The sequence below is a fragment of the Dermacentor variabilis genome, chromosome 5, assembly GCF_050947875.1.
Source record: "Dermacentor variabilis isolate Ectoservices chromosome 5, ASM5094787v1, whole genome shotgun sequence".
Classification (NCBI taxonomy): Eukaryota; Metazoa; Arthropoda; class Arachnida; order Ixodida; family Ixodidae; genus Dermacentor; species Dermacentor variabilis.
The window spans coordinates 167,984,708-168,045,655 of NC_134572.1; the positions used below are offsets into that span (position 1 = coordinate 167,984,708).

General features: G+C 46.4%; 1 protein-coding gene across 1 annotated transcript; it reads left to right on the forward strand.

Moving 5' to 3' along the window:
• Positions 1 to 17,998: 17,998 nt before the first annotated feature.
• On the forward strand, positions 17,999 to 42,065 carry LOC142583699 (uncharacterized). The gene is made up of 3 exons (XM_075694186.1): positions 17,999 to 18,116; positions 19,608 to 19,889; positions 41,088 to 42,065. Exons 1-3 carry the CDS (start codon positions 17,999 to 18,001, stop codon positions 41,261 to 41,263), a joined length of 576 nt encoding a protein of 191 aa, XP_075550301.1. The 3' UTR covers positions 41,264 to 42,065.
• The last annotated feature ends 18,883 nt before the right edge of the window (positions 42,066 to 60,948 follow it).

Consider the following 60,948-nt stretch of genomic DNA (forward strand, 5'->3'; position numbering starts at 1 on the left):
GATGGGCCTGGACATCCCTTTGATAACAAGGTACGTGGGAATGTGGTTAGTTCCGTGTGTCTCGATATCCGAAAATCATTTAACACATCTTGTGAAAGAGCTGGAGAGGAAAGATAGCTCAAGACAGCTACCGTAATTCACGCCTCGTATAAACGTTGGGCTGCCGTCATTCAGGAGTGAAAGGCCGTGGTTGCAGGCGAAGCTTGCAAGTCTTTCCCCTTTTGCATTTGTCCTTGTGCTTCGCCATGCCATATAGTGCTCATTAAAACATCCGATAGTGACATATGGAGCAGAGCACGCCGACAAGATATTCGTTAATCTTTTGGGATCAAAATTACTTGAAGCCGATATATAAACGTCTACAAGTGTAAGCATGAGCTTACTGTTAGGCAAACATATTGATTGTTATCATAAGGCGGAATCGGCTAGCAAACATAGGTCAGTTCTCGACGAATAAAAATGATGACTTTGCTGCATGCCTCAGTTGTTACGGATATAACAGCTTCGTATCCCGATAATCTGACCAGATTTGACACGTTAGGCTCACATATGATAATGATTCGGGACAAATTAGTATTATATATACTGACAAAAGTCTGAAAGGCGTGACCTTAGTCCTCTTGCGTTCCACTGTATGACTGACGCTGCCTTGACTTCTTTTCGAAAGGATGGGCGATGGTTGGCCATGTCTCTACTCGAGAGACTCCAGCACTGGGCTTAAGGCGTCCAGTACTTTCAGTGAACTTCGAGCAGACGTTATTCCAAGGCTCGACAGAATCACTCGAACGGCATCTATGAGGGGACGCAGCAATGAAATGTCTTGTCGATCTGCTTTAGGCGTGTTATCAGCGGCAGGAGTAGGCTCTCGAGCGGCCTTGACAATCTGTGGTTCTGTGGGAAGTTGATGGCTCGGAAGCGCAGGCCATTCTTCCTGAGAAAGATTGTTTTTAGCTGACTTCCTTGTGCTGTTCAGCCCCTTTTTGGCCTGATTGGAGAATGTCAGTGCTACACTGAAAGGACCCCTCTCTTTTCGTGTCTTTGCCTTTCTTGAGGACGTTCGGTGACGCCGACACCGACACCGACGCCGACGCCGACGCCGGATCGTTTCAGCAGCCTCCCTGTGAGTCGAATTGTCCCTAACCATTTGCTTGAGAGCAGCGACCTCTTTCTTGATGCGAGGGCAGTCTCTAGATAAGGCAGCATGGCAACCATTAGAGTGCCGCACCTTAGGACAGTAGCCCGGCACGTGTCCTCCGCGTGAGGTTATGCGCACCGGGGACATAGTAACGAGTTTGGACAGACCCCCTGGACATGTCCAAGCCTAATTCCCTGATGACATTGAAGAGGCTTTTGTACGAAGGGCCGAACAGGGTGTCGGAAGTGACCGACTTTGACGTGAGATGGTAGGCACTCTCCTTTGAAAATCACTTTGACGCAGCGCGAAGTTCCAAGGCGGCTCACACGCGTGATGACAACACCCTCACTCGCTGGTTTGACGAGGATGGGCAAGTTTGCGTTGTGAGTAGCGACATCAATGTCATAAATTACACCTGCTATGGAGGCATCATCCATCGGGATTTAGGAACGCACTTTGATGCGCCCTAGCGCCGAGATTTGCTTCAATTTTTCGAGCGAACTCCCGTTCGAAAGATCGATTGCCAGGCCATTTTTTCGTGTATTTATCCGAATGTCCTTAATTTCATTCGACATGACCCCTTCCAAGAAAACGGGTAGTTCTTGCCTGTTTAGCAGTCGGAGGTTGCTTGATGGTTCTTCGCGTACGAACACGATGGCGTGAGGCCAGCGTTCAGGCCTTGACTTCCGAGCCGCCGTGCTCGCTTGAGTTGATGTATTCGCGTTGACAGTCCTCCTTTTGGCCCTCCTTCTGCGGACAGGGATGATGCTCTCATCCGATGAGTCATCATCCGACACGGAGTACAGCTCAGTGTCCTCGGCGTCACTGAGCACGCTTCCTCTCCTCCTCGTGAAGGACGGCCTTGATGACCTCTGACCAGGAGGGCCTCTGGAATGCTCCGCGTCCATGGCGACAAGACAGGGAGCCGAGGCACTAGGAAATTCCGAATATTTCGCCAAAAACCAGAGAACACAGATAAGAGTGTTCTACCAAGAAGACACTTCGTCGTTCGTCGTCGTCCCGGACGCCTCAAAAAGCAGCCACTACCTATTATAGTATTTTCAAATGGTGTCACGCAGATACCGAAGGCAGGAAAACCTCACTATTTAATAAGAATCACAGCGCAGGTGGGACTTTAAGCTTTCGTTTACAGTTTGCTTCGGCGCATCCGAAGCAGCCCACGCCGCCGCTGTGTCCACGTAATCCCTCATCCCACGTCACGCCGACGGTGGCGCCAGGTTTTCCAATGGTGGAGCTCGCCCCCAATACTCGGACTCACAGAAAAAGAAAAAGAACATACATAGGCTGCAGTTTCGCCGGCAAGGCAAATTAGTATTAGTGATAGCGAATCATACGAAAATTACACGAAGGAAAATTACACCACCGAGATGTCAGATTCTTTATGGTGGGAGAAAATTCAGGCTGTGAAAATGAACAGTGTCTTAGGATGAGGATGAGGTCTTGTAAAATCTCGTTTGAAGCGGTGACTTAAGTGAACAACTCCTCGAGGCACAAGAAGTTTCTTCCAGTGCAAGATATATATATATATATATATATATATATATATATATATATATATATATATATATGTATGTATATATATATACATATATATATATATATATATATATACATACATATATATATATATATATATATATATATATATATATATATATATATATATATATATTGCAGGAAGAAAGCAGGCCCACGAGTGTAAAATAATGTATATTTACAAGTGAGGTTACTGGCGTTCAGGCAACTGCCAGACTTCGTCTTCTTCTCGTCCAATCCAACTTCTTCCTTCCCTTCACCGTAACATCACCCTCCCGGCAGAGTAGCTCCGTCCCGGTGCAAGTTATAGAGCATCACTTAATGGGGGACATAGGGCTTCAGCCTGGTGACGTGAACAACATCGCTGGTGACGTTGGGAGGCACTGAAGGCTTACCGACTGGGGCGGTCTCGTATGTCACGTCGGACAGTTGGCGTAAGATCTGGTACGGACCAGAATAGCGGGAAAGTAGTTTTTCCTACAAGTCGACGCGACGTGAAGGCGTCCAGATAAGGACAAGGGAACGAGGTGAAAAATGGGAGTCTCGGTGCCGAAGGTCGGAGCGTCGCTTTTGAGAAGCTTGCGAGACTGTGAGGCGATGATGGGCGACTACTCGGGCCTGGGTGGCTAAGTCAATAGCATCGCGAGCGCAACCAGTGCTGGGTGATTGTGCTGCGGAATGTAGCAACGTGTCAAAGGGCAAGGTGGGATCACGGCCATACAACAGGTAAAACGGTGAAAATCCGGCAGTGTCATGACGGGACGAGTAGTAGGCGAAAGTGATGTATGGTAAAGCGACGTCCCAGTCGCGGTGATCGTCGAAAAAGAACATGGCCAACATTTAAGTTAGCGTGCGGTTGAGTCACTTGGTGAGGCCGTTCGTTTGAGTGTTGTACGCGGTAGCAATCTGGTGTTCTGTAGAACAGGAGCGGAGCAGATCATCGACGACCTTCGATAGAATGTAGCGGCAGTGATCCGTCAGCAACTGGCGAAGGGCGCCGTGGTGCAGGATGACGTCGTATAGTAAGAAGTCGGCGACATCTGTAGCGCAGCTGGTTGGTAGCGCTCGTGCGATGGCATATCTCATGGCATAATCGGTTGCTACAGCAATCCATTTGTTTCCTTTGATTGAAATTGGAAAGGGGCCAAGGAGGTCTAGGCCCACACGGAAGAAGGGCTCTGTAGGGATATCAACTGGTTGTAGCAAACCAGCGGGCGGTATAGCAGGCGTGTTCCGGCGCTGACACAGGTCGCAAGAAGCGGCATAACGGCGCACAGAGCGATAAATTCCGCGTTAGAAGAAGTGGCGCCGCAGGCGGTCGTATGTACTAGTGATGCCCGGATGTCCTGCAGTAGGAGCGTCGTGAAGTTGCTGGAGCACGGCTAGTCGAAGGTGCTTGGGAAAGACTAGGGGGAGCTCCGGGCCGTCAGGACGAACGCTACGACGGTATAAAGTTCCATCGTGCAAAGTGAACATCCGGAGGGACGGGTCATTGGGCGAGGAGCTTAGGCGTTCCATAAGTGTTCGAAGAACAGGATGTTTGCGCTGCTCGTCGCCAATATGGAGGAAGCCGGAGAGGGATAGAAAACTGATGTCCGAGTCTGCATCGGTATCGTCCGGTTGATCCACGAGATTGCGGGACAGGCAGTCAACGTCTTTATGCAGGCGCCATGATTTATACATAATAGAATATGCATATTCTTGTAGACGCAATGCCTACCGTGCAAGTCATCCAGTTAGGTCCTTCAATGAGGAGAGCCAGCAGAGGACGTGATGATAGGTAACGACGCAGAAGCTCCGACCGAAAACGTGCGGCCGAAATTTCGCGACCGCCCATATGAGCGCGAGACATTCTCTCTCAGTAATGGAGTAATTTCGCTCGGGCGTGGAAGGAAGGCGGCTAGCGTAAGCGATCACATGGTCTTGGCCCTGTTGACGCTGAGCGAGGGCAGCGCCGATGCCATGGCTGCTCGCGTCAGTTCGTACTTCAGTGGGCGAAGAAGGGTCAAAGTGTGACAGAATTGGGGAAGTTGTATGCCACTCAATCACGGTTGAGAATGTTTTCGCCTGCAGTGGTCCCCAAGAGAAAGACACGTCTTTCTTAAGAAGGTCAGTGAGAGGGTAAGCTATGTCGGCGAAATTTTTCACAAATCGCCGGAAATAAGAGCATAAGCCCAGAAAACTACGTACATCGTTTGAGAAACAAGGTACAGGAAACTTTCGCACGGCGTGAACTTTCTGTATATCAGGTTGAATTCTGGCGGCGTTTACGAGATGGCCGAGCATGTTAATTTCACGGCGACCGAAATGGCACTTGGAGGAGTGTAGCTGAAGGCCAGCCCTGCAAGACACGGAGAGTATGGTTGTGAGGCGCCGCAGATGACTCTCAAAGTTCGGCGAAAACACAATCACATTGTCGAGGTAACAGAGGTATGTAGACGACTTCAAGCCGCGCAAGAGAGAGTCCATCATGCGCTCGAATGTATCTGGCGCATTACATAATCCAAAGGGCATGACTTTAAATTGGTACAGACCGTCCGGTGTGATGAAGGCGGTTTTCTAGCGGTCCATCTCATCGACGCAAATCTTCCAATAACCGGAGCGAAGGTCAATTGATGAAAAGTATTGGGATCCGTGAGGGCAGTCAAGAGCGTCATCAATGCGAGGCAGGGGATAAACATCCTCCTTTGTTCTCCTGTTGAGGTGACGGTAGTCAACGCAGAAGCGCCACGAGTTGTCTTTCTTCTTTACTAAGACAACTGGTGATGCCCACGGGCTACTTGAAGGTTCAATGATGTCCTTGTCCATCATCCTGTCTACCTGTTTTTTATGATGGCCTTTTCTGTTGCAGAGACACGATATGGGGGGGTCGCCTATGAATGCGTGACAACAGAAGTCTGGCCAAGTGGATGGTCGTCCAAATCAAATATGTCCCGATAAGATCACAGGAGGTGACGAAGAGCTGCTGTTTGCTCGGAAGGAAGGTCAGGGGCGATCATCTTAGAAACATCGTCCGTAGGCGTCGAGTACGGAGGAGTGGGTGACAAAGGTCCGTTGGTACTGAAGAAGGATTCAGAGGTCAAAGAAGAAACCTCAAATTCTTCCAAAGGAATGATATGCGCTATGGCGATACCATGTGGCAGCACATGCGACGAAAATCAAAAATTGAGGATAGGCATGCGAGTGCAGTTTTCGCGGATCCGGACTAAGGTGCTCCACAGGGCAATATTGCGCGACGAAACCACGTCAGTAAGCGGCGACACGACGTACGGGAGGACAGGGCGTGAGGAGGACATTTGTAGCCGCTTGTGGAGACAGCCTCGCAAACTCAGCAGAACATAAGCGGTGTGAAGCACAAGTTGTTGTGTCGACAGGAAGCGGCAGGTCCAACTGTACAACACCTGCGGAGCAGTCAATTTCGGCAGTGTGTTTCGAAAGGAAGTCGAGGCCGAGAATTAGGTCGTGCGGACAGTAGAGCGGTTTAGCGTGTCCGGTATTCGGGCAAGCGCGGGTGGTTTTCCGGTTTAGCGGGGGCGTCAAGGTGAGCGCCAGATTGGTGGCGCCAGCCGGTGGCACAAAGCTCAATCACACAAACACAGAGCTAATTACTGTATTCTGCTTAGCTGCTGGCGTAAATTTTCGATAGTGGCGTGATCGTGTTCACAATTACGCCGATGCCAAAAATTTGCACGAGTGGCGAAGCAGGATATGGTGAGTTACTGCAGTTTTAGCTATGCGTTTGTCTCGTTGAGCTCTACAACACGAGGCGGCTTCACCGCTCACGTTTACGCCCCGACCATCCGGTAATCCGCCCAAACCGCTCCCGTTTACGGGAATATCGTACAAGCTAAAAGTCTCTAGTGTTCAAGGATGATAAATAGAACAACGGTATAATGGCCCCTAATGGTCACACGTGCTGTGCACATTCCAAGGACACGTGAAGTACTCCCATCGGCGACTCGCACAGTGCCCAGTACGGCGGGTGTCAGAACCTTCTTGAGCCTTCGGCGGAGAGCAGCGCTCATAACTGAAAGCTGCGCTCCTGTATCAACGAGAGATCTAACAGGAACGCCATCAACTTCAATGTCCAGTTGGTTTCCACATGTAGGCAGGGTCAACAGAGGATTTGTGGGCCGTGTCGTAGCTGCAGCTTCACCTCCGGGAGCTGCACCGCCTAGTTTCCCGAAGCGAAGCGACCGGTTGCAGAAGCGGACGAAGAGCAGTGAACGAGAGGCGAACGGGACCTAGGACCTTGCGGAGACGCGGAGCGGCTAGATCTTGGTGAAGCACTGTCGGCGTTGATGTTCCTAGTCGGCGTATAGGGCGAGAAAGTGCGATTGTCTGGTACTTGGCGGTAGTTACTCGGAGACGACCGCCGAGGAGGCGACGACCAGTGGTTGCGGCAATGACGGGCGATGTGTCCAATACCGGAACAATTAAAGCAGATGGGTTTATCATCCGCTGTGCGCCAGTAAGCTGGGTTGCGACGGGGTGGCGGAAAGTTTCGCGTCTGGGAGCGAGCGGCCGGAGAAATCTGGTAGTTGTTTGTATGGCGGACCGAACGGAGATATGGAATGCGCAAACTTGCTATTTCCTTCAGAACGACCGCTTGTATAAGGGAGATAGCGGGCACGCTTTCCCGACACTCGGGACGAACTGGAGCCGGAGCCATGGCCTCAAGCTCACGGCGAACGATGCACGTGATATCTTCCGGTCCTGCGTGCTGAACGAACCACGTCGGGTCTTTGCAAGAAGATGTCGCGGCGGTATTGGGCAATCGGTCGAAAGCTTGAGCGACGCGGCGGCCCTTCGCTTGTTCGAAGCGCCGGCACTCTTTTATAATCGCATCGACAGTGGCACAATCCTTACACATCAGGAGATTGAATGTATCGTCTGGAATACCTTTCAGTATGTGACCAATCTGGTCTGCCTCGGTCTTGTCATCAGGCTTGCGACAGAGGGCCAGCACATCCTGTATGTACATGACATAGGATTCCGTGGACGTCTGAGGATGGCACGCAAGTTCTCTTTTTGCTGCCAGCTCACGACCGACGGGTCTGCCAAAAAGGTCCCGCATTTTTTCTTTGCAGACATCCCAGCTCGTTAGGTCAGCTTCGTGTGTGTCGTACCATTGCTTCGCAGTTCCTCTTAGATAAAACATCACGTTTGCTAGCTTCATTGTTGGATCCCACCTGTTGCCGTGGCACACTCGCTCGTACATCGTAAGCCAGTCCTCGACGTCGGCGTTGTCCGTGCCACAAAATGTCCCTAGGTCCCGCTCATGAGTAAGGCTGACCGTTGGCACGGGCTGCTGAGGCGTTGTCGCTTGTGTCGGCTGACTTGCCATTGTGGCGGCAGGTAGATGACATCCGCGCGAAGTTGCGTGATTCTACCCCGCACCTTCCACCAAAATGTTGCAGGAAGAAACAGGCCAACGATTGTAAAATAATGTATATTTACTAGTGAGGTTAATGGCGTTCAGGCAACTGCCAGACTTCGTCTTCCTCTCGTACAATCCAAATACTTCCTTCCCTTCACTGTAACAATATATATATCATTAGCCAGATTACGCCCACTCCAGGTCAAAGGCCTCTCCCATGCTTCTCCAACTCCAACTACCCGGTCGTGTACTAATTGCGGCCATGTTGTCCCTGCAAACTTCCTAATCACATCCACCCACCTCACTTTCTGCCGTCTGCTGCTACGCTTCCCTTCCCTTGGAATCCAGTTCGTAACCCTTAATGACCATCGGTTATCTTCCCTTCTCATTACATGTCCTGCCATGCCCCCATTTCTTTTTCTTGATTTCAACTAGGATGTCATTAACTCGCGTTTGTTCCCTCAACCAGTCTGCTCTTTTCTTATCCCTTAATGTTACACCTATCATTCTTCGTTCCATAGCTCGTTGCGTCGTCCTCAATTTAAGTAGAACCCTCTTAGTAAGCCTCCAGGTTTCTGCCCCCTAGGTGAGTACCGGTCAGACAGAGCTGTTATACACTTGTGTCTTCAGGGATAATGGCAAGCCGCTGTTAATGATCTGAGAATACCTGCCAAACGCACCCCAGCCTATTCTTATGCTTCTGATTATTTCAGTCTCATGATCCGGATCCGCGGTCATTACCTCTCCTAAGTAGACGTATTCCCTTACCACTTCCACTACTTCCAGTGCCTAGATACCTATCGTAAACTGCTGTTCTCTTCCGAGACTGCTAAACATTACTTTAGTTTTCTGCAGATTAATTTTTAGACCCACCCTTCTGCTTTGCCTCTCCAGGTCAGTGAGCATGCATTGCAATTTGTCCCCTGAGTTACTAAGCAAGACAATATCATCAGCGAATAGCAAGTTACTAAGGTATTCTCCATTAACTCTTATCCCCAATTGTTCCCAATCCAGGCCTCGGAAAACCACCTGTAAACACGTTGTGAATAGCATTGGAGAAACCATATCTCCATGCCTGACACCTTTCTTTATTGGGATTTTGTTGCTTTTTTTATCGAGGACTACGGTGGCTGTGGAGCCGCTATATATATCTTTCAGTATTTTTACATACGGCTCGTCTGCACCCTGTTTCCGTAATGCCTCCATGACTGCTGATGTTTCGACTGAATCAGACGCTTTCTCGTAATCAATGAAAGCTATATGCAAGGGTTGTTTATATTCCGCACCTGATTGATGGTGTGAATATTTTCTATTGGTTAGTAGCCTTTACGAAATCCAGCCTGGTCATTTGGTTCACAGAAGTCCAAGGTGTTCCTGATGCGATTTGCGATTACCTTAGTAAATACTTTGCAGGCAACGGACAGTAAGCTGATCGGTCTATAATTTTTCAAGTCTTTCGCGTCCCCTTTCTTACGGATTAGGATTATGTTAGCGTTATTTCAAGATTCCGGTACGCTCGAGGTCCTAAGGCATTGAGTTTCAGGGTGGCCAGTTTTTCTAGAACAATCTGCCCACCATCCTTCAACAAATCTGCTGTTACCTGATCCTCCCCGCTGCCTTCCCCTTTGCATAGCTCCCAAGGCTTTCTTTACTTCTTCCAGCGTTACTTGTGGGATTTCCAATTCCTCTAGACTATTCTCTCTCCCATTAACGTCGTGGGTGCCACTGGTACTGTATAAATCTCTATAGAACTCCTCAGCCACTTGAACTATCCCATCCATATTAGTAATGATATTGCCGGCTTTGTCTCTTAACTCATACATCTGATTCTTGCCTATTCCTAGTTTCTTCTTCACTGCTGTTAGGCTTCCTCCGTTCCTGAGAGCATGTTCAATTCTATGCATATTATACTTTCTTATGTCAGCTGTCTTACGCTTGTTGATTAACTTCGAGAGTTCTGCCAGTTCTATTCTAGCTGTAGGGTTAGAGCCTTTCATACATTGGCGTTTCTTGATCAGATCTTTCGTCGCATGCGTTAGCTTAGTGGCATCCTGTCTAACGGAGTTACCACCGACTTCTATTGCACACTCCTTAATGATGCCCATAAGATTGTCGTTCATATCTCCAACACTAAGGTCCTATATATATATATATATGTATATATATATATATATATATATATATATATATATATATATATATATATATATATATATATATATATATATATGGTTCGAATAGCTGGTCGGGCCCCAGCCTCATCCCCCCCCCCCTATACGAAATGAAAACTTTCCGCCTATGCTTTGAACTACCTTGGACTACTGCAGAAGAGGTGCGGTAAACGCGCGCGAATTCCTATTAAGAAAACGGCTGAGCCTACGAATGTCAACGAACGCACTCTGTACAAGTGGATGTCATAAGATAAATCAAGAGATGGCGCCACGATCCCGTGCGACACGCTGGCCGGGTGCTCCTTCTGAAACCTCCTCTTCCGCCGTCTCTGTAACCCTCCTGCTATTCTGTATCTCGAACTATCTTGAGAAGCACGCCATATCTAGAAAAGGCCCACTGCTATCACAACAACTGCTTTTTGCTCTTTTTTTGCTGCCCAGTTATAGCCTTAGGAGATGGTGCCGCCGCCTGCGCTGAAACGGTCTCGGCTCGCAGAAGACAAAGCGCGGAAGGGCACAATTAAGACGTGTTTTCCCCCCTGATTTGTTGAAGAAGCCTGTAGCTTCCAAAGTGCTGCACGGAACTACTGGAACTCCGAAACTGAGTCTATATATGTGTTCGTGCATAGACGAGTCTAGTCACCTGTTAGTGATGGTAGGGGTGGGTATGAACATCAGTGAGTGCCAGTGATTGTAAACGCAAGTAGAGGGCCGGGGAGACTTAGTGTATGGGAGTGTTAATATCAACGAGTGCGGGTGAGACTGGGCGGTCTCAAGTTCGTACGTTTTTGTGAGTGTCGACAAGCGTGAGAAAACGTCAATGTGTTAGTTGAGGTGTGAGCGCAGGTGCCGATGGACCCGATTGGACGTGAGTGAGTGCAGGTCGGTTTACTGTCGGTCAGAGTGGGCCGATACTTTCATATAGTATGTATGTATATGTATATATGTATATAGTATAGCTCGGCCGCTCGATACAAAAAACAAGAAAGTGCGGCCATGCCGCGTGCATCAAAAACGCTGTCATCCACCGCGGTGCCACCAGTCGGGGACTGTTGTCTGGGATCGGCATAGCAAGTTCGTGATGAACGCGCTTCGAACACCGCCACCCGTCGAAACCGACGCGTTCCATCCCCGAGAGCTAGCGCCGTTCCGCCCTGCCAAGCGGCCGACAATGCAACTACGGCTGAGACATTCGCTCCCATCGCAGCCCGCCTGACGTGGAAGGCCGCACCTTTTTCTTTTGCTTATCCAGAAGCTGTGGTTAGAGCACGGCCGGTTAAAGTATGCTCCGTATGTGAAAGTGAGCGATAGTGCACAAGAGCGCGTAGTAGTAAGCGCCAGTGAGCGTCCTTGAGTTTGAGCAGAAAATGTTCAGTGCGTGAGTGTCTCTGGGCTTGCACGCGAACGCGAATCTTTCAAGTATTCTCACGCGTCAATCACGTGCAAAGCGGATGCATGTTGCTTGAATCGAGTTGCGCCATGCTCTCTCTATTTCCTTCCTCCATGCTTTTGCCTATTTTCCAAACACAGGGTAGTCGATATAGTAGGTAACCACGCTCCCTCTTCTTGAGTCGGCACAACCCGGATAACTAAACTTATGAAATCGGTTTAGCTACCCCGTTGGCTCAAGTAAATTTGGTACACCTTAATCGCTACCAGGCATGCAATTTTCTTTCGCGTTTCTACTTGTATCACCTTTAGTATACGTTAACCCTTTCTTAGGATAAGGTATACCTGTCCAGTATGTACATAGGCTAACCTCGCCCTATCTATCCCTCTGTTCTTCGTCCTCCTCTGTTTTCCTTTAGAGGCATATTTTTTTAACTCGTCAGCACTATGGCTTAGAGAAATAAATTTCTTTTTGTGTTTGTGCGCGCGTTTGTGGGCGCCTGCATACATCAGGGATCGAATTCACAACGTTTTTCGTTCGCAAGTTCTGTTTTTCATTGGCTGATCGCCCTGGCAAATGATATGTCCTACATCACTGTGGGCTGGCACGAACGCTTTTATTGTCAGAGCATAATCCTTATGGCTTCAGCACGTCGAATTCATGTTCGTGTCGAATTTTCTCAATGTGGCCTAATGAAATGGAACCTATCGGATAGTTCAGCATTCCTCAGACGTTGCCAATAGATCCTAGTTTTCTTGCGGTAGTGAGGGGGGCTGGGGGAGGGGAGCTGTTAGGGTGAAGGGTCCAAGGCAACTTCGACAACACGGAGTTTATAAACGTGTACCTAAATTTGAGTGAAAGAGAACTTTTTAAATTTGCCCACATTCAAGTGCTGCCGCTGTGGAAATCAAACCGGCTATCCAGTGCACCAGAATGCCGTCGCCGCCGAGGCACGCTGGCGAGTAAAATCTGCGTGATTGCAGAGTAGAGTGTACGTGACTACCGACGCGCGCCGTCGAAAATGCAATTTGCAGCTCAGCGGGAGGTGAGAGAACCTGCATGGCAGGTCTCCCTTTAGAGTGCGCGCATTTCCTCTTACTCTTTAAATAAAAACAAGGGGCATCCGTGCTTCACAAGGAGTCGTGCATTTTCCGTTCTTAGTTTAGCCTCCTCCGGTCTTGCAACGTGTAGAGCAATGGCATTCAACGTTTCACCGTGCAAGCCAAGCCCCCCCCCCCCACCCCCCCTCCTGCACGCAAGTAGCCCTTCTCACTTTCAGAGTCACACGCGCTTCAACACACACACACGCACGCAAGCTAGCAGAAACTTCCAGTGCGTAGGTCCGTCTGGGCAATACTTTTGTACTGAGATAGGTTAAGAAATATGCCATACGGACGTAAAAGAGCAGAGGCAAGGTCTCCAAATTGAGGTTTCAGTCTAGCTAAAGCTTTGGTTAATATTTATGCAATTGATAGATTGGTTTTAGTAAAGAGGACACTGGCGCTCATTGGATGACGAAAACAATATGGTGCTTACTTTTCCCCTTGTTAACATGTGCCTAGTGTAGTGCTTTTACCTAATGGTTCGGAGCACAGAACCACTCGCCTCGGTATCCTAGTGCACAGATGGGGCGTTGAGCCACCGAACTCGAGGGCACCGGGTTCGATCCTGGCCTTTTTCTTCAATCCTTTCTTTAACTTTAAAGAGCATGCTTAGTCACAGCTGCGATCGAACGACTCTATGTTGACTGCGTTACACTTACTCCATTGCCTGCTAGTACCACTGAGCGCTTTGACTGATCCATGCTAGTGTGAAGATAAATTATTATTATTATTATATTTAGAATGATTATTAGTATTGTTATTATTACTCTCATTACCAAAACTGCAACACAAAGACGCGCCATAAATTTCTCTGTAGTACCACAAGCACCGATGCGCACGCACGGTACAACATTGTCACTGGCTTACACATGTGCGCACATTTCATGCTCAGATTGATTAACAAATGGCGTAGCATGCGCAATAATTGTAGCGCCAGCACATTTTGATAACGACAAATCTGGATCTTTTTAACTGTATGCGTATGCGTACCGGCAAAGATTCTGCATCAAATTGTTACTCGAAGTGTTTACACGCGCCAGTAGGTGTTTGGCACTCGTAAAGCTACACGCCACAAAAACACAAGGTTCAGGTTAACTGCAGCGTTCAGCGACACTCAAATCGTCCTCCATCTTTATTCTTCCATTACGATCACTGTTTACTTGCTTTGTTGAGGGAGAAAAATCGATGTGCTTTTACTCTACTTCTATGATATCCATTTCTACAAGGCACACATGCAGACGCGTGATAAGGCAGGCGGTAAGCGCGCTTGCTGGGCCCATAAATACCGAATACAATTGCTTTGCCCGAACATGTTTTATTTATTCAATTTGCTATTTATTTTTCTCTAATGATTCATGCTTTAAACAGACGAGGGGCATATTGTGAATTGACAATTGGAGACAGAGATAAACGAATATTAGGAAACAGTCAACCTATGCGCTCGAACAAAAAAAAAGCAATTAAAGAAAATTTTGAAAAGGAAAGCAAGTCAGAAAAACAAGTTAGGTGCATGAAAACGAACGAAATTAAGAAATATATGGATATCGTTTTAGAAGCTATTGAAATATTTGTGGCGGGAAATGCCATCTAGGTTGCTCAATGGTTGCGGCGTCGTGTTGATGAGTACTTGCAATTAGTGAGTTCAATCTTGGCCATTTCGACGGGGTCGAAACGCAAGAACAAACAAACAAATAAAAACACGAAGGAAAACGTTCGTGAAAAGGGCTTTTAGTACAAGTTAAAGAGCCTCGGGTTCTCAAAATTAATCCGACGTTCCCCCAATACGGCATGCGTGTGTTTTGCCGGATTGTTGGTCTGGCACGTAAAGTACAATAATTAATATTTTTATTTGGATAACTGGTTGGGTTTATATTTTATAGCTGGTTTTCGATAATGGATGCATTGACAATGCTTCATAGATTGCGCTGCGTAGTTTTAACAAGACACGAATAATACACGCACACCATACGATGATTCCAACTGTAACTATTTTATTGAGATTAAGAAGACCAAATATTTATATCGTCCTGGGAACCTTTGTAGACCATGTGTGGCATTACTTTCAGCCGCTTACACTATTAACTGGTCAGCGATTACGTAGAATCGTCATCCCGTACACAAAGTGCTGCGGATCTGCAGAGCTGCATGGCAGTGATTTGATTATATAGCATAATCTTCCATAGTAAATCGCCACAAATTTCATCTCGCCTGTTTGCATATTGACCTAAGAAAAGAAAATTTCGCCGAGGCACTTAATACTGCTTACGTGTGGGAATGCGAACGCATTTTACCGTTTGTAGACCTGGGAACGGCATGAACGCGCTCATTTTATGCACTCCTGACGTGGCGCCACCTCCTACCCAGTGGCTTCGTGGTCACGTGCCCAATGACGCACACACTACGCCATACTTTTAGTCAGCCAGAACCGTTGAGCTGCGGCATGGTCGGGGAAGCGTGCTCGTCTCCTACGCTGGAGGCCCGGGTTCGATTGCCTCCGGGCCGTTGTTTACAAAATTTTATTGTCAGAACCATTAACTTACTTTGTTTACAGGAAACACCCTGAGAAATTTCATGTCAGTCCGATCATTTCTCGCCGTCTTTTTATTCTTTACGCTCTCTGCCATTTTAGGTACCATCTCTTGGTCACGCCGATGGCGACGGATGTTCGCGTAATTGTTCTTATAATACTTTCGCATAAAAAGAAAAATGGATTCCAATCCATGCTGTGATCCAGGCAACTCCAATCTAGTATTTACCGGGAGACGCATGCGGCGAACGCTACTTGCTTCGAGTTATTCATACGCGCCGTAATATCTATCACGTTTTCTTGACAGTTGTGATTTTCGTTGTTGAAGCGAATACGGGTAACGTCTTGCATGCGTAACTCCTGTGGAGATAGGCACTATTCGCTTCAATTTGTAGAATGGCTGGCTGTCGACTGTTCAGTCGACGGGGACGAAGAAACTCCGGGGTATGAATCACATACAGCTTCGCTTAAAGATACTGCGGGGACGGTATATGTCCACCTGAGCAATTGATAAGGCAAGGCTAGCGACGCTCTATCAGCGTCTTCTCACACTTTTCGGAAGCACTAAGCGTCAGTTTATTGATGGTTCGGTGCTCGCGCATAGGTGACGCTGCTTTACAATGCCATTAGTTTAGAATGACGCAGCCGAAGTCCTAGTTATCGTCTCAAATACGAACACGGGGAAAATGCGACGTGAGAAGGAACAATTATGAACTACTCGCTAAAGAACCGCGCAAAGAAGTCGCTCTATATTACAGTAGGCATGCCCAATTTATTGTTATTTTCTTGTCATTGATAATAATATTCGTTAAGGCAAATTCGCAGTGACGACACCACTCAGGCTGCGTTGTGGCATCACAGCGTCGGCTTTCACCACCGTATTCGTACAAAAACCTACCTGACCACAAACGTGGCGGTGGTATACCGCGACATCAGAAACAAGAATAGTGGATCACACTTTCAAAAAGCGCGCAACTTAATTTTTTCTACTGGGATAGCGATCATATGGACACTCCAAGCTAACTTTCGCCTTTGTCGTTGCCTTCAGCATTGTCGTGGAGCTCCGCATATATGTAGATATATGTACGCCGCACGTTTAAGAATGCCGTTATATCAATACTATATTGTTGAACAGGCGATGTTACTAAAACCAAGTCTTACGTTTGTTACTAAATTATTGCCCAGAATTCTGAGTTGGTACACGTCGAAGGACTATATACAGCGCAAAGATTACAACACCGACGTCGTGTCTTTCAGTGTCCTTGGTCTTCATTGCGCGGTTTCTCACGTTTCAAAGAATGCTTAACTTCTTATGCAGCTATAGCGGAGGTCTTATGCTCACTTCCTATTTGTTGCGGGCTCACCATGGTCAAAAGTGGTGGGCGGGGATTGAGAGCCCTCTCTATCTTGCTGCCCGAGCCCCTTCACGCCATTACTGGGCCCTAGGTGTTACGAACGTGGGGGCGCTATAGCCGAGCAGCAGTCGAATTTCTACAGCAGCACATTTGGAAGTCGTGTAACTTTTGATGAGCACTGGTTTCAGCTGATGAATTATACTTACCATAACAGAGTGTTCTGCCAAACCACGTGGCTATCATCGAGGCGACGGTAGCTGCCATACTAGGTGCACCACGTGCATATCAGCGAGGCGACGGGAGCTCTCACTTCTCCCCGACGAATCAAGAATTCGACGAGGGGGACTTCAAGAAGCACCCAGCCATCACCGCGACGAATCGAGAATTCGACGCGAGTGACGTCAGCAGCTGCCAAACTGGTTGGACTTAAGGGGGGAACCGGCCCAATTGTGAGCAGAGAGAGTCGCTCTCAGACGCCCAGTCGGTCTGATGTGCTCTTGCAGCTACATGTACGTTATTGTCCGCTATCTCTAAATATTGTATAAAATATTTTGTTTCTTCTTCGTCTGCGGAAAGAGTCCGTTTTTTCGTCCTCCACCCCGAAGTCACAAGACACAGTGAGCTCTCTCAAAAGCGACCACTCCCACTCGAATTCGAATGTACAAAAGAACTACAACTCGCTGAGAGCCGAGTGACAGGCTGACGCCAATTGCGTCATTCGTGGCGCGGCAACCCCGTCTTCTGTGCACGTCTCCACGTGCACAGAAGTAATGGAGACGCGCACGATCAAGTAATCGATTTTTTTTCTACTCAGCAATACCAAAGCAGAGCTGAAGGATAGTACAGTCGCAAAAGAAACGCGCGAATTAATATTACATGTTTCCGTTACATTTCATTGCATACGTACTGGTGGCATGTGGTTCTAGCAAGCGACCGCCCATGCTTTCCAACAAGAAATACGATTCATGTCAAAACGGGTTTTTCTCAATATAAACGTACAAGTTGGTAATAAAAATCGCGCCGGATTTTCTGCCTCATGAAAGTTATAATGCTTTCGTATTGAAGTTCGCGGTAGTTGCTGCATCGTGCGCTTTCCTCTTCCCGTACCGCGCCCATTGGGCATCGTTAGCCCGCTAATTACGGTTAGAAATGCTGGTTTCTAGACATTCCGCGCCGCTCACGGACACACTGCGCTTTCGGACGCGAAGGGGGATAACTATTTTTTTTTGTTTTCTAAGCACTGCGCCTTTTTCCCGCAGGCGGTGATTTTGAACGTTTTTCGAAGTTTTCGTGCTCGTCAAAGCAGAAAGCAAAAATAGCCGCCTCCGGGAGCGGCGCGCCGCTTCGAAAGATCGCAGATCTCGCAATTCCGCTGCGTTTATGGCTGACTGTATCCATGGATCGAGCAGCGGCGAGTCTGAGGATGCTGCCTTTTCGTCGGACATTGACTCTGAGAGCGACGACGACGCAAACTGGCCCGGAAGATTGACCGCCGCAGGCTGGCACGCCAAACAGATTTCGTTAATTTTGTAGTGGAATACCTGCTCGATTAAAAATTTTAACTTTTTCGGCGATAGTGCCACTTCGACGGCAGTACATTTGTTATACCTCATAATTTTCGTTCTATTTCTTTCTTAGTAGATAGAGGTGTGTCTACAAATTTTGTTGAATTTGATCCCAGAATCTTGATTTTGGCAATTTATGTCTTCTTTATGACATACATCTCGGTAACAAAGCTTTTGTGCGTGAAAAGTGCATTCTGTCTGCGTTCTTTTAAGTATTACATAAAATATAGAGTGCAGTAGTCCCTTTTAAAAAAGAAATCTGGCGCAACCTACAAAAAACGCCTATTGTCCTCATAGTAGGGAAAGAGTTAAAGAGTCATGGTCAACGAACAGGAGGCACGTACGCCCACATCCATTTCCGAATGATCCATTGACCAAAGTGGTTGATTCTTTCTGAAAGAAAATTCCCGGCTTAAGAGGAAGCATTAGCTCGGGCCCAACTCCGACATGGCCTATTCAAAAACATGTCAAACGCAGAAACGCTATACTGAGGCAACCCTTTGAACAATTTTAATGAAATGAGCTGCATTTAAGAGATAAAGGTAAATTCTAGTGACTGTTGGAAGCGCAATTTCGCTTTAGGGCTTTAACGTTGTAAGAATTTTCAAAATTTCGTAAGTTCAAAAAATATAGACGCACAACGTTTACAAATTAATAGCTCTGCATCGAGAACAGATACCGCGGCTCTGTAAACGGCCTAAATTAGATCATTCAAAGCGGACAAATTTGATGTGCCAATTTATATTTTACGTGAATTTGTCACGTTGTGTACAAGGGGTCTGAAAAAGCTGTATTTCCATATTGCTAAATCTTTAGGATTTATTTATAGCACATCAACTTAGTCCGATTTAGATGTACTCTTACATGTAATTCATAGAATTGTGATATCATTTTTATTGTGGACTTGCATTGTTGTAAACATAACAGTATCGTTTTCTTAAGATATTTCATTTTTGTCAAATGTTTAATAAAGCATTGACGACCTAAATCAAAAATTCGAAACAAACAGTCTCTAGAATGTAGGGTTTTCTTTTAAATGCAACAAACCTCGCTAAATTTAGTGCAATGATTTCGGAGAAAGACGAATTGTTCTTTTACATGTATTATACATGTACCCGAGCTAAAGCTTCCTCTTAAGAACGGCGTCCTGACGGCTCCGGCATTTCACAAATCCTCGCTGTCATTTCATACCTCGCCGATGGTCTGCTTACTTGACCTGTATATCAGGAAGAAACCCATCGATTTTAAGTCATTGCTTTCGCTTTCGAAATCAGCGCGTGACACTCTGAGCTATTTCGTACTGGCTGGTTCCTGCATTGCGAGCGCGCTCACCTGCGGTGACAGCGCACGCGGGACGTCAGAGCCCATACCTGTAATCCGGCCAACGGAGGTGCCTTCAGCGTGCATATAAACGTTTCCTGTAGTGACGACGACGCAGTTTGCTCGCTGCGAGGGTGTGCGCGTGCCGTCCATTCAGATGCCTACGATCACCGCTCTCGAGGCCGGCAGGGTACGCCGCTACACGTTCGCTGCCACAGCGGTGCTGCTGATGCTTGTCGCAGTGGCGCAAGTGCAAGCGCGCTGTCCCATTAGGCGGCGGGGTCAGTACAGCAACTGCGCCTACACCAAGTGCAGCCCATCTGAGTGCGCCGCCAAGGGCCTGGAGTGCTGCCCGAAACCGTGCGGCGGGAGCTGGTGCGTCAAAGGTAGGGCATGCGCTATTTCGGGAATTCGCGGATTATGCGGGATTAAGGTCCAAAGACTGCATGTAGTGGGGTAATGCCGCGCGCCGATGGCGAGGATAAGCGATTAGCCGGTACGCTTTGACGGTCGTCAGAGCTCAGCTAAATCAAGGTGCGCAAACATTTTCGTTTCGTGTCCCATCGGAATGCGGCCGGCGTATGGAACCTATATACGTGCCATGCCTCGGCAGAACAATGACACGGTCACAATCAGCCGCAGTAGCGTAGTGGTTGAGACGCTGCGCTGCTGAGCTCGAGCTCGCGTGTTCTATCCAGGCCACGGCGGCATTCCAACGGGGTCGAAGTGCAAGAACTCTTGTGTAATTCAATTTACGTGTACGTGAAGAGCCACAGGTCCTCAAAATTCATTTACAGCCCCCCTTCTATAGCGTGCTTTATAACCATGTCCCTTTTCTGACACGTAAAACTCTGGAATTTATCTTAATTCATTCTTTCTTTTTCAGTCATCGAGCTAACGAGTCGCTTAGTACGGTGCCCTGTTGGAAGCCATTTCGAAGCATTAGAAAGCTCCATGTTACTGGATTGTGCACATTCTAATAGAAGTAACGGTGAACAAAAAATGAAAGGTGCATGCGAAGCGCTTTTTAATGCTAGGCGAGCACTGCATGAGGAACCGCGCCTTGCTGAATCGTTTTAGTAGAGTTTAAAATATTGCATCACCATTTCATTTCATTTGTTTCTGAAACTGTGCAACAACAGCTCCACGCCTTACTATTGGTTCACTTGCGTTCCACAAACAACAGAAAAGAAAACGGAAAAGCTGAAAGATCACTGGTACAAGACGCTACAAAAATCGAAATAAATTCCAGACAGAAGTAGAGGGAGAGAGAGAGATAACAAAGAGAGGAAAGACAGGGAGGTCAATCCGACGAGCGTCCGGTTTGCTACATTACACTGGGGGTGAGGGAAAGACGGTACAGAAAACAGAAAAGCAGAAGGAAGTGATGACTGTGTGTGTAGCGAACCACCGTAACACCAAAGTGGAGTTCCATAGCTGGTGATCAGGGTTGATGACATCCGGGACGACCAAAGAGCCAGTGGTCGACGAGCGAATAGGGGGCTGAGGGTGAGCTATGGAGCTTACTTGAGACTTGCGAGCACTGTATTAAAAGCATCCAGCACTTGCACTGCACATCGCGCTGAAGGAGTATACAAGTTGCTGAAAAGTGCACGAAAAGTATTTATGAGAGACCGAAGCATAATAACCACTTGCCGGATTTCGGATGATATATCGTGACTCTACCGCATTGCTCTGTATCCTTTGAACTGACTGTGGCTCCGGCTGTGGCTCGGGCTGCGAATCTGGCTGTAGCATCGGTTGTGTCATTGGTTGTGGCTCCGACTGCGGCTCCGGCTGTGGCCTTAGCTATGGCTTCAGCTGTACCATCGACTGTGACACCGGCGGTTGCTTCGGCTGTGGCTTCAGCTGTGGTGGGGGCTGTCGCTTTGGTAGAGCGGGCCAAGCTTCTTTATTGGTGTTCTGCGCGACCACCTTAGACTCGACTCCACCAGGCCTATAGGGGGCAGAGGAGGAGGGGTTGTCACATCTAGCGCGCTCCTCACGTAGGCACCTGCGTTCATTGAAGTGCGACGGCGTCGTTAGCGTCGCTTTCTAAGGGCCGCAACAGCTTCCCGACGAGATGAACGCTCTCTCGCCATCTGGTTCAAGACCTCCCTTTCCTTCTCCATTTTGGGACAGTCCCTTGAGGTAGCATCATGGGACCCAATGCAAGTGGGGCATTTGAGAACCGTGGCTACACGGGAATCTGCAGCATGGGGCTCTGCGCAGCGCGAACAAACTCTCGTGTTCTCGCACACAGCGCTTACGTAAATTGAGTAAGGATAAAGAACAAATACAAGAGCTGAAAATGTCAAGATAATAGCGCAAGGTATTTTGTTAAGACGTGTTATAGCGTTAGAGCTGCAAGCTGAATTCACGCATAAAACGCTGGGATTACGCAAGTTTGGGTGAGGCACACAGAACGTTACAGCCGACAATAAGCGCGGACAAGAGAAGTCGTGAATTAGTTTATACAAGGATAAGTAATGTGCTTAGTATAACAAGCATCGATATTCTCGATTTATTCATAGCAGTGTAACAAAATATGCGCATTACTAGGTCATAGGCACGAAGTGCACGGCGTACCAGGAAACGATCGTACAAAATACGAATCAAACGTCGCTCATCACGTTCACATTTTGCTCCATTCGTCAAATTAATACAGTTCAGTATAACAGAACTAAACCCTACCTTTGAAAGGACAAAAAAAAACGCAAGAGAAAAACGCAGTTCGCTTTCGCGAACTTTATGTCGTTCTTGATGTGATATCTAACTTTGCGTAGGATGCATTAATAATGTTTGAAACATGTTCTTTGAAAGCTTGTCGGGAGCCAGACAACTCGCTATGTTTAAAAGAATGCCATCAAGTGAGTATTTTTACAGCAAAGTGGACATTTTGCAACTAATTAAAGAAAACGACCAATATCTTATTTCGATTATTAATGAAAAAAAGTTGGAAACACAGGACTCCGCGGCAGAATTACCATCTTCCGGTAATAATTCACAATCCAGCGCTGATCCTATTTCACGGCAAAGTGTAATATCGTCAGCGTACAAAAGAAGACGCGAATGACTCAGACATTCTTCTAGATTATTAAGAAAGACATTGAAAAAAATGGGAATAAATTAGACCCTTCCGGAACACAGGAAGCTTATTGATAAAGCAAACAGTACTTACCCCCAAGACGGACGTAATTTAACTGAGTAGAGAGGTAGTCTGTAATCAGCCTGCGCAAGCTAGAATGAACGCCGTAACTCAAGAGTTTATGGATTAGAAAGTCACGAAACATCAAATCCTTTCCGCAGATCAGTGTACTCTGTCCCCTGTTAGCAGCAAAATGTCCCGCAGCATCAAAAAAGAAGCAAGGGGCCTTGTAGCGTAAAGCTATTCCAATATGTTTTTTTATCCCAGGGCCCTATAACGTAAAACTATTCCAATATGTTTTTATTCCAATCTCCTGACGTCAGGCATGCGTAACCGCCGACGGAACCATTGGGCAGTGACCTGCAGGGCTGTCTAAATAGACCAATCTTAACGCTCTCCTCGTTTATAGGAGGTCACTTTTGTTCGCTTTAAAAACAAATAACGTTGCCTACACTGAACAGCTTGTCTTTATCTAATTGGGTAATAAGTGGCGAGGAGCACGATCAAGTGGAAAGAGATTCAATCGGGCAGAGCCAGTGCACTGAAAATCGATAACCGGATGAAGAGGGTGGTGCCAGCGTCTGCGATGGGTCCGTTTCCCCTTACTTAGCTTGCGGGGGCTGGCCCCAACTCGCGGCGGCATGCAACGGAACGGTAGAAATGCCGCTAAAAAAATCCTCAACAAAAAAAATGTTTTATTGTACGGAAATGAACCCATACTCTCCGGCCGGCGCGAGTACCCAGTGCCTGAGCCATCGGCGACAGCCATCCTTTAAGCATTTCGGAACGGGGTAGCATGTGGCTATTCAGAGAAAATTTCAGCTTTGTTCAGCATATAAACGCGTCTTTAACGCGTACATGTCACTTTGACGCGACGAGTTTTCGCGGTTTTGTGACGTCGCGTGACAGGCAGGTGAAGTGGGTGCAGACCGAAAGCTTACGACCAATAGCCGTCGGCTAATTGGGAAAAGGCGTCGAATCAGAAATAACTTTTTCTTTTGTTCACTCCTATCATGCATAATAAGAGTACACACGTTAGATCAGATGGGGAGCTGCCGCGGTTTGCGTGATGTCGCGTGACTGGCAGGCGAAGTGGGGGAGGCTAAAATGTTTTTGACCAATCGCGGTGGGCTGACTGAAGAATTGTAATAGAAAAGTTTATAATAGGTTTGCGTTATTGCGCCCAAGGTTTGTTTCCGCAGACCTACCAGTAACAAAACCATGTTTGCATATGCTGATCTTATGCCTAAAGAAAAACGACAGTTGTGTAAACATGGCTCTTTCAAGCACTCTTGCACATGGAAACAAGAGGGACACGGGTCGATAATTTTTAATGTGGCTAATGCAGCCACTTTTATGAATTGGCACAACTATTGCACTCTTCCAACAAGAAGGAAAGACACTCCATCTGCCGCATTCCCCGTATTTTCACTCGTACTCAAAGCAAGATTAAAAGTGTGCGCAAGGAAAACAACAAAAACACAACAGCCTTCGGTAACAAAACTTGGTGTTTGGTAGTAAGGAAAAGAGTGCTTTCGTTTCAATGTACTCGCGGCCGCCGCGATATCGTGTTCTCCGCATTTTCATTACTGGTGGATATTGCGGCTCTCTTGTGATACGTCGTTGGAATACGCAAATTGTGTAAAACAGTGGGTGAGCCAAGCGTTATATATAAAGTATGGTGGCTGTGCCCTAGGCTAGAGGTCTTGCATAACGCGATACCACCGTTCTGAGCACCGTAGCTCACAACACTTTGCGTTGTATATTACTGTACATTGGTATTTTTATTGAAATGTGGAAATAACGTAATAAAGGAAAGTGAAATTGGACGCAAGGATAACTTGTCAAAAGTGGGAACTTAATCCACTTCATTTGCATTACGCGCGCGGTGTTTTGCCAATTGGGCTACGACCACGGTCAACATCCTATTCACCTTGCCGCGCATTTTCACATGTCTACGAGATTAGCCCTCGGAGCGCTGTCAAGGGCCGTTTACGGCCACGACGTGACCAATGAGCTTGCCTCAGTCAAGCCTACATCGCCATCAACGCGCCGGAACTGACGTCCTTCCGAGTGCTTCGGCTAGAGTCGGATAACACGCCTCGTGATGCCATACTCCGACCGGTCTTGCGGGATGACTGTTTGCCCGGGAGGCAATGAACGCGATACTGAACAAAATATACATTTTATGTTTACTTCATTTATGAATCCAATTAGGTGACCGCATGAGCTCCGGTAAGTCAGCGCTGCGGGTTGCACAATAAGAGTTCACCAGTTCGGCCTTCCCCGGCGGCAAGCTCTTCTTTTTCGTGCAATTTCATTTCCATTTGCCTGCTAATTTTTACATTTTATAACAGCAAATAATTTTTCGCTAGACTTAGCATGACTTAATTTTCTGTTTGTTAGAAATTCTTGCGACTAAGGAACACCGGGACCCCCGGTTCCCCCCATCTCGTTTATGTATCTTGCGGCACGATTTGCATGAGGTGTGACAAGCGCGTCGGTTATGACGTCAGTGCACATGCGTGTCGTGGTGGTCCAATTTACCTTCAAAGTTTTCGAAGAGGCCAAGAAAATTTCGCTTTAAAGAAAGACTAATGCCTATTCGGATAAGCTTTATTATAGTGCGTCTGCTTCACTTCATGCGTTAGAGACAAGTATAGGTGCACGTGCTCTAACTCTTACATTTTTTTCTTGCAAATGAAAGTGTTCAGCTGCTTGTAGTTTCACCTGCCAACTGTCAGAATGGCTAGGCTAATCCTTCTTGGGACTTGTAAAGAAGCATTGTCGCAGTACATTTTTCGGAGTAATTGCACGCGCGTACATGGTTTGCGCCGAGCTCTAAGACGTACCGCAAAATAGAGAGTACGGAGTGAGAAGCCTCTGTCCCACTAAAGAAAGAACATCCAATGCGGCGGTCACCATAAAAGGTCCACCTTTAGCTCACACGGATGTCCCAGGTTCATAAAATTTGCAGTTAACGGTAATCCAATTTTCTTCTTGCACTCAAGACCAGACAATGGAACATTGTGTAATGTCCGAACTTTGCTTGTTTCAAAGGGGACAAATTGGTAGAGGGCGACCAAGAATAATAAAAACAAGTATTTGGCTATAATGTTGAATTTCTGCGTCTATGGTCTCTTTTTTCTTTTGCAAAATTCCAGGCACAGGTCCGCCATCAAGATATCCGGAGATCTGTCCACCAGTGGTTCGTCGGGCCACTAAATGCCGATTTCCAAAGAGTAACACGACTTGTGAACAACTGAATTGCTCCACGCAGGGATCCATCTGCTGCAGCAATGGCTGCGATGAAAACTACTGCTACCGAATACCGGGGACATTCGGGTGAAGGATTCACTGAGCTCTAGGCTTGCAAATAGTCTTCTCGATACGTTGTCAGAATAAACATCCATTTATAAAACAAATAGCGGGCAGGAGCTGGCTTGATCGTCGACCCGCCTTACGCCAGGCATGTTGTATGCCACTTTATACGAGCTTAGACGGCTGATACCTGAGTGTACCGCTAGGTTGCTCTTAGGTATCCCATGGCTTCTTGATTTCTAAATTGCGCCCTTTTGCCCGTCCCAAGTAACCTTCCAACTCATTTACCGTTCATGCTGTCCCCATGTAATACAATTCCTTCATCAATGTCGCGTACAAGACTATGTAGGTAATTCATTTGAGTGTGCACCCGCAACCGCTTTATACGTACACCACCTACTAAGTTTCTCTTTTAAAATTTCTTCATCTCTGCGATAAAATTGTGTGAAATGTTCCATGATAATCTGAATTCATTGTTATTAATATTGTATAACGATGTATCACTTTGCTATTTTGCCATGTAATTAGTGTTGCCCCCCTTACTCAATTCCCTTCAATGGGCATGTAAAGTAATGTGAATAAATAACTAAATAAAGGCTTTCAACATTGTTAAAGGGAGATTCCTATGAACTGCCGACTCTCGGATGCCCGGAATAATTTCACGGACATTCCTTCAGTTCGGTTTCCTTAAGGGAATGGCAGAAGTGTTTTTCTGGCTTCCTCCACCTGTGGCATGTACGACCAGTCACGATTAGTATAGTAATAGGAGACGAGCTGCTTGTCCAAGGTGGTAGCAGCGAAATAAGTATTTCGTGATAAACAATTCTTTTTTTTTATTCTGAAGGGACACTAAACAAAAATATTTGCTAGGTTACGCTAATAAACCGTGCTTCTTCAGTGCCAAGAAAAGCACTCTTAGCGTGAGTGCTGGTCTGGTAAGCCTAAAAGGGGCGATAACAAGAGACGGGTGGCGACACCTCCTTGAGGTTCGCGCTACAGCTCGCCATGACCTCCAAGGTTCCTGACGGCGTTCTCTCGGCTATTGTGCAATCGTTATTCGATGACGATGGGAATGCATCGCAGTCGAAAGTAATCACTGATCTGACCTTGGTAGTTCGGGTAACCTTTACTACAGCGCAGCTGCCCAAGTAGGAGGAAAGACTTTGAAATTGTGACATGAGATTTACCTACCAGATTTTAAATTGGGGCTGGAAATACAGAAAAATTAAAAACTTGCCTTCATTGTTTTTGTAAGTGTTCGTGTGCTGCTACGCGTTGTGAGGGCCGATGTAGAGGCAGCACAGCAGACGAATGAGCGAGCAAAAGCCAGTGTAAGAACGTCGCAATTTCCTGCTCCGACGTGGCCACCTTCTGCATCATGACGTAACGACACAGTGACCTCCTGGAAAACGAAATCGTCGGATTATAAAGGATAATAAATTGCATCATGTACGGTGCTGTGAGCCTTGGCAGTTTTTCACAGGGAACAGACTTCCCGCGCGTTTATTTAGCGTAAAAAATTCGCAGTCGAAAATATCATGCCTGCGCTCTTTTAACCCTGGCGTTGCATGCTGCACAATATAAAGCTTGCAGTTTTGGGGATATGCAAGCCACCTAAGCCAGAGCGAGCACACAATCACCAGCGTGTGTTACCAATACAGACGGGATCTGATCAGCCATGGCCACAAAATAAAAACACTTAAAAATAAACGAGACCGAAATATCGAAAGTCCACGTGAGCGTGCACAAAGTCTGATAATGAGCGTGTTCGCACTGGGTCGCCTTTGAAGGAAATGGGCTAAGTATACTGCCTATCAAAAAGTCACGAAGAGCTGTGATGCTTGCCTTCGGTTGTCAGGGCACGACAGTGACCAAAGACCATCTCAGAGAATGAAGAGCTCCTATTGAGCCAGCTCAAATCTGAGGGCACGCGACGCTGACGTCAATGAACATATTTATTAACGGAATTAACGTAATTAGGTTAACGTAATAACACTTGCCCCACTCCACTTTTAAACCGATTCAGGGGAGCGTGCGGTGGCGTCCACTGCTGCGTTTTACAACCAATGTGATAGCACATCGCTCACGTCTAGGCTAAACGTGTTAAGAGGATGGAAAACTTGGCAGTTGATATTGATTGCCGGAAAATAAGCAACAGCGCACTGAAGACGAAGGAAGACGTAGACACAACACAATCGCTGTGAAATATACCTGATCTGGGCACTTATCTGCACTGCCTCAGGGTGTGGAATCTGAGTGGAGCGGAAGCTTTGCTAATGGTCACTCTGAAACAGCGTAATATGACCATGTAAGGCTTCGGAGATGTTGGGAAAAGATTAAGTTTTGCAAAGCCTAAGTTTGATCCACATGAAATTTATGTCCTCAAAAGAATGTCACCATGACGTTCCACCCACGTTCACTAAATTTTACTTCGGGGTTATTTGTAATTAAGGGAGGGCAGCATTCTAAATTTCGGGCCCCTCGTATAAAAATGTCTTAAAGCGCTTCGGAGCACTTTTATACGCGTCCATTGCAAAAACGACCATTAACGCACCGCATTTTGTACTTTACCTGCACATACCCTATAACAGCTCCACATGTACGCCAAATATTAACTTTGTGTAACGTAGGGTTATTTCGCGATAATGAGAAACGTAGAGCAAAGGGCCGTATAACGCTTTGCAGCACTTCGTGAATCAATGTTTTCTGAATACTATCTCAATCCACAGGCATAAATCTTCACACACACGTATTTGCCATAGCTTTCCCACCGCGTTGGCTAAATGTAGACTCGTTGCTGCTTTGTAGCTACACCATAGCATAGGGCCTAAATTTTGCGCCATCCTAAAGCAAACTCGTAACGCTCCGGAGTACTGGCATACGTAGTTTATTGCAAGGGCCACAGTTAACCTACGCGCTTTAGCTTTGCTTAAACTTTTACCCATAACCTGCCCCTTTATTTTGATCGATATCAACAAGGAGCCTTGTTTAGTTCACCGAGGACACCCCAGAAACCAACTACAAATTTTGCATGACATACTAAAATAAGAAAAACAAGAAAGCAAGTATTTGGTAACGTCTCGAACAGGCCCATGAAAGGAAAATTTCACCACACATTACTATTAGATGAAACCAGAGGTTTCACGGAATTCCGTCGGGTCGGAAAGAGGCACGACGCAAAAAACAGAACACTGACTAAGGAAAAAAATGGTTGGTGAAAAAGTAAAGCAAGTGTGAGGTCGCACACGATCAGATCATTGCTCACAGTGAGAGTGATGCGAGTAAGCAGAAGGCTATATGGGCTTGAAGCGGTGGCGCGAGCATCGCGCGTACAGGTGTGGTAAGCTGCTGTCATGGTGGTTCAGAGTCTGCGCACTACAGTCAGGATGAACCTGGATTCAAAATGGAAAAGTGGCATATGCCTGCTTTCGGGTGCAATATTACGTGTTTGGCCCCAGCCTATTTCATTAGAGAAAGACACCACGCACTCAGAAATGGTGTTTGAGGCAGTACCTTTCTTTTGGATGTCATTTGCATGCTGCTGTAACCTTTGCTTAAAATGCTTTCGAAAGAAATTCTTTTTGCAACCTTATTATCTTTCTTTTAATTCTTTTGCAACAATTTATTATCAGTAGGTTAACTTTGGGTCAAAGGTTGTCAGCGTTCAAGATGCGGCAGGGTTGCTGTTGCTGATAACCTTTCCCGTATATTGAAAAACAAGTAAAAGAAAGTATCTGACTCCTATTTTCTTATCTTATTTGCCAGCAGCGCCATTCAAGGCAGTCATGACTACCATATCGCCGTCTACGAATAAACATAATATAACATTACCTAATTTTACAGTAAAAGCAAACAAATTGTGACGACTTTCCTCCTCCCATTAGGTGCTCTTGTTTGATGATAAACTCTTTTTTGCGAAAATTACAAAGCTATCGCTTATCTGGGATCTGCCTATCTGTCTGTGAGACATCTCAAGAAAAGGGGAAATTTAGTTACTTGAATGGCGTAGGATCCTGAAAGAGGTATGAGAATGTTGTCTCAACAATGCAAGGGGTGAGAATGAGATGCAGAGTAGGCTAAATTTGAGTTGGCTAAATTTTGGCTAAACATAGCCAATATTAACAAAGTTGCACCGCAGACAGCGCTACGTCTGAAATGCCCCCCCCCCCCCTGGCATGTTGTTCAAAAAGAAGGGGTCATCCACATGTCGGCGCTAAAGAAGACAAGACGGACTTTACTCCACGCGACGTGTATATAATACGAAATGTTTGAACAATACATGATAAAAACCAGCAGAAAGAATCAGAATAGAGAGATATAAATAACCTCTAATCGTTGAATCATCCTACCCACCATGCGACAAAGCCCAGCATGGACTCGACCACTGAGCGCCCGAGTCCATGTCACACACAAGGACGATGGTTTACATGTCATTTTAGAAGTGCGACAGCTTTGCGTGCTCAAATTCATCCGGTGTCGCAAAATGTGCTAGCAGCTATGCACTCCGGGTACGGCATTGCAAACGCTGAGCACTGAACATCGACATTGAATCCGCCCACGACACTTATTTTGCGCCACATTTTAAAAAATATGTGTTCTCTCAAAGTAGTTTTGGCGCTAAAAACGGATGCTTATAACGAGATATCGCCTGTTTTATTGTGCATTTGAACGCATGTGGACAAAACAAGACTTCATGGCAGGATACGCTCCGCATGTATGCTAATAATGGGGTGCGCGGATCCATAAGACTTCACATTGTACCGGCGATAAAACTTTAGCTGCTACAGAGATTTATGGACGAGCGATATAGATAGTAAGTTAAATGAGGAAGATACACATAGCATCAAGCTACGCAGATAATGAAGCAACATCTCCTGGACGTAGCCAAAAATAACAATCTGACTGATCCAAATGATGCCATGCAGAGTGCGTGGGTTTGTCGTCCGCGAGAAAATAAAAAAATAAAAAATAAGTGCTACTAACTTTCGAACCTCATCAATCGCAACCATTGAAATGTTTAAAACAAATGAAGGACGTGTTCACGTATTCAACAGTCTAACTCCATCTTGCGATTCAAATTTGTTATTTCGTAGATCTGTATGCACACCTCATATTTGCCACTGGGATTTACCGAGACATGATCTTGCGTAAAAACTACCCTGCTCCTTTATTTCTGCGACAGTACGTAGAGCAAAATCTGATTCACTTCGGCACAAATGAACATCGTGTATTCTCATACAGTGTATAAAACGTAAAAATATTAAAATGAACAAGCGCTGTTGGATTAAACAACTGCAACTAGCCAACATTCAGCTGCAGCAGGACTAAGAACTAAGCACCTGACTGCGCTGAAGCAGACGTTCCGGTACGAGATCCAACTTCTCTTGTGGCAGCCTCCGCAGATTCTTACCAGCGGAGTTGAAGCCAGCGTTGCCGCTACTTGATCGTTATAAGAGTGCTCAAGTAGATGGAGATGAGTCGCACTTCAGCTGGTCTTTATTTGTTAAAATAAATTCTGGACTGAAATAAAAATAAAACTTCGTTGATTCAGGCAAACATGCTGCCATTAGCGGAGTAGTGAGATCATGAAATAAACCATATAATTTGCCGGACTTTCAAGTTTCATCTTAATAGCAGTTACACAAACAGACACACCGAGACACATCCGTACGGCTCCTGTGGTTAAACTGCCGCAGCCGGCCTTGCCTTTAAATCATCATCTCCACTCGAGATTTTTTTTTCTTTTTTTAAAGCCTCCTAGGGTTCCCCAGCGCGCGCAATCTCGGACGCCGTGCAACATCAAACGACATTCAGGACTTGACGGCAGGCACCGCCACGGTATATCGCCACCTCCAATAGCCAAGTAACCTTTATTGTTTACGTTTCAAAGCAAATTGTCAGGTGACGGCCTCTACAACTGCGTTCAAGCATCTCGGCGTCAGCTAAACCATACAAAATCCTCCCTGCTCACCTCCAACGTGGGACCGGGATAATGCGACGTGAGAAACCCTAATAACGAATTAACATGGTTAAAAACACGCAAGCAATCTACATCTATTTGAATGATATACACGCTGGGCAACTTCCTTGTTATATTAAATAATTATTCTGTTTCAACGCAAATTTGATGCTCTGGCTGGAGTTTCGTTGCATTTAAATTTGACGCCGCCGTATACGGAGGCTTACAGAACCACTGCGAAGTTCCCCTTAACAGCTTCGCTGTAACACTAAATACGAAGGGTAGAGAAAGGTTAAGAGTGCCGTGCAAAGCAGCCTACGAGAGCTATGCATTTTTCGACTCCCTGCGAAGGCAAGTAACACATTTACAATAAAAAAAAGTACCGCTCAATATTTGAACGTTACATACTTGAGCGAAGCTACTGCCATTGCCCTTTTCCTTATAATGAACAACCATATACGAAAAGAAATAGTGGTTTCTTATGCATATTTATAGAATAAAAAACAAACATAGCTCCGCTGCCTAAGGCTTGCCAATGTTTTCAAAGTTCCGCCAAAGGTTGAAATGGACATGGCATTTGGCAATAGACGGTGGCTCCACGTGGCATTATGGTGAAATGAAGCCATCGCCTACGCCCGCTGTATCTCGCCAGGATGTAAACACGTTCCGTCTACGTGCGATGCAAACAGGGTAACGGGACGCGTGGTTCCTGCCTGATAGGGGCGCCTGTAGGCACAGATGGAGGAAGTAAAAGGGGGATTTCCTTTCGCTGTCAAATCGGAGGCGACAGGTATCAGTTGACGTCAAAAGAAAATGTAGACAGCAACAAAAAACAGCCACGAAACTCATAAAGTTTTTGGCACGCGCTTCTGGAATGCCTTGTAATGAAACAATAACGAAAAGGAAAGACCCGCGTTGCGGACACCATGTCCTCCTCTAAAGAGAAAAAAAATGCAACAAAATGACAGCTTGCTCGCGTGCGAACGCGGAAATCGGAGGTGATAAGAGTTGACACGCGCTCCGTTGTTTCTTTTCATTGCACCCTTCGCGCATCCCGGTCGCCAAGCCCGCTTCGCTCCGGCGATTCTTCCATTGTTCCTGCGGTGGCAGCGCACGCTTTCTACACCAAGCCGCACCTTCGAAAATAGCGTGTGACGAGACAGCGAGCAACGGCGCGCAGGTTGTTTACTCGAGCTGTCAACCACAGCGACCCCATTTGGAAGCACGACGCTCTCTGTGCCCACCGCTTCGATGGTGCGTCTGGCGGTCGCGGTGTTCGCGCTGGTCGTGTGCGCCACTTGGGTCGAAAGCGCGTGTCCGAGCACGAGGGGCGTGTTCAGCGACTGCGCCTACAGCCAGTGCACTCCGGAGAGCTGTGCCGCCCGTGGTCTGGAATGCTGCCCCAAGCCTTGCGGGGGAACCTGGTGCGTCAGAGGTAAGGCAGCAGTTAATCGGAGTGTTATGATCATACCGTCAAGAGAACGTCTTGGTCGCGCTGCACACCCATTCAAAGAATACGCGCGTCATGTAAGGAGCCTTTAAAGATGTTCCGAACTGAGCGCAAACTAATGCACAGGCACAATGCAGGTATACACCGCCATGCACAAAACGACTACTGCTGGTGGTGTACAAACACCGTTGACGCCAACCTTGTGTGAACGTAGAAGAATGGGGGTTGAGCAAGCCGAGTGTTTGAAAACTGGTGCCACGAATTATGCCTTCCGATGGTCTAGCGCCATCTCGTGCGAATCTACACCTGCTGTTCTGCTTAATGTAACATGTGCGGGAATATCTAGATTTCCTGCTCCGACACATGCACACCAGCGTTGTTTATTTGCCACCGACGAAACATGAAGCGATTGAAGTTAACAGCGCTTTGTTATAGCCTTCTTTTGCAAATATTGTTGCGTTACGAATTTGCATGGAGATTGCACGAGCTTTACTTCAGCCTTGTTCTTTGGCCATGGTGTGCCGTAGTAGCGCATGCTTTGTCATAGGAACAATATAAGTGATCCGGCTTAGTTATAGGGAGTACTCCGTCCCTATACGACCGCAGGGTCAAAAATATCCGCTAAAAGATAGGTCCAGGATTCTAGCGTGGTCACGAAGAACTCTACTGCCAGTGCTGAAATCGCAAAAGTTGAGAAAAGTCATTCTTGCATAATCAATATAACACTTACGTTAACCTTTTCTATGTGATAAATGCACGCAATGTAACGAATAACTAATTAAACAAGCAGCTGTATCGACGTCAGTTAGAGTACCAAAGTAATGTGTGCTCCAACCAGTCGCGAATGTAGCTGTTGAAGCACCGAAAAGCTCCTTAGATTTCAATATGCCGCACTGCCGAAAGCGTGTCGTTTACTGTTTATTGCATCAACAGTGGGAAAAAACGTGTTCTTATTTATCCACGAACGTAAAGTTGCTGTAGCGTGTCGCACCAGGAATGAATATATTAAGTAAATAACAAAACATTCGCTCTTCGTAGCACAGAATACAAGAGAGAAGTATACGTTAGATTTCATCAAATATCCCTTTATTACTTTTTTGCGATAAAGGCTACTACGAAAAAAAAAAGAGATATGCTTCAACAGCTGAGCTAGCTCATCTCGAATCAGACTTGCGCGTAACCAATAACAAGTAAATTATTACTCATAATAAATTACATTTATTGCGTAGTTTCGTATTTATTCGATTACGTTTCAACTCAGTAACGCCCATTTTTATTCAATAACTTTTTACACCGGAGCTGTTAAGCTTTTCGTTTGGTCCATTTCGAGCCTACAGAAAACGCGGCCCAGCTGCGCGTCGCCTAGCCACGCAACCTCCTCCCTCGCATCACACACGCGCGTAGGGCGCACTCTCGCCTGTGCATGCGTGCGCTCCCCTCTCGCCGTTTCTTTCTTGGGGGGCCCGCCGGCGCTCTGGAGGCCAGATTATATAGTAATGAAGAAGGTCCCCTAGGGGAAGCTCAGAAGAGCATCGCCGTCGATAGCAAGAAAAGTAGGAAAGCAAGAAAGAGCTCGCCATGCAATAGGCTACGTAAACATGCAGGGCGGCAGAAGAAAGGAAAAGTGGGCAGAGATTGAGGAGCAGTTAAATAGAGAACAAATAGGGGTGTATGCGGTTACAGAAACGCACCTTAGAGACTCCGAAGAGCCGCCAGTTATTGAGAATTATGTTTGGGAAGGGTGCAACAGAACTAAGTCGGAAAGAAAGGGAGGGGGAGTCGGAATGCTCATCCATCAGGGAGCCAAATGGAAAACAGTAAATCCAAGATGTCAAGAGCATCTTCGGTTATCAGGCACAATGAGTGGGAAAAAAACTTGGCTGGGCGTTACGTATTTGTGGACCGGAAATAATTGCACAGAGAAGAATAAAGAGTTAGTGGAATGCATAAGCGCTGATATTAAGGGTTTCGTGGATGGTGCTGACATTGTCCTATTGGGTGACATGAATGCCCATATACAGACTTTAGATAGCTATACCGACAACAACGGGAAGTTAATGCTAGACCTTTGTGAGCAACATAACCATGTTATCATGAATACAGGGCCTAAGTGTGAAGGGCAGATCACGTGGGAAGTGGGAAACCAGCCATCGACCATCGATTACTGTCTGATGGCAGAATGAATTCATGATAAGTTGAGAGAAATGGTCATCGATGAGGAAGGGTTTAGCAGCATAGAGAATGGCCATAAACGCATCATTTTAAAAATGGGATATGTAGTTGCGAAAGAGAACAAGGAGCGCAAAATGCCAATCCAAATTTGAACGCTGAACAAATAGCAAATATAGTCACTAGAGCCGAGGAAGAAATTGGCAAATGACCAAGTTATGAGTGAGAATATGGAGAGTTTCTAAGTGTTATACCGACAGAAACAACATGTTCGTTGGAAAGGAACAAAAACAAAACCGAAAAGCTGGTGGAACAGGGAGATACGAGAAGCGATCGCCGAACGACGGAGAGCATCTCGAGAGCACAGGCAGGCAAAGAAGGCGCAGTTGCCGCAGGAATAAGTAGCCAGTAAATGGGAAATATACCGGGAGAAAAAGTCTATGGTTCAAATGGTGGTGCAAGCAAAATTAAAACGTAAAAGTGAACGTTGGTTGCCAGAAATACGTGAGAAAAAGAAGGCCGCACCTAGAATATTTTGGAACCACATAAAATTATTAGGCAGGAAGTCAACAACAATACAACAACATATCATAGACGAAGATGAAAACAGACCGGAAGGAGAAGCGGCAATAAATTACATCCGAAAAATAACAGCCGAATCTTTCCAAGGCAATGACGAGGTTGTATTTGAAAAAAAAAGAGCATGAAAGAGACCCAAGTGGAAAGGGAGCTCCTGCTGACAAATTTCAACTGGAAGAAAGCGGAAGAGAAAATTCCTAAGCGTACAGCCACAGGGCTAGACGAGGTTCCTGTTAGGCTGATTAATGACCTAGGACCAATAAGTAAGGAAGCTCTTGTGAAAGCATTGAAGCATTGACACAAACTTTAAAAGATAGACGTATACCAGACAGTCGGCGACAAAGTAGAATGAATTTAATTCAGAAAGGCAAGGGGGAGAAAGATAGAATTCACTCGTATAGACCGTTGACCTTTACATTGGTAATATACAGGCTAGCAAAGCAGGCAATCTAATTAAAGCTTCAAGCTTGGGCAGATAATAATGGCATTTTGGGAGAACTTTAGAATGGCTTCAGAATAAATAGGCGTTTAGATGATAACTTATTTGTTTTTACTCAGTGTATTGAAATATCAAAAGTAGAAAGCATACCATTATATGTGGCCTTTTTAGACATTACAGGAGCCTATGACTACGCAGACCGCCACATTTTGGGGATATTCCAAAAGGGGAAGACTTAGGTGACGATTGTCTACAGCTTCTGAGGGAGATTTACCTAAAAAATACCGTTTGAGTAGAATGGGAAGGGATGAGAAGCGAAGAGAAAGTTCATATCAACAAGGGACTCAGACAGGGGTGCCCTTTATCGCCGCTGCTGTTTATGATGTACATGGTGAGGAGGAAGAGGGCACTAGAAGCAAGTAATATCAGATTTATTCTCTCATACAAACAGGTGAGTACAGTATTAGAGCCGCAGCTCCCAGGTTTATTTTATGCGGATGACATTGTGTTGCTAGCCAACAAGCAAAGTGATTTCTGTGGACAGGAAGGCAACAATTTAGCTTTGAAATTTAGTGTTAGAAAATCAGATGTTATGGTATTCAGTGAAAACAGTGAACAGACAGTGGAGATACAGGGCCAGGAAATACATCGGGTAACTGAATATAAATATATTGGTATATGGATAAACGAGGGCAATAGATATATGGAAACACAGAAAAAAACAATAACAGTGAAGGGGAAGAGAAATGCAGCCATAATGAAGCACGGAGCGCTATGGGATACAATAGGTACGAGGTCCTCCGAGGTATGTGGAAAGGTGTATTGGTTCCAGGACTTACTTTTCGAAATGCGGTTGTTTTCTTTAAATCAGGGGTACAATCAGGACTCGACGGGAACGAAAAGTCAGTGGGTCGCCTCGCATTGGGCGCTCTCGGGAAGACTACAAATGAAGCTGTGCAGGGTGATATGGGCTGGACTAGTTTTGAAGTGAGGGAAGCTCGCAGTAAAATTGAGTATGAAGAGCGCCTGAGGAATATGGAAGAAAGTAAATGGGCTGGGAGAGTGTTCAGCTATCTGTACAGGAAGAACATTGATTCACAGTGAAGGAAAATAACTATGAAGCCTACAAGCAAGTATGTGGCCTGTAGTGTGGGCAACACAGCAACAAAGACGGTCAAGCGTATAGTCAGAGAAGCTGAAATAATCTCATCGGTGGCGGCAATGGAAAGGAAACCTGCCATGAGTAGCTACTTAAGAGGAAAAAACGAAATCAGGAAAGAAACAATTTATGATAAGTCAAAGGGAAGCTCATTACTTTTCGAAGCGAGATCGGGATGCCTTAGAACACGCCCCTATAAAGCGAGATATAAGAAGGAACAAGAAGCTTGCGCTTGCTGCGGTAAAGCTAGAAAAACTATGGAGCATGTTTTATTGGAATGTGAAGCCGTCTACCAAGTGGTCGATTTAGGCACCACTGGCCTCCTTGAAGCCCTTGGGTTCAGCGGGAGCAGAGGAAAAGTAAACATGTCAGCAATACGCATTAGTAAGAGGCGATTGGAGGATTGGTGGACGAAAAGTAGGGAAACGACAAGAAACGGAGACGTACAAAAGTAGAGTTAGCAATAGGAGATCAGAAGCTTTGGGTGTGGGAGTTCATAGTGTTTATTTTTTCTTAATTTTTTATTGTTTAACTTAGGTAGGACATTAGGCAGTATAATAGCAAGAGCTTGGTGGCGCAACCCACCACCCCGTTCCACAGGGGAGGCTCATAACATTCATCCATCCATCCATCCAGACGAGGAGAAGCGAGTGTTCGCTTAGCCGTGACGACACTCAAAGCCTAGAAAGCTCCGAGCAGCCGGCGCTCCGACAGACGTGTCACCTCTCTCGTCTCGTGGAACCGCCTGTACAATTACTATGGGGTGACCGAAGAAAGGCAAGATCCCGAGGGAGAAGCGGCCTACACGGAAGCTCGGCATCCGGCCCAGCGGGACTACGATCGCCGAAGGAGAGCCGACCCTGCCCATCGCGCCGAGGCAGCGGCCTTAGCAAAAGCCGGAACTAGCTCCTCTGTGACCCGACCTCGCACTACTAGTGCAAACTGTTAACATTTTTTTTTCGGTAACCAATTACATGTCACCCTCTTACTTATTGACGATATCACCTGCAAAAGGCGACGCAACTTTGAGAGTCGGGATTTGACAAAAACAACAGTAGAACAACCGCGGTTGTGTCACGTGGCAGCCTTGCGGATGCGCAGGTTCAGACAAGCTTATACGCACACTTTCCCCCTGCCTCAGTAGTTCCGTGCAGTACTGTGGATGGTACAGGCTTCTTCGAGCAACAAAGAAGCGATAACATATCTTAAAGGTGCCCTTCCGCATCCTGTCGTCTGAGAGCGCTGCAGCGCAGGCGGCGGCAGCTTCTACTACGACTGTAACTGCTCAGCAAGATGAGCTGTTGTAATAGCAGAGGTAGAAAATTCGTTCCATATTACCCCTGACGCCCCAAAGGGGTCCGTATTCAAGACATTTCGCGATACACAGGAGAGGGAGTGTTGCAGAGACGGCAGTAGCGGAGAGCTCAGAAGTACTCTGCCAGCGTGTCACACAGGATGATGGCGCCATCTCCTGATTCGTCTTGCGATATCCACTTGTACATGGTGCGTTCGCTGGCTTTCTTAAAGGGACACTAAAGTGAAAAATGATTTCTTCTGCATCAGTAAATTACCGTTCTACAACACCAAAAACATCACTCTTACAACTATAACACGTTTGGTAAGCCAGAAAAAGCGCAAGAACCAAATACGGGTGGCGACACCTACTTAAGATCCCGAACCTGGGGGCTGTGACGTCTTGGGTTTTTATGGCATCTTCTAGGGCCTACGAATTATATATAGCGGCACAGATTGACTACATTGTGTTCTAAAAGAACGAAATAATAAACATGGCAAGTTTCGCGAACCTTTATTCAGCCAACGCGGCCCAAATGCGAAAACATACTTTGGAAACCCTGACGTCACGCTGACGTACCGGCGCTGGGGTTTCGGCGCGAAATTCAAATACTGATACTTGGACCTTCATTTTCTCATCTAATAATCAAACTATTTTCTTGAAATGACTGCCTGCAGGGTTCTCAAACACTGCTTCATTAGTCTAAACTGATTTATTGTTTCACTTTAGTGTCCCTTTAAGTGCCGCCGTTTTCTTAATTAGAACGGGCAGAAACTATCACCTCTCGTAGAGTCAATACCTCTAGTAGAGTGCAATAAGTATATCTCGCGCATGCATTGCGTACTAGCACGCAACGATTTCTCATGTCACTGCTCGATTATGTCTGGTTGTGAACTCATTGATATGGTGCTACTTATCACAGGATATTTAAGCACAAAAAGTTGTTTATGGTCCAATATGCAGGAAATAGTAAAAGCTGAGACTTAGGCTTCGAACTTTTCTGACCGTTCTTCGATTGAAGTGAAGTTCTGTGGAACAGCGTACATCGTCTGTTATACCGTGCGTTGCAGCTAACCGTAGCCAATATGTTCTAGAAGAGAAACTTGGGCGAATTGGTGGTGATTCATGTTTCGGGAATTAACAGTTCGAAACAGAGAAGGAAGAGGAAAAAATCACGACACCGGTGCTGATTATGATATCTTCGTATTATATATATATATATATATATATATATATATATATATATATATATATATATTGATGTCATTAAAAGTATGTGCATCCAACAAAAAGCCTTGAACAAATACCATGCAAGGCGCAATTTGAAGACCTACGGTGTGTGGTCGTCAAATGACTGAGTAGCGCAGGTCCTATAATTGTATCACGGACAGTGTTTTTTTTTAATCTTTTGTTTTGGCGGAAAAGCTTGGCTAACGTTAGCCGGGCCACCCTATATATCTTACTCTAATCTCACGGACAAATAAAATTATTCCTGATCAGTTCATCGTACTTCTTACAGTGGTGTATTTATTTGTGCAAGATTTCAGTGATGCGAAAAGGTGGTGTTTGTCACTCTGCTGCCGTCTATTAAGCAAAGCGTGGTTACCGCTTTCAAGGCTTGCAGAGACATATAAAAGGGGGTGCACCGCTAGAACCCTTGTCAACAACATCCGAAGCTTTGCTATGGCCGCCGCGAAATAGGACAACGAAGAGACGGTGCAGTGTCCTTGGAAATCTTCTTAGTGGCTTCAATGGGGGTGAGCAGTTCTTCTTCAGCCGGCAGTATCCAGTGAGAACTTCGCTCGAAACCGATCAGGTTGCCGCTGTGCTTGCTAGAGCGTTTTTCTTGCTGGAACATGACAAGCCCTTTTCAGAAACGAAATGGAAGAATTAGTGCATACACTAGGTTGGTGGCGAATCTTATCTATCCTACTTTGGTCGCATCAATCAATTTCTCTAACATCGGCGAACAAACAACAAAACCACAAGTACGTCCCCCAAGTGCCACGTCACTGCACTTGTGTAGCATGCGCCTGAGTAAATAATAGATTTGTTGTGCTTTACAGGTGTCGGCCCCAGACGTTCACGGCGGGCTCCGTTCCGCTGTCCTACGTTCGTGCCCCCTCCGGACGGTTGTGAGGGTCCACGCAACAACGCCACCTGCTTTCAATTAGGCTGTAAATCGAAAGCCTCCATCTGCTGCTACGGGCCATGTGGGAGCCCCTTCTGCCTGAAAGTGTGACAGCGTTCGGCCCCTGCACGCTGATAACACCCAGCTGACACACTGCTCCGTCGCGTGAGAATAAATTGAAGTCTGAACATGTTATTGAATGTGATTGAAGTTATGCTTTGAATGGTACGCTTGCAGAAAACAGTCTTGACAGCAAATCATGCCGTAGGCGTGAATGGAATGAGTTTCTCTAAACCGATACTTTGATTCTTTTGCACAATCTTATGAGATGTCATTACGTATGCGGTTTTATTTATTGTACTGTTGGTTTGTGGTTTGCCATTTTTGTAATCTTTCGCCGTATATGTATAAGCGTGTGGATATTTTGCAACTTTGCTATTTTGTATTTAGAATTACACGAACCTATGTTGTGTTGCTTGCGCCAGGCTGATAAACTGCGTTGCGTTCAGATGCCTCGACAAGCTCAGTCCGGCTTTTTCTCCGATGCCATCGGCATCTCCTTCCGCTGGAAATAAAGGGATAAATTCTTTCATTAATTGATTGCTCGAATTAAAAGCTTAGTAACTGATTCATTGATTTAAATATTATTGGATGAACGGGATAATTTATCGATTGATTATGAATGCACAACTTTCAACCCCCTCGCTGTGTTTAGTTTTTGAGTGAGGTGAACTTCACACCCAGCTAAAACACCATACTTCGGGTGCCTTCCCCTCTCTATCGCATATTATTTTGCATACAATTCATATGTGTTTTCTTTCCAGCGCCGTAACCTGATTCTTTTTATGCCCTGTTTTATTGCATTGTTTTCGCTCAAATGGATATCTCTCAATAAAATTTTGGGGAAAACATTGCTGCGACTCATTGCTTTGCTCTGCGTCTATTGGTTCTATTTCTACATGTATTGATTCGGCTCGCAAAGGAACGCGGAACTAGATGTATTACTATTTTTTTAGAGGAGTTAAATTGTGAGATGCCGCGAGCACATGTTAAAAATGAGCTCAATTTATTCCTTAACATTATGCAGGTCCAACGCAAATCTTGGAATCTATGATGCGAAGCATTGCCTTTGTTGGTGCTTACTGTAAATAACTTCAAATTAGTGAGGCACTGAAACAAATGCTATACAACTGATTGGTGATGCGTACAGTTCCCTCCACATTTATGCGCTTATGCGCTTGATGAACGTGCTACCTCATATTTCTATTCGGTGATTTTTTTAAATTTTTAAGGTTCCCATTACCTTCTGTAACGCCCTACAGGCTATGAAAGTACTCACATTAATGATGAAATCAATTAATTAGTTAACAAATTAATTAATTTGAATGGCATATATCAGATATGGTCAAACTTACGTCCTTACTATTTTGTGCAGGTTTTACGCAGTGCATGTCGCAAAGTCTGAAAGTATGGAGGTTTGTGGATATGAGTCGCAGCAATGTGCAGGTAGTCTAGTCACGCACCATGACTCGAGCAGTCTATGGTTTGCCAATTGGAGTCCCTTGTTTCACCATACAACACAACGTAATGTGTTATGGTGTCATGGAGCGAAGGAGTGAAAAAAATGGGCCACAAAAAAGGGGCAACAATAAGTGAATTAAAAAAAAATATGCCAGTTGTAAAGTGAGTGCCCCTGTGATTCACTGATGCCGGAATGTTCGCCGAATAATCAGAAGCGTTTTTGCAGTAAAGGGATATCTTCGTCTTCCAGATATCAGCGATAAGAAATAGAAAAAAAGCGTCTCCTTTCTCTTTTACCTGCAATCACAACGACGTACCAGTGTGCCAAGTTACTGTCTGTGTGGGTGATCACTTGATTTTGCATTGAAAGAAACATATGGTTTAAGAAGCTGTGCATAAAAAAACTTGCTACATTACTAAATGACTCCTGGATAACTTGGGCGTTGTTACATTCAAACAAGGTTGGTGCTTCTACATTACCTTCTCCTGGAATGGCATATCTTTCCAATGCCGCTCGTCTTCGCTAGTATTATCGCCGCTATTTCGACCAGCGCTTTTCGGGAAAAGCAGGGTAACATAATGGCTTCTGTGTGAACATGTGCAAAGGTATCGAACCCTTACCAAGAGCGGCATGCGAATGAGGAATATTAAGACGTAATTATATGGAGAAAGATTCTTAAGACGCATCTGCTTATAACTGTAAATGTGGGCTGGTAAATTGATAACATATTGCAAAAGCCTTTTCGCTCCTCGCTTCACCTTTAGAAGCCACACGTTAGACCGAGCGGGGAAAATGTTTAAAATGCGTAAGCCTTCTTTATACTGTAGTAGCCGATAAAACAGAAAACCCAATCTATTTATCAGCTAAGAACACGCACATGGATGGTTCTATTAGGAATTACTCTATTCAGTGTAAAGGTAGCCTGGACGAGGTCGTCTGGACAATGGAATTGAAGTCAGCTTCTGTAGGTGTGCACCGGCCTGTGCTTTCTTCAAGAACCATCTCTGACGCTTGTCATATCAGAGAGAGAAGGTCTTGTCTTTTATTGTAGACCATTTGCTTGGTTCTACCGTCAATACTAAGCTTACTAAACCTCAACGTACAGGAATTGGCCGGACTGCCTTTGGTTGCAGATCAAGGCGTGTAGACAGATTCGCGTCTTGCCCGCATACTTAGTTATTAGGCTGTAGCCTCGATGGGCTAGAACATCGAATCATATGAAGTAATGAGCTGTGTCACGGTTTGTCACCCGTTCGCCACCGGCGAGAAGTCGTCGACGGGGTATACAAGCCGGCCGGACGTTCCGTACACAAGCGAACACAGCGAAGTAGTCAAAGTCGGGAGAAAGAGCGAAAAAAATTTATCGACTGACGATGACACAAGGATTGAAAGAAACACAAAAAACACTTGGAAATGCGAACTCTAACAAAAATGCATCTAATCTAGATCAATGATGAATACAAAGGAAACACAATGAACAGTTAACAGTAAACATAGAAATTAACACTACACAAAGCACACTTAACGGTGGTCAAGTAAAGAAAGTTCCAAAGAAAACAAATGGTGGTATACGCATGGAGGGGCAGCAGCAGCAAGTCCATAAAGCGTGGAGTCGATGGCAGAGCTGGCGATTGCTGGGCTGGGTTTCCCGGGAGTCTAGGCCTGAAGTCTTCCTTTGAGCAGGTTGAGCTAACTTGAGGTGAAGTGCCGTGAGCCTCGTTGCAGACGTCGGTTTCTCGTCTCTTACGTCAACTAGTAACTCGCTGTTCAGACGCGGCTAGGCGGCCCAGGCGATACTGGACGGCACTAGCACTTAGGCGCTTCTCAGCAGATTGTAGGCTCAGCTTCTCGACTCTGGACTCTAGACTGCCTGGCTCGGTCTAAAACCTGTGCACATACCTTCTCCTTTCCTTAGTGCCCTTGGCGGGGGGGAACGACAGATATTGGTAACGATCTAATCAAGTTCACCCAATTGAATACTGGCTCCTCCCAAGGTCTCGGCCACGCCTCTGTTCATTAGGGGCTAGGGAACGGGTACTTTCCGCCTGATGATAAAGTTCGCGCACTCGTATTGCCCCACCTTCTCACACCCTCGTGTCCGTGGCGGGTCTTTATTGTCAGTTCAAAAACATGGGAGAAAGTACGGCTGTTGGCCATACGGCGCTGTCGGCACACATACACTGGCAGCAATTTCACGACACGGGATTCAACAGAGACACCACATACACTGTCAGCACTTCGTTGACACAGGATTGCACACACCCCACATACTTAGGAATATTCGAACCCCCGCCTTCTTAGTAAGCTTCTCAATGCACGCGCGGGGCAGAGAATACACAGGCGTTCCTACAAAAAAAAAAGAACGTCGGGGTGTCACGGTCGCGACGACGAAAGATTCCTACAAAAGGTTGGCGGAGCGTCACGCTCACGCCGACGACAAAAAGTCAATAATCCCTAAAGCTGCTTTCGACCCTTTTCGGCCACTTGCCCGAGTGGCCGGCAATAACCGTCTTGCTCGTCGGTTCCTATTACTACGACCCTTTGGCGCCCGTTAGTTGGTGTTTCACCGAATCGAATAATGCCGCACCGTGACATGGCATGGCACGGCAAGAACGTTATCCTGGTCCAGAGAAACTAGGGCCCGAGGGCAAAAGCTGCCAGGCTAAGTCGATGGCTCCGCCCACGAAGGCTCCGGCAGGCCAAATGCTTTCCCGATGTCGTCAGCTCTCCGGTCGGCCAGGAGTTGATCTTGGAGGACTTCGCTGGATATGCGCCGTCTCCAGTCCTCTTCACTGTTGAGATCTCAAGTCTTTTGGTTAGGGCACAGCCAGAACAAACGATGTCTAAAAGTTGTGACACAGATTGTGTCCACAACTGTTACATTCTGCGGGAAAATCCTGGTCAATTTTGTTAAGCACAAACGGTGTGAGAAAAGATTTAGTTTTAATCATTCCTAATGTGACTGCCTGAGCTCGGTTGAGCTTCTGATGGGTGGGCAGGACTAAAAAACTCCTTCTGTCCCTATAGTGTGAGGTGATCTCGTGAAAAGTAGTAAGTGGGTCGTTCTAGTAGCCGCAGTCATCCTGGAGCAGTTAGTTTTCTGATACCCGGCATGTGAGGTCTCGCACAACAGAGTGAGCTTGATCGTCAGGATTGCAGCCACTGGGGCTGACCTAGTGGCCCTGATGAGCCGGAAACCATACTAGGTGTGAGCTATCCAGTTGTTCGTATTTATGAGTACTAAGATTGTGTATACGTAACCTGTGTGCTTCCATTGAGATGAAGCCGGCTGAGTAGTTCCTGATAGCTGTGCGGGAATCGGAGAAAATCGTGGAGCTTCTCCTCATTGTAATTGCAAGCACTATGCTTGCTTCTTCGGCGCCACGAATTGAGCTCGTTCTTAGTGACGCCACGCTTATTAATTTACCGTTCTCATCAACCACGGCAATAGCGTAGGGGTTGCCCTATCAATAACTAGTTTCACCGACAAAAAGAGCTGACCTCTGTTGTTGGTGCAGTTTACCCAGAATGCATTTGGCCCTGGCGTTCCTTCTGCCCTTGTTGTGGACAGGATGAATATTTCTAGGCATGGGGTCCACAAGTAATTGTGTCGCCACCTCCTTGGGTATTTTGAACTTAGAGACGTCTCCTACTCAAGGCAGTATTCCGACTTCATCTAGAATTTTGGACCCTGGCTTAGTGATGGAGAGTCTTGCAATTTGTGACGTCGAATGCGCCTCAATGAGCTCCTCTGTAGTGTTATGAAGTCCTAACTTGAGGAGTTCGGTACTCGTTCCGTGCGGGAGTCGCAGATCCCTTTTGAGTCCGGAGCGTATAAGTATGTTTAGGTTAGCCTTCTCTCCTTTCCCCCAGTTCAGGTATGATGCAATGTATGTGACATGACTGATGAAGAATGCCTGATATGCTGTGGTGAGATTGTCCTCTTTGTGGCCTGCATTTCGATTTGAGGCCCTGACCAGGAGCTTTAAAGTACTGTTGGCCTGGCTTGTGAGATGGTTCATGGCCGTAGCATTACAGTTCCTCGCGTCAGTGAGAAGACCCAGAATTTTAATTGTGCCTGATTTCGGTATGACTCGTCCTGTGTTGTCTGTGACTTTAATTGGCAGAGTTTCTAAAGGCACAAGGTTCCTAACAACCTGTCTTCCCTGTCTAAAGATCAGCAGCTCAGATTTACTAGGTGATCTTCTGAGTCCGGTGCCCTTAAGGAAAGTTTCTTTGGTGTCTACGGCTGCCTGTAGTGCCTGCTCTAGTGCTGCGAGTGACCCCCTGGGGACCAACACTGTGATATCATCAGCGTATATGACGTGCCCCAAGCTCGGAATTTTGAACAATTCCTCCGAGAGCCTGTGCATGGCAAAGTTAAAAAGAGGAGTGGGGACAATACCCAACCTTGTGGTGTGCCACTGTTGCCTAAATTGCACGGACCACCTGTGACTATCCCTAGATTGACCCGAGCTGTCCGACTAGCTAGAAAGGACCTCATATAACTGGGAAATCTGCTTCCCAAGTTCAAGGTTGAGATTTCATGTAGGATATGCTTATGTGCCGCCGTATCAAATGCTTTCTTAAGATCCAGACTCAGGAGGCCCTCTGCGTCCCTGCTAGGGTTGTGAATAATAGCACGTTTTATCATGAGCATGGCGTCCTGTGTGGATAATGCTTTCCGAAAACGTATGAGATTGTGCCTAAAAAGATCCTGGTTTTCTACGTCGTCTACTATTCGCTTATGAATAGCCTGTTCGGCTACCTTTCCAATACAGGATGTAAGTGATGTGGGCCTGAGGTTCTCTTTTGTTAGTGGTTTGCCAGGTTTTGGGTTATAAACGTCACCTTGGCCTCCCTCCATTCCAGTAGGACCGTGCCGGATCTTCAGTGACTGTTAATTTTGACCGTGATTATGTCTAATGCATCATCGTCCAGTTTTCGCAAAATCTAATTTGTGATGCCATCCGGACCCGGCGCAGATCTGCCGTTCAAAGAGTACGTGCCTTATCTCAGCTGCAGCGAAGTTACTGTCCAGGTCCGGTTGCGATATTCCGGAGTAAGGTTCGCTTATTTCTTCTTCATCCTCATATTCATTTTTAAGTGGCAGGTACTTTGCGCGAGGCCGTTTGCGACCTCTCTTGCTGTCCGCCCTATAGTACCTGCATATTGACGAGTCGGTTTATAGTGAGGTTTGCAGTACCTCTGGAGAGCTTGTCATTAAGGAGGCTCTTCAATAGATTCCATTTGCCTCCTCTGTGCAATCTGTCGTCTCTTTTTGAGCAAGCTTCGTGTCATTGTTGACGGGAGAGTTCAGCCGCGTAGGTTTCAATATCACGATTAACTTGGGCGACCTTGGATGTAAGTCTTCTATTAAGTCTGTGACTCTTCCATCTGGTTAAGAGGGAATTATTCGCCTGCATGTGAGCTAGCTTGGAGTTCATTTTCGGAGTTCAAGTTCTGTCGAGACTGCTGTAGTAGCTTTCTTAATCGTTGCCTTTAGTTGATCTGAAAGCTCCTTATAAGATTCGCCAACTATGCTGGCTTCCTTACGCAACTTACGAAAGAGATCCCAGTCGACGTACTCATATTTCCTTAGTGGTCGTTGTTGCGTCTGCAAGATGACCTCAATTATGTAATAATTGCTTCCCAAATTATCCTGCAGATTGTCCCACGAGCATTCAATTCTCCGAAGGAATGTTAGATCCAGGGCTGTATCGCTGGCGGTGGATGTACCAGTTCTCGTGGAAAGTTAGCATCTGTTATAAGAGCAAATTTAACTCACCGGTCGAGGATGCTAATTAGTACCCTTGACGCCCTGATGACCGTCGCGCCATGCTTTCTTTGGAGCGTTGAAGTCCCCAGCCACTAAGAGTGGCGCTGTTTCTGCCTTATCGAAAATCCCTTTTCCTCTCTGTCGGAGAACTATAAACTTTAGCTATAAACACGTTAGCTGATTTTTTATTCTTCAGGATGAGTTCGATCATTTGTGTTTCTAGACCAACCTTGCATTGGGGAAGCTCGTGAGTTTCATAGGAAGTGCCCTCTCTAACCAAAGCCGCTATTCCCCGATCCCCTGGAATGATCAAGGTTTCGGAGCTGTAACCCGGTAGAGAGATATCCTCTTTAGCTGGTGTTTCTACTAATAGAATGATGTGCGGCTTAAATTTGGCCGATATAATGAGTTGCTGCAGGGGAGCCTTGCGCCTTAGGAACCTCGTACAATTGCACTGCCAGATTTTAATTTTACTGCGGTCGTTTGCACCCATTATGATATCATTGGTTGACTATCCGAACCCCTAGAGTCTGGGCTCGGGCTACCGTTTGTGACTTCGTGGACCGCCGATGCAGCCACTGCGTTTGCCTTTGCCTTAATTTTGTGCCTTTCTAGTTGACCCATTCTTGCATCGAGATTAGTGATGAGCTCCATGACTTTCGCCAGAGTCCTGGCTATTGTTGCTAACGTTACCGCTATTCTTATCTTTCTTGGGTTTGGGGGGGTGCCTCACCTTCTCTCATCTCCTCTACCTCAGTGGTTTCTAAATCTCCCTTCTCCGTTTCGCTAATGGGAACAGGGGGGGGGGGGGCTCTACGTTTGGGTTTGCCGGCCAAGGGTTTTGGAGCCGCTGTCTCCATCTGACTGCGGGTGCCTCGCACACTTCTTTAACGGATTTGAAAGTTTCCCTGAGCTCAGACAGTTCTTGCTTCAATTTCCGATTTTCGGATTCTCATGCCAATATTCGGGGACTTGACTCACGTTCCGGCTGTGCCCTACCGTTATTACTCCTAGAACTTGCCCTTGTCGGTTGTCCTGATTTCCCAGGGCCTCCGTTCTTGAATCGGTCAGCCTAAGTTGCTCTTGGGTCCGACTGTGAACGGAACCTTGATCTTGCTGCAGCCCCTTGGGGTTGCGAGTCGACAACAGAAGATTCTCCGGAGCTGGGTTGTCCTTTGGATCGAGAACGCCCCCCGGAGCTGGAGTGCCCTCGTTAGCTGGAGCGTCCTCTCGTGCGAGAACGCTAGTCGGCGTCCTCTTCTTGCATCATCCATTTGCGCTGAGAAGCTTCGCTGTCGCCAATGTCGTCGGCCACCTGCGTATGGCGCTCTTGCTGTCGTTGGCGCCTTCGACGCCTTTGTCTCATGATATAAGGCATCTGGAGCCTTCGACTTCACTTTCGGTCTCCAGTTGGGTGTGCGCCACCGCAAATAGCTCACTTAGGATAACATCGATGATCTTCATATGGGGAAGTGATTCCAAAGCCTCTACACTTTCTAACACTTGCCGGATTGGGACACACTTTGGATCTATGTGCGATTTCACCACAGCCGTAGCACAAATTTATCTGTTGTCTGTAGAGAACAGGGCATGAGTACGTTACCACAAATAACGTGGTTTGGCACTCTTTTTCCCTCAAAAAGTACCGCCACCGTTGTAGTTTGCTTGATCCGACGTACCTCGACGAGGCCCGGAAGTTGATGATTGACGAAAAGGGTTTTCAGCTTCGCGTCGCTAATGTCCAGGTCGATACCGCGAACAACACCCTTGCACGTATCTTCCCATGCTGCGGTGTAGGCTGCCACTTCGAAGGGTCCATCCTTCGTATGGATCTTGCGTACCTTGGCATAAGCTCTCGCGTTTTGTTCCAGCGGAGTCGACACCACGAAAATTTTTTGACAGCCATTTGGACAGTACGAGCCCTCCGTCGTGTATTCCGGCGCTAAGGCTGCCGCCATGGCCACCGCTCTGGAGATTTACCAGGCTGAACATTTTAACGTCGAGGCCGTCGCGTGGACGAATATTTTGATGTGATCCCTCAGTAGTATCGGGATCCTAGAGGCGGTAGCGATGCGCTTAAGCACGTTCTGCGAGATGGCCGTGCGGTGACTGCATTTCACGCCATGATTGGTATCCTCTAGAGCCACGGATTTTCCGCCAGCGGCTAATGCAGGTCTCCTTCGGCGAGTGATGGCTCTCATCCATTCAATATCTTCCTCCGAGGAGATCTCCATGCTTTCAACTGTGGAGCCGGAGGCCATGCCTACACTCCGTCCTGTGCGTGAGGCCTAGGCCTACAGCGCGAGTTAGGGGCTAGCACCTCTTCTACGTGGCACGCAGAAAACAGTGTGCAAAGAGCCAAAAAATGAACCCACCGGCAAAAAAATGGGCATCCACGTAATCCTTGCAATAAGACGTGCCCATCGACACCTGGTTCTCAGGGTTGGCGCAAAAATATCGGCACAAGAACATTGATCGAAGTAGGAGCCGATGTTTGCACGACCGCAATAGTCGGCTTCTTCGCAAGGTGACAAGAGTAAATACTTTAACAGCACAGTGAGAAGATGTTAAAGCTGTTGCTCTTGTAGATAGCTGTATAAAGGACAAGCACACAATTTTTTCAAGAAAAATCGCTAAATAGGTTACAAACATTCACCTAGTAAGTCTTTATTTTCACAAAACATTGTGGCACAATTAATAACTGCATTAAACTACGAGGCCTTAATATAGCGTTTGACCACGTACACAATGGCTGGATACAAAGGCCGTCTTGTTATAAACCTATGTCTCAATATTGGCACGTGTACTTATCTTTTTCCAGTGACCGCTTTTCGGCCGCTAAACAATGTAAAACGTATCGCTCGGCGAAGGCCACGACTGCATCTATCGGAAGTATCTCTAATGTTATCGATGTGCTATCTGCTGTCTATTGTCGCCGCACTTTTTGTGATCAAATTGCATGCGCGCCGCGAATTGTGATTTCTGGAAGGCACGCGGGCACGAGCGATTACTCTTGAACCTTCGGCGAGTCATGTATAAAAGCCGACGCGGTTGACACGCTGATCAGATTCCGGCGATCGGCGCTCGCCGCTATCGTTGTGTTTTGAGCACTACTTGCATTTGTGGGCACAGGTTTACCCAATGTTCCTTTCGTGCTTGACAGTTTTGCTACTGTGGTCTTCACCGTCACTACAGGGGGATCGTAGGACTGTATAAATTAAATGAATGAAAAGAATAACTAAGCTAGCTGCTTCGCAAAAAGATTGACCAAGTGGTGGTCACAAGTAATGCGTCTTAGCACACAACCATGGTGGTTAACTGATGAAAGCTTTGTTTGGTACATGCTGACTTCTGTACTTAAAGGCTTGGTAAATAATTATGACTTACGTGACAAATGTTGTACTCGAATTTTAAGACAGAAGCACAACACTGCTGTTATTTCATTCGTTCACGCCCTATCGCATACCATAAAGGGAGAGCCGTAAGCTCATGACATTGTAGTATTTTTGCACCTGATATGTTGTCTAAGCTTTGTAAGTAACCTACGCGGAACGCAAAAATATGGCAGAATTACCTATAAAACAAAAAATATACGCTTGCAGGTTGTATGATTGTGAACATGTTGTATCGCATACATTTAGATTGTATGTATGTTAGTCGCACCGGCAGATGTTTAAACTGTAGATTATCTCAGCACAATCACTGCAACAAAACAAAAAGGAACGGGCAAACACGGCATTTCATCTTATTACTGTGCTCCAGCTGGGGGTGCGTTCTGCAGTTCGAAAACTGTAGTGTTGTTTCAGGTAACAAGAAGGAGGCAAAAAGAGAACGAAAGTCGCAGTTTCGCCCGAAAGGCGAAGCATTGATTGAGATAGCAAATTTGAATACGAAACGAAGGATAGTAGATTACTAGGCCCTAAAAACTTGTAAATATTCGCTTAGCAACTCAATTAGCAAGCTTATTGTCATGTTTCAACAAGCAAACATGTGCACGTCTCACTCAATGACCGCGGAAACTCGCTGTTAGAACGCTGAAGTGAGGAAGGGTGGCAGCGGCAGCATGAGTAATGACCTTGGTACAGCCTCTCGCTTCGACGCGAAGAAAGCGGCGAAAACGCAGAGCACACGAAGCTATCCCCCCTTGGTTGTCCACATCGCAGATCGAATTCAAAATAGGGCCCGCGCGGACACGCCGTACCCTTAAGCCGCTGAAGTGTAACGCCCCCCTCCCCTCCCCGAGGTGCCTTTTGCGCGATGGAAGACGGCAAGCTTGCTCCTGCTTTCCTCTTTTTGGAGCTCGAGATTGAGTCGCCATCATTGGCTCACCCTCGCACGCTTTCATTCGCACATACAGTTGCGGTGGAGCGACGATGTTATCACCCATGGACTTTGCACAGAACATCACGGCAACGGCACAAATGACGCCGCCGTCATACTTGAGAAGTTGACTATTTACTTAAGGCTATTTATATAATTAGAGAGAATGCAACAAATAATCTGAGTATCTCCAAGCGGCGACAAGCAATATTACCTTGGTACAATCCAGCTGCATGTCATTTACATATATTTAAATCCTGGTGAATGAGAGTTGGCACAACCTGTATCTATTCTGGACGGAGAGGCCTCGCCCGCTAGAAGACTACACTTTAATAAGCGTAATCTTTCCCATCTTCCTCCTTCTGATCCTTCATCTTTCTTGTTCTCTCCTTGCATCCACAAAGCTCAACTTACACAGAAGTTAATATTGGTGATGATCGTGGTGATGACGGTGAATGCGGCTTGGTGCTTAGACCCGCGACAAGCTCCCTCTCTTGGAAGGCTGACCATCCTGGTAAGGAAGGACAGCGCTATTTCTGTAGGTCAACACACAAAACATTGTGAAAGGTCGCCTTGGGAAAACACGCATCGGTCGTCCTTTTCGAAGTCGTATAGGCTTGTTACGTAAAATACAGCCTGTTGAGTAGGCAGTACTTGCAACTATGCGGTAGCGTTGCCCACTTTGACGATACTTTTATGTTTCGCCATCTTGTTCTCGTACGGCTTGATAACTCGCCTCTTGTACGTGTTGCAAACAGTAAGCTCTTCACGGACCTTTTCTTGGGCAACGTTGTATTCGCATTCTTGAGCTGCATTTCAGGATGTCGTGCCAAGTGGAAGGGGTCCTTTGGCTCATTTGCCTGCTGCAGCGTGAAGAGTACGACGCGCTCAAGGTCCCTCTTAGCATGTTGTCACCTTTTAGGGTATATTGCAGGTTGCTGAGCGACTTCCACCGAGGCTGACGATTCTATGCGGAGGACATGCATCGGCAGGCACAGCGGAAGCTTGGCATTGTGGTGCACCACAGGCGATGGTTTGCCGGAAAGGCACTCACAATTAACAGGGAACTGCTGAACCAGGAGTTGCACTTCACTGCGCTTTTCTAAAGCACATGCGTGCTTCGTGCATTCCGTCATCTGATACTAATTCCGGTCCGCCAGCTTCAGCTCGAACGTGACACGCTCGGTAGTAGTCGTAGTCGCCTTATTGTTTATCGTTGTCACACTTTTGATTGCTCCTGGAGACATGCTGCTTCGCTATGCAGGAGCTGCGTTGAATTTCTTGCGGCGTCGCTGTTGAGACCGGTTGGCTTCAGTAGTCACACGCCCCACCTGCGGTGTTGCCACATGTGACAGGAAGTGTGTGTAACGGACATCGGCGGCGAACCCCCTCGCTGTTCTTTCATTTCATTGCGTCGCACATTATGTTGTTGTTAATTCCGATGTCGGGGACCTGCATGCGCGTTGTAATCGCTTGTTGCCATCATCATCATCATCATCAGCAGCAGCAGCAGCAGCAGCAGCAGCAGCAGCCTGGTTACGCCCACTGCAGGGCAAAGGCCTCTCCCATACTTCTCCAACAATCCCGGTCATGTACTAATTGTGGCCATGTCGTCCCTGGAAACCTCTTAATCTCATACGCCCACCTAACTTTCTGCCGCCCCCTGCTACGCTTCCCTTTCCTTAGAATCCAGTCGGTAACCCTTAATGACCATCGGTTACCTTCCCTCCTCATTAGATGTCCTGCCTATGCCCATTTCTTTTTCTTGATAACGGACATCTTAGTTGAAACTAAGATATCATTAACTCGCGTTTGTTCCTTCACCCGATCTGCTCCTTTCTTATCCCTTAACGTTACATCCATTATTATTCTTTCCATAGCTCGTTGCGTCGTCCTCCATTTAAGCAGAACTCTTTTCGTCAGCCTCCAGGTTTCTGCCCCAAACGTGAGTACTGGTAGTACACAGCTGTTATACACTATTCTCTTGAGTGATAGTGGCAACCTACTGTTCATGATCTCAGAATGCCTGCCGAATGCACCCTAGCCAATTCTTATTCTTCTGGTTATTTCAGTCTCATGATCCGGATCCGTGGTCACTACCTGCCCTAAATGTATTCCCTTATAACTTCCAGTGCCTCGCTACTTATTGTAAATTGCTGTTCTGTTCCGAGACTGTTAAACATTACTTTAGTTTTCTGCAGATTAATTTTTAGACCCACTCTTCTGCTTCGCCTCTCCAGGTCAGTGAGCATGCATGGCAATTCGTCCCCTGAGTTACTAAGCAAGGCAATATCATCAGCGAATCGCAAGTTACTAAGGTATTCTCCATTAACTTTTATCCCCAATTCTTCCCAATCCAAGTCTCTGAATACCTCCTGTAAACACGGTGTGAATAGCCTTGGAGAGATCGTATCTCCCTGCCTGACGCCTTTCTTTATTGGGATTTTGTTGCTTTCCTTATGGAGGACTATGGTGGCTGTGCAACCGCTATAGATATCTTTCAGTGTTTTTACATATGGCTCGTCTACAACCTGATTCCGTAATGCCTCCATGACTGGTGAGGTTTCGACAGAATCAAACGCTTTCTCGCAATCAATGAAAACTATATATAAGGGTTCGTTATATTCCGCCCATTTCTCTATCACGTGATTGATAGTGTGAATATGGTCTATTGTTGAGTAGCCTTTACGGAATCCTGCCTGGTCCTTTGGTTGACAGAAGTCTAAGGTGTTCCTGATTCTATTTGCGATTACCTTAGTAAATACTTTGTAGGCAACGGACAGTAAGCTGATCGGTCTATAATTTTTCAAGTCTTTGGCGTCCCCTCTCTTATGGATTACGATTATGTTAGCGTTCTTCCAAAATTCCGGTACGCTCGAGGTCGTGCGGCATTGCGTATACAGGGTGGCCAGTTTTTCTAGAACAATCTGCCCACCATCCCCCAACAAGTCTGCTGTTAACTGATCCTCCTCAGCTGCCTTCCCCTTTGCATAGCTCCCGAGGCTTTCTTTATTTCTTGCTGCGTTACCTGTGGGATTTTGAATTCCTCTAGACTATTCGCTCTTCCATTATCGTCGTGAGTGCCACTGGTACTGTATAAATCTCTATAGAACTCCTCAGCCACTTGAACTATCTCATCTATATTAGTAATGATATTGCCGGCTTTGTCTCTTAACGCATACATCTGATTCTTGCCAATTCCTAGTTTCTTCTTGACTGCTTTTATGCTTCCTCCGCTCCTGACAGCATGTTCAATTCTATCCATATTATACTTCCTTATGTCAGCTGTCTGACGCTTGTTGATTAACTTCGAAAGTTCTGCCTTACTGGTATCTTACTGGTAAAGCTTACTGGTATCCCGTCTAACGGAGTTACCACCGACTTCTATTGCACACTCCTTATGATACCCAGAAGATTGTCGTTCATTGTTTCAACAACAAGGTCCTCTTCCTGAGTTAAAGCCGAATACCTGTTCTGTAGCTTGATCTAGAATTCCTCTATTTTCCTTCTTACCGCTAACTCATTGATCGGCTTATTATGTACCAGTTTCTTCCGTTCCCTCCTCAGGTCTAGGCTAATTCAAGTTCTCACCATCCTATGGTCACTGCAGCGCCCGTTGCTGAGCACGTCCACATCTTGTATGATGCCAGGGTTAGCGCAGAGTATGACGTCTATATCATTTCTAGTCTCGCCGTTCGGGCTCCTCCACCTCCACTTTCGTCTGTCCCGCTTTCGGAAGAAAGTATTCATTATCCGCATAACATTCTGTTGCACAAACTCTACTAATAACTCTCCCCTGCTATTCCTAGTGCCTATGCCATATTCCCCACTGCCTTGTCTCCAGCCTGCTTCTTGCCTACCTTGGCATTGAAGTCGCCCATCTGTATAGTGTATTTTGTTTTCACTCTCCGAATCGCCGATTCCACGTCTTCATAGAAGCTTTCGACTTCCTGGTCATCATGACTGGATGTAGGAGTGTAGACCTGCACAACCTTCATTTTGTACCTCTTACTAAGTTTCACAACAAGACCTGCCACCATCTGGTTAATGCTATTCAATTCCTGTATGTTAGCAGCTATATTCTTATTAGTCAGGAATCCGACTCCTAGTTCTCGTCGGTCCGCTAAGCCCCGGTAGCACAGGGCGTGTCCGCTTTTTGCACTGTATATGCTTCTTTGGGCCTCTTAACTTCACTGAGCCCTATTATATCACATTTACTGCCCTCTAATTCCTCCAACAGCACTTCTAGACTCGCCACACTAGATAACGTTCTAGCGTTAAACGTTGCCAGGTTCATATTTCAATGGCGGCCTGTCAAGCGCTCAACAAAGCTCAAAGGCGCTTTTTAACATGTCCCTCTGTGCTCCGTGGGTAGAGCCTTGCGCTTATCGCAACCTGTAAATCTTCCTTCAAAAATTTCATAGAGCACAAGGACCTATTCCCAGCCACTATGCTGGATTTCTGCAGTGGCCTCTCCACCCAGGACGCATTCCTCCTATGACAAGTGGAAGTCCTGAGGTCCGTACCCGAAGGAGGAGAGCATTTAATACTAGCCCTTGATCTAAAGGAGCACTCGACAATATCTCGCATAAGGCCATCCTATCCGAATTAAACAACATCGGATGTGGTGAGAAGACCTTAAAGTACATAAAGGCTTTCCTAAAAGGGAGGAGTGCTACAATAAACGTAGCAAAAGTCACGTCGAAACCTTTTCAGACGCCAATCAAAGGTACCCCTCAAGGAGCCATCAGCTCTCCTCTGCTTTTTAATATCGCCATGAGATGAATCACGCACGCCCTGGATGATGTACCGCAGTTGAGACACACCTTATATGTGAATGATATCACTTTATGAACAATGCGTAGATGTCTGGTTAGCAAGGAGCAGACACTCCAAGAGGCTGCAAAAGCAGTTGAAAATTTTGCCAGGGTCAGCGGGCTAATTTGTGCCCCAGATAAACTTGAAATTATCAGGATACATGAAAAAAATACAAAAGTAAGGGAGACAAAGGCATACAAATTGAAGGAGTCAGAATAAAAGAGGTAACCGTTGCAAGGATTTTGGGTTACTGGGTCCAGGGTAACGGAAGAACAGACCACATAATAAACATGTTAAAATCAGCGGCGAAACAGGTTGCCAGAATGATACAGAGAATAACGTATCACAAAAAAGAAATGAAGGAGGCGGACACAATTCCATTAGTGAAGGCCTTTGTAGTCAGTAAGATGACGCACAGTCTAGCTTTCCACACACTAAACAAAAGTGAAGAAGAAAACATCGAGTCTATCTTTAGGAGAGGCTACAAAGTGGCTTTAGGGCTACCGGTAGGCACACCAACCCAAAAACTATTAGAGCTCGGAATACATAATACCTACTCCGAGGTAAAGACGGTGGTACTGATCGCGCAGAGAAGTCGTCTAAGCCAGGTGAGGGCGGGGAGTGAGATACATGCTAAGGTGGGCTTCACACATACCCACAAACCTGGACGAGGTACTCGTGGCAATCTCGGATCCCGTCCGATGCAAGATCTCGGTCGTTCCCCTGCCCAAGAATATGGACCCAAGCAAAAACAAAAAAAGCGGAGAGAGCAGAGAGTAAGACGGCTCCGTAAACACCTAAAAACAAAACAAATGTTTTGTATGTGGATGCTTCCATGCACAACAGGAGACGGGCCGTAGCAACAGTAATTGGCACCGACAGGAGAATGTTGACGAGTGCCTCCCTGTACACGTCCTCGATCGCGAAGGCAGAATGCTTTGCCATTGCCCTGGCGATCAAAGAGCAAGAATGGAGAGAGGAACCACACACGATTATGATATCCGACTTGCAGGATGCGTACCGTTTCTTTTTGAACGGCCGCCTCCCAATAAAAGTTAAAAATTTCCTTGGCGGGATATTGACAAACAGATATAAGTTGATCTGGTGTCCGGGACACACAGGCCTGGAGGGAAACCAGATTGCGGACGCTTTTACTCGAGGGCTCACGAACCGAGCAGAGCCTCGACAGCACTGCCAATCCTCCCAAACATTCCAGCTGGAGTCAAGCGAGAAGGACAACGACCTATACCAAATGGCCCCTAGCGAAGTTCTTGATCACCAGCGCGGCACGCGACAAAAATACAGCACCCCCACAAATCATTAGAAGGGGAGAACGCCATAGATCTCCGCAGAATTCAATCGGGGGCCTGTCCAAACCTACAAAGATTAAACAAAATTTTTGCAACGCTGTATGGGCACACCTGTCCGTGATGTGGCGGCTCGCCATCGCTACGTCACATTTCGTGGGGATATCAAAATAGACTACCAAATTTAAATACCTTTTTAGGTAAATTTCAGTTATCGAACACTTTGGAGCAATGGGAGGCACAACTCGCCAGCTCTGACCCGGAGATGCAGCTTGCGCTTTTGGATCACGTCAGGCAGTCGGCAGCAGACAGTGGAGCCCTGGACTTGGGGCCCCACCCATCGAGCTCATAACCTTTCATCCCAACCCCTTTCAATAAAGTTATTCCTTCCTTCCTTCCTTCCTTCCTTCCTTCCTTCCTTCCTTCCTTCCTTCCTTCCTTCCTTCCTTCCTTCCTTCCTTCCTTCCTTCCTTCCTTCCTTCACGTACTGCCTTTTTCTCATTTAGTGCCACAGGAACACAACTCACGGCGGTAGCTGTAGTTCTATCTCTATGTATCATACGTGCAAGTGCCTGTTCTAATAAAGCCATCCACATACGATCGGATTACTGCAAAATCTTCCTGAACGTGATTGCCATGTCGTCCTTCAGTTACTCCACCGCTCGCCATCACCTTGTAACGGAGAGGTCATGCCGACTACAACACTACCCTTGAATACCCGTACTCGTCGCCATCTTTGAGCTTCTGAACCCTCGTCTTCCTCATTTTCTCCTAGCATCCACAGAGCTTAACTTACAGCATAGTTACTCCTGATGGTTATGATGATGATGATGATGATGATGATGATGCATGTCGCTTGGCCCTTCGACATTTACCCATAACGTTTTCTGTGTGGACGAAGTGTGGATGAAGGCATTTCGTCCACACTAGAATTTCAGGTCACCAAGGCTATGCAGGATGATATGCGCTCAATTCGGCCATTAGAGAAACACGCAGACTTTGATTTCGAAATACAGTGCCTTCGTGCATTCCGCCAGAGAGCGGAGCGATGGAACAGACCGACTAAATCATTCTACGACCTTAGAGAGGCCAGAAGCATTCAAAAGAAAATTCAGCATCGCCTTGCTGTAGTGCAAAATCAACGCTGGAAATCGTTTTGTGAGTCTCTCGACCTGGATAAACCTCTGTCGGTCATCTGGAGAACAATCCGTGGGCTTCGAACAGCTCCTCAACAGCGTCGTTCATTTATGTCTCTAGCCCTACATCAAGGACGCCGAGAAGTCGAGGTAGCCGAAGATTACTGCGCAAGGATCGCGGGTCCGGCACTCACATATTCACCTTGCGCGCCTATTCCCATTGTGCCCCCTTGCTACCGGGATCCTCGTATGGACGTTGCTTTCTCCATCGAAGAACTGGAGGCCGCACTTGCTGGGTAAAGGCGATCTTCGTCACCAGGACACGATGGCATCACATACTCTGCGCTTGCAAACCTTGGTCAAGAGGCTAGAGATGCCTTTCTTGGCCTATACAACACATCATGGCGGGGCGGCCTGTTCCCTACAACGTGGAAATCCAGTCGGCTTGTTCCATTCCTCAAGGCTGGCAAATCCCCGTTGCAATTGTCATCTTACCGTCCAATAGTACTGGCCAGCTGTGTCGGCAAGGTAATGGAGAGAATGATCCTTACACGGTTAGAATGGTACTTGGAATTTTACAACGTCTATCCAGAGGTAATGGCTGGTTTTCGACGTGGCCGGCCGTCAATAGATAGCGTTATCGACCTGGTAACATTCGTACAACAGCAGAAACATCTCAAACGAATCACTGAGGGCTCTATTCCTTGATGTTAAAGGTGCGTACGACAATGTAGATCATTATGCAATTCTGGACGCCTTAGAAGCTGTAGGGATTGGTGGGCGCACCTTTCGCTGGATATGCAACTATTTGAATGGAAGATCTTTCTTTATTTTGACTGAAGACGGACCAGCGCCATCTAGCTATGCCAGTCGTGGTGTACCGCAAGGTGGAGTACTCAGCCCTACCCTTTTTA

What these genes read in the sequence shown, in the direction of transcription:
- LOC142583699 (XM_075694186.1), top strand. Translation starts at nt 17,999, where the DNA reads ATGGCTGACTGTATCCATGGATCGAGCAGCGGCGAGTCTGAGGATGCT. An exon ending in CGGAAGATTGACCGCCGCAG is followed by an intron (nt 18,117 to 19,607) that starts GCTGGCACGCCA and finishes CGTTTCCTGTAG; the next exon opens with TGACGACGACGCAGTTTGCT. An exon ending in CGGGAGCTGGTGCGTCAAAG is followed by an intron (nt 19,890 to 41,087) that starts GTAGGGCATGCG and finishes TGTGCTTTACAG; the next exon opens with GTGTCGGCCCCAGACGTTCA.